Source organism: Magnolia sinica, chromosome 3, assembly GCF_029962835.1.
Source record: "Magnolia sinica isolate HGM2019 chromosome 3, MsV1, whole genome shotgun sequence".
Lineage (NCBI taxonomy): Eukaryota > Viridiplantae > Streptophyta > Magnoliopsida > Magnoliales > Magnoliaceae > Magnolia > Magnolia sinica.
Genome location: NC_080575.1, coordinates 37,673,337 through 37,745,425, shown reverse-complemented (window position 1 = coordinate 37,745,425; position 72,089 = coordinate 37,673,337). Strand labels below are relative to the sequence as shown.

General features: G+C 40.8%; 2 protein-coding genes and 1 non-coding gene across 12 annotated transcripts in view; all 3 read right to left on the bottom strand.

The window, feature by feature from the left end:
- LOC131239819 (GDSL esterase/lipase At3g26430-like) overlaps positions 1 to 3,779 on the bottom strand; it is an 8,546-nt gene extending 4,767 nt beyond the window's left edge. Inside the window, exon 1 of the mRNA XM_058237697.1 lies at positions 3,459 to 3,779. Within this exon, the coding sequence (XP_058093680.1) occupies positions 3,459 to 3,702 (244 nt within the window). The 5' untranslated portion in view covers positions 3,703 to 3,779. The remainder of the gene's footprint in view (positions 1 to 3,458) is intronic.
- A 15,353-nt stretch (positions 3,780 to 19,132) lies between these two features.
- On the bottom strand, positions 19,133 to 19,239 carry LOC131241791 (small nucleolar RNA R71). Its single transcript, XR_009169357.1, has one exon. It is a non-coding gene; the product is annotated as a small nucleolar RNA R71 (small nucleolar RNA).
- Positions 19,240 to 42,497: 23,258 nt separating this feature from the next.
- Positions 42,498 to 59,321, bottom strand: LOC131239818 (vacuolar-sorting receptor 1-like). 10 transcript variants are annotated; one of them, XR_009168405.1, is made up of 7 exons: positions 59,154 to 59,321; positions 57,066 to 57,217; positions 56,762 to 56,895; positions 45,338 to 45,446; positions 45,179 to 45,260; positions 43,252 to 43,688; positions 42,498 to 42,842 (listed from the first exon to the last, which is right to left on the bottom strand). XR_009168405.1 is itself a non-coding variant. In XM_058237695.1 (7 exons), exons 3-7 carry the CDS (start codon positions 45,428 to 45,430, stop codon positions 42,833 to 42,835), a joined length of 288 nt encoding a protein of 95 aa, XP_058093678.1. In that variant the 5' UTR covers positions 45,431 to 45,446; positions 56,762 to 56,895; positions 59,154 to 59,321; the 3' UTR covers positions 42,498 to 42,832. The 10 variants fall into 10 exon arrangements, 3 of the variants coding, with proteins under 3 accessions (XP_058093678.1, XP_058093676.1, XP_058093677.1); XR_009168408.1 differs by lacking the exon at positions 57,066 to 57,217 and adding an exon at positions 44,098 to 44,147 and having other exon boundaries at positions 43,252 to 43,570; positions 59,154 to 59,320; XM_058237695.1 differs by lacking the exons at positions 43,252 to 43,688; positions 57,066 to 57,217 and adding exons at positions 44,098 to 44,149; positions 44,222 to 44,272.
- Between the last annotated feature and the right edge of the window lie 12,768 nt (positions 59,322 to 72,089).

The window sequence follows — 72,089 nt, the reverse complement described above, 5'->3', positions numbered from 1 at the left end:
AGTGTGTGGGGTTGTATGTGCGTGAGGTTTTTTTTTTTTTTAAAAAAAAAAAAAAAAAAAAGAGTATGCATACACATAGCACCAGGCCCACCCAAGTTGATGATCGTTTCTGGTACAGGTGTGGCGCACCTAAAGTAGACCACCCTAAGTTTTAGCGCCAGATGATAAAAACTGTGGGACCCACTATATACACGGCTTCGATGTGATAGACGCGCCTTGGGGTCACCTGTACCACATGTGGAGGTGCACGTGATTTGGGTGCATATAGGACAGAAGACGTAATATTTAGAAAGGACGGATGAGCTGAACCATCCATAAATTCCGAGTCTCTGTTAGAGATGCATGTGACTGGAGAATACAAAACGTGGCAGATATTTGTCTTGAGTTCTGAGACAATTAGAACCGTTGATCCGTGAGCCATCATGGGAGAGGGATATTGAAAAAACCAAATTGCATTAATTGACCGCTCTTACTCATAAAGTAGAGGCTAACTAGTTAAGTAAAAGGAAAAGGAAAAGGATAAACGGTCCACCAGATCAACAGTTGTGATTGACACAGGCATATGACTCGCTTGCGCCAGTCCGGATGTATTTGGGGCCCACCGTGATGTATTTCTATTATATCCCTGCTGTCCATCCGTTTGGTCAAATCATTTTAGGTATGAGCCCAAAAAATATAGCAGATCTAAATCTCAGGTGGACCACACCACATGAAACAGTGGTAATTGATCATCAAAAATTTCTTGACTGCCACAAGTTTTGGATCAGGCTGATATTTGTGTGGTCCTTTCATCCACGTCTTTGTGACCTTACCAAGAGGTTGGATGGGAAATAAACATTACGGGGCGTTCAATCACCACTGCTTCCTCTGTTGTAGTCCAACTGAGATTTGGATCTGCAGCATTTTATGGGCTCATGCCCTAAAATTATTTGGGGAAAGGATGAACGGCCCGGATATAAGAAACATACGTCAAGGTGGACCCCATAGTCAGGGACCCATCGACCTCGGTGGATCCGGGGATACACCGAAGCCTGAAGCCGTATCCGCCCGGAACGCGCTTGAGGGATGGATACCATTTATCGAGTCGGCTCACGAGAGAACATGTCCTGGCCCAAAAATCAAGGGAGACCACTCATCAGGTTGGCCGCACGAGTAAGGCGGGGTATGATCAGTGGCCCAGCTCGACTTTGGGTCGGTGCATTAACAGTGAAGTACCCAGATCAAATCTCGCACGAGTGTGTCATTCGGGCACATCTACTACAAATTGTATCCTTAATCTACAATATTTCGTGTGCTTCGTGGGGTAGATTTGGACAGTCCAATGGATGCATCTGAACCTTTCATCTGGTCCAACATGCATTTCATTAGTACGAGGAAAAACCCACCGACCGAAATAGAGTACGGCGAGTGACCGTTTGAATGACGGGCCTATTCCATGGGATACACCTTGAATTGAAAAGAACCATACGTATTGTAACAATAATGGCAGAAAAAATCGTCATGCAAAGCAAGGAATGATGTCACCAAAGACATTGGCAGCATGGGATGGACTGTCGGTGCGCCTGACCACTTTCCTTTCAAGTACTGTGAGGCAGCCAAGTTGAATATGTGAATCCACTCCGTACATCTAGTGATTACCCTTATTTAAAGAGTACATACAAAATATCAGCCCTAAAATAACTAGGGTGCGCCACACCAATGGTGTAGTGTGGCTCACCCGAGTTTTAGATCAGACTGATTTTTGCATCTTCACTTCATCCTTACGATATAACTGATTAATGGGTCTTATCAAGATACACACCCTGATGACCCCACACAAACCAACAGTTGGCATCCCATTCTCATAGTTCCGCGTGGTGTGGCCCACCTTAGCGGGTGGATCTAGCTGAATTTTTGCCCCATGATCTGGATCAAGGATAGAAACTGATGGAAGGACGGATTAGATTTCAAATATAAAGCATGGCCACGTGTGTTTTAGGTGCTGTGTAAGATAGGTGTTGGAAAAGATTCCGGTCCATTTTCACGGGCTCACCAAACTTCATGACAGGATCACATGATAGGATTCGAACAGGTCAAAAAATCGGATTGCGTACTGAGCTGCTCAGTGCACTATTATCGTACATAGTAAACTCAGTTGGGCCCACCTTGAATGTATGTAGTCTATTCACACCGTCCATCCGTTTTTCCATCTAACTTAAGGGGTTGAGCCCAGAATTGAAGCATATCCAACCATCAAGTGGACCATGCCACAGGAAACAGTGGGGATAATGATTTCCACTGTTGAAACCTTGTTAGGCCCCACAGTGTTGTTTATTAGTCATCAAATCTATTCATAATATCATAAAGACATGGAAGAAAGGAAAAAACAAATATAATCTTGATCCAAAACTTCTGTAGCCTCCAAGAAATTTTCAATGGGTAAACGTTCAATTCAACTGTTTCCCGTGGTGTGGTCCATTTGAACATTCTACATGCTTCATTTTGGGCTCAAGCCCTAAAAGGATCTGGTAAAACCGATGGAAGGAACGGATAAAATACATAAATCATGATGGACCTCACAAAGTTTACCTCACTACGCAATCCGTTTCCAACATTTTCTATTTGAAAGCCGATTGCGTCCTGCCCCGGTCCCCTCGGACTCGGTCCAGGGGACATGTGGGTCCCACTGTTAAGTATGGGTTTGTCCATGCCGTCCATCCATTCAATATCATTTTAGAGTATGAGATTAAAAATAGACAGACCTTGGCTCAAGTGGACCATACTTCACGAAACAGCAATGATCATGACACACACTATTGAAACCTTTTTAGGGCCCGCCTTTATGTTTAATTGCGATCCAACCGGCTCATAGGGTCACATAAACCTCAATAAACAGAAAACACAAACATAAGCTTTATCAAAACTTATGAAGCTCTTAATTTTTTAATAGTGGCCATTCAATCCCCACTGTATGGTCCACTTATGGACGAGGTGGTTAAGAACCATACATCACAGTGGGCCACACAGTGCCCCTGCGTACACCGAATCCGTCCAATCAGCACAGGACGCAATCCATTTCCTATCTATTTACATGTACCACCAAATGATCTACCTTTTATTATATTTCCAAACCAAGATGATATTTTATCGTCAGGCAAAAAGACATTTATATTATGAAATAATATAATGCAATAATAATCACAAAACTGACATGTGACCGATGACGTCATCCGTGCAAGCGATGGAATATAGTTTTAAAAAGTCGTAAAATTGAGGTCTCGTTTACAAAGCAACATGCTAATACAGTTCATCTTAAATTAGGCTTAAAAATTCTGTTTATGTCTTGTATTTTTTATGGTCCACTCATTCCAGTGACTAATTGCATAAAGCTTCCTAAAGTTTACAGTGTAACTTGTTGGTCATCAATGAAAATAAATAAGATATAAGATCTCGTGCATCTTGTGCAAAAGAAAACTCACCGATGAAGTCGACGATGAGTCGTCCATCAGAATATCTTCCGGCAGGTGCGCCAAAGTAGGACTCCCCATTCGGAGGAGGGGCCTGCCCGAAAGCCGCGGACAGTCCACCGGTGTCGGAATTCGAGTCGCCAAAATTGAAGAGGGCTGGAAAATGACATTCGGTCAAGCCCAGGACAGGCCTCAGTGTGAATAGCACTGACAGTAAAATAAAGAATGTTGAAGAAACCCTTGGTTGAGTATCCATGGGAGAGTAAAGGGGAGGAATTTGAAAGAGCAGGTATGAGAAACGGTGGATGAAGGGAATAGTACACAAAGGGTAGAAGAGTTTGATTTTATATAGAAAGCAGTGAATGTCGGTCATTAAGTTCACCTATACAACTAGGTATATAAATAATATTTTTTTATATAATTTTGTGTGGGCCCCTTTGTGATGTAGAGTTCACATCCACTCCATCTATAAGGTGGGCCCCTTCAAGTTCACCCTATTTCCTAAAACTCAAGTTCCAGGTTGATTGCTCCCACAGTGAGCAGTTGGGAGGTGGATTCCACCATCAAAACTTTCCAGATTCAGTGTGGGTCCACCGTGTTTTCTATATGCCATCCAATCCATTCATAAGATACGGTCTATAAGGATGAATGGACACCCAAGATATCAGGCTATTTCAAAAAGTGAAGCCGGCCAAACCAACTACTTTATAGGTTTTAGGTATGATTTTACATTGTGTGGCTCAAATGTGTTTTGGATTGCGAGGAGAACGTGATGGACCGAGTAGATTTCAGTAGTAGACCACGGTGGGTCCCACAATGTTGTAAAAGAAACGCATACAGTTGCTAGAGAGTAGTGAAAGTTGTGGTACCTCCAGTTGCAGATTAATTTGAACTGCCTAGCGTGTGTTTCGTAAGTAATCTCTTAAAATCCACGGCAACGTTACAATACAAACCGTCATATCTGTTATGGGTAAAAATGATATAGCTAAGCACGGGAGGCTCGAACATCTCCGCAAGACACGAAGTCAGTTACCACATATCATGACCAATGAACTTCTCAGTGGCCAAGGAAGAGAGGTAGGTCACCTCCTACATATAAAGGCGACTCGGCAAGTCAGCTAGTCAGCAAGTCCTTCATTTGCCCAATGATATGGGGAGGCCTAAAGCTTATCCGAGTATCCAGGTCGGCCAAGTTGGCATACTACCCCCAGGTCAGGTTGGTCAAGACCACCTTGGCCTCAACAGGTCGGCCTTGGCCTTGGCCATCTGCCTCGAATTTCTTAAAGTTTGACCACTTGATCTTATTTTCACCAAAGATTACACGAAACGGTTGAGAGACATCCGCTAAACACACGCCTATAATTCAAGAAACGTCTCTATGCACATAATCAACTCTTGCCTTATAAATAGAGGGCCTATTTATGATGAAAGGTACGTAAAATCTCTTACCCAAAACCCCTTAATACTACTAGACCCAGATTCCTAGCCTGACTTTGGCATTAGAGGGTCCGCTACTCTAGCTAAGGTCTTCTTTGTCTTCTTCCTGTATAGGAACTTGAAGGTCAAAAAAGGGTGGACCAGAATTTTGCATCAACATTTTGGCGTCGTCTGTTGAAACGACATCAAAGTCATTCCCACTTTACTAGAAAACAACAATGGAGAAAGTTTTAGCTTCCATTGCTGTAGCCATCCCAGCTCTTCTTAAATCATTAACCGAGCAAGATGCCCAGCCCTACCAGCAGCGGGCAGACTTTACTCCTGCAGGGCCCACTACTCGATCCCACACCCGGGGTGGTTGATTAGTCTCCTTGGAGAACTGAGTCAAAGCCCTGAATAAAAGCATGGATCAACTTATGCAACTCCTGAATAGACAGAATCCACCCATCGGTCGCGATGTAAAAGAGGGTGCTACCACTGCACTACCTCAAGCACTGGTTAACTTGCAGAGAAACAAGCAACCTCCTGAGCTGCCATCCAAGGCTCTTTTCCACGCTTCAAGAGCAGCCACACTCGCAGACTTCGACATGCTCTCCATGCCAGAGAGGAAGAGCTGTGGAAAAGCCCCCAAAGTAGTGGCCAAGAACGAGGCCTCTTGGGAGGCAGAGTTTAAGAAAATTCAAGAGCATATCAATGACATCAAACAAGCCTACCGTGGTCGAGTGCTGACCTCAGTAGAGGCGATGTTAGGACAAACTAAACCAACATTCACTGACGACATTATGACATGTCCATTTCAAACCAAGTTTCGGATGCCGCAGATGACCCCCTACTCTGGAACCGCTGATCCATCGACCACACCAAGTCTTTCAAAGCCTAGATGGAGTTATATGGCACCTCAGGCCCCATAATATACTGAGCATTCTCCCTGAATTTATTAGGAGTTGCTCAACAATAGTTCAGGCAGCTGAAGCGAAGGTCCATCAATTCTTTCTCGCAGCTCAGCAAAGCCTTCTTCACGTAGTTCATTGGTGGGAGAGACAGAAGAAAGTCATCAACTCATCTTCTCACGATCAAGCAGAGGGAAAACAAGCTGTTAAGAGACTACCTCATCTGTTTCAATGCCGAAATTGTCCATTTCGATGATTATTCTGACCAGATAGCTCTAACCGCCATGGTGGCTGGCCTCAAATAAGGAAAGTTCTTCTTCTTCTCTATTGGTAAGAACCCTCGAATACCCTCACCGACCTACTTAACCGAGCTAAAAAAATATTTCAATGTCGAGGAACTCTTTAGTTCACGAAGAGTTGCTTGGAAAGGAAATAACTCGACTGATGATAGGAAGTGAAGGGAAAAAGGGGGAGCATTCTGTCGTTAGCGCCAAAAGAAAGAAATACGATGACCAAGGCCGAGGCCAACATACCAACCGACATCCAAAAAGTTGCTTCAAGTGGTACACTCCTTTAAACACCAAGACGGAGCAGGTATTGAAAGAAGTCGAGTTGAACAATAAAACCTGACAACTGAGCTGAATCAATTAATAAAGTTCGGTAATAAGGTTCATTAGCTAACTTCGACCTCAACATCAAATATTAAGAGACGTATCAACTAGAAAACATGGGGGCTCTTACCTCGCCCATGGAATGATTACCACTTAAAGATCTATTACACCCGAGGACTCAAGAAATCCTCCGACCAGGAGCACTTCGATTGACCAACCTACTCAATAAAGGTGACCTCCCTTTCCAAAATGGAAAAAGGTGTTAGTAACAATACCGCCTTATTTTTTGTCGTTTGACGATTTCTACAATAAAAGAACTTCCCCAGGTCAGGGGAAGAGAACTCTTTCCAATTTTGACTATTCAAGCTGTAAAATCAACTACGAGGACTGTTGAGTGTGAAATATTGTATATTTCTCCCTATTTATATCTTGGTTTTATGAATATGATAATGCTTAATGATATATTTTATACATGTTTTTGTTGCAAGGTGAATCCGAGAGCTTAATTAAAATGAACACTAAAAGCATGGATATGATGCTCAAGAATCACCAAGGCAAAGGATGGATCTTAGGATACCAAGAATGAAGAATTTACATGCCAAAGATCTAAGGAAACCAAGTACAAAGGGAGAAGAAAGGACATGAAAGAATGCATAATCCGTAGCAGAAAGACAGGTGGTTCGTGTAAGACCCGACCCTAAACTGTACCGTTCTGTAGACTTTTGTGGTCCCCTCGGTCAAATTCCGACGACCTCCAACACATATATAGTGTTTGCGCGCGACCCTGAGTCATACCCTATCAACCCGAGTCAACTCGACATGAGACTTGTATCCTTATGACTGCACTGTCGCCGTGGTTCCAACGCCGCGTCTCGCAAGCTGATGCGATACCCAAGCCAGGAGTTGTGTGCCCATGTATATTCTAAAGAAACGCCACGCGTTGCGAATTCTGAGAGAATCTCTATAACCCATCACATCAATCAATCAATCATTAATCAAGTACACAACCCATGCCTCTCCCTTCCCTTTCTTATCAATAAATACCAGTAACCCATACCCCATGCCACCTCACCCTCCATAAGTTAACCCTCATGTCATCTCTCCTTACACCACCCTACCTCTCATCCCATCTCTCTTACACACCCATCCCTCTCTCCTTACATCTCCCATCTTTCACTCATTCTCCACCATTTTCCAAACAGCTAAGGAGAGAAAACTTAGTGTGTGGCCTACTTCTTACCCTAAGAACTCCCATCCTAGCCCTTCAACCTTCATCAACCTCTATCAAAGTGAGAACCGAGGAGTTTGGCATTCCATAGGACTAAGAAGATCCAACAGTGGGTGTTTATAAGACTAGATTTGTGGTTTTGATGATGGACCAAGTAAGGCCTACTAATTGATGGTATGGATCTCACTTTGGACCCTAGGTGTGACCAATGGCCCACCAGGATTCATGCATCCATCCCATGATAGGGCCATTCTCCATGGACCCCATCATGATGTTTAATTTCCTTGAATGAAAAGGGTTATCTAGACCTTGCATTTTGGTAGAGAAAGGATCTCCACTGTTGATTTTGATATGGTGGGCCCACATGTAATGGGACCCACTTAATGTATGTTGTATGCATGGAAGGGAGGGCCCATAGTGTTGGGGTCCCTTCATCACACTCGTTCTCTCTCTCTCTCTCTCTCTCTCTCTCTCTCTCTCTCTCTCTCTCTCTCCTTTTATTTGTGATGTTGTGGCCCACCCGTTGATGCATGATATCCAGGCCGTCCATTCAGTGGGGACCATCCAACCGTCCACCAAGTAGGGCCTATCTTGCTGCCAATTTTTGGGCCAGCCCAGATGAAGGAAAAGACAAATATCAGCTCGATTCCGAGGCTGCGTGGCCCGTCCTGGTGGATCCCGCTGTGATGTATGTATCCTAGATCCATGTCAACCCACCTCTGATGTATGTATTTTATCTGTTCATCCACACTGTCCAATCATTTGGATGGTAAAACTAGATTGGCTAGGTACCTCACACCAACTATATAGTTGCTAGAGTAAACGTCAACAAACCAAGTGGGCCACACTGATGTAGACCCCACTTGGTCGTATGTGCCTTACATCTACAACATCCATCCAGCCATCCCAGGCCATGGGCCTAGGAATGAGGCAGATTCAAATCTCAGGTGGAGCCTACCGTGCTGTACCCAGCACGTGGGACCAGGGCCACTTTAATATATGTGTTTCATCCTGCCATCCATCTAGACTACACCATAATATATGTATTTGATCTCCACTGTCTAGATTTTTGGATGGTGGGATGCACCATGATGCCTGCGTCTTGCATCCAGGCCGTCCGTCCAGGCCTGGATGTTGGATGGTGCCCCTTTAAATATATATATACATATATATGGTGGGCCCCATGTGGGACCCACCTCCATGTAAGCTGATTGGCCGGTGTACCATACATGGCTATTTAGCTACTATATTGATAGTAGTAAGTTCTCTGGGTCTATGTGTTTATCCACACCGTCCATTGACAATGAGACCCACCCCCATGTACTTCATCCACCGTCCAGTCCATGGACGGTGGATCCCAACCTGATATAAGTGTTTTATTTACACCATTCATGTGACAGTGGTTCCCACTACTGCTGACGTCAGCAAGATATGTGGGTTCCACACATGATGTATGTATATCCACACCATTAGTCCATCTGGTGGGACCCACCTCTGATGTAATTGATGCCTGCAAATTCTATGGGCCTAATCATTAGGCAGTGTTATATTTAAACCATCCATCCGGATGGTGGGCTCGTCTCAAGGCCTGAGACTAAAAATGAGGCAGATCTATCAGGTGGAACCTACTGCAGAAAACAGTGGAGAGTTGAACGCCTATCATTGAAATCCTTTAGGGATTACAGAAATTCTGGATCAATATGATATTTGTTTTCCTCTTGATTCAGGTCCTTATGACCTTATGAACAGATTGGATGGAAAATAAACATTATGGTGGAGCCCATCTTGATGTATGTGTTGTACATCCATGCTGTTCATCTAGTGGGTCCATTTGGAATGTACAGGGCCCACCCCAATATGATATATATGAGGCCCATTTGATGAGGCCCAGGTGATATGTTTGTGGCCTATTTGGCAAGGTCCAATATGATGCATTTGGGGCCCATTTGATGAGGCCCGATGTGATATATATTGGCCCATTTGTTGAGACCTAATACGATGTATATAAGGACCATGAGTGAGGCCCGATGTTTTGTATATGAGGCCCATAAGATGAGGCCCATTGTGATGTATATTAGGCCCGTGTGAGCGGCCCATTGTGATGTATTTATGGCCCATAGATGTCGCCCATTGTAATGTATTTGCGACCCGTGTATAGGGCCCATTGTGATGTAATTGCAGCCCGTGTATGAAGCCCATTGTGATGTATATATGGCCCATGTGATAAGGCCCAAATGTGATGTATTTGTGGTCCATCGTGATGTATATTAGGCCCTTTGTGTGAGGCCCATTATGTTGTATATGAGGCCCTTATATGAGGACATGAGCCCACTATATGCTCGGCTCTATGTGGGCCACTCCTTGGGAGCAATGTTGGTTGAATGTCCATATTGATGGGCGATGATGGTTAAATGTCCACATTGTGACCTTCCCTTAGGCCTTTGTTAGGCCCATTCTCATTCTTCTGGGTCAACCCAAATCATTGGGCCCCATTGATATTGTATGGTCCATCCTCGTCGTAGATGGATGGCTCCGTGCCACTGGAATTGATATATCCACGGCCGAGGGCCAATCTTTATATTGTGGTTTAGATCGGTTGTTCATCTACGGACCCTATCTTGCTTATAGGCCGATTATGTTGATTATCTAGGCCAATTGTCGATGTCGGTTATGCCGATTATCAAGGCCAATTGTCGAGGCTAATTATTGAGGCCGATTATGCTGATTGTCGAGGCCAATTATTGATGTCGGTTATCGATACCGATTATGAATATGTGATAGCATAGCATCATGATACATACCCATACACATTATCTGCATGTTTGTTTTGAGATGTGATTGACCCTTACATATGCCATAGGGCAAATTGTTTATGGAACTCCCTGATAGGCGGAGTCATCCCGTATGAGCGCACAGTACACGCAGGATTGATGCATGATTGGACTGTATAACTCATGCATCTCGCGTTTGTGTGACGGGATCACTTGGCGCCCTATCGACAGCAGGGTTGTGGCCACCATAGGATCATCATGGTTGGCCGAATAGGATACCGAAAATATTTGGTTCTAGCATATGAGCACTTTGGATGTCCGTGGGTGAAAGTCCCTAAACTCCCGTGGTCAGGAGATGCTCTAACGTCTAAACCGGGTGAAAGACATGAGCACCGAGTTTCGAATACCAGGAGGCCACGCTTCTCACTTTTTTATGGTCGGTTGGGAGGGGGTGTGGTCTTATCAGCCCGAGTGAGGGAGCTGTAAGCTAAGATGAGTTTGACCAGCTCATAAATGGGTCTGTTATCGACAAGTCAGGCCCATATTGGCAGGCAGGTAGTGAGGTCTTTTTCACTCCCTGGGCTGCGTGGTCGGCAAGGGTGGTAGCCAGTTTGGAGTGTACTAGACCCCGGTGATGATCCCATAGATATATGATACTAATATGTGGACTTATTGAGCAGCAGTTACGTACTTAACATTTGATTCATTCATTCATGCACTATCTACTTGGGCTAGTGGTGCAAAACTATTTGTTGTGTACCTTCGCAATGGCTAGAATTTCAGTTGGGGCACACCACTAAACTGAGATCAGGAGTTTACTACATAGAGTCTGGCTATCCAAATTTAGGTATGGGACTGGTGTGGATAGAAGTCCCTTGTGATGAACCCCATAACCTGCAATACTACGTACTATCATCCCAAATCCACACTCTAGCTTAGTCATTTCATTCGCATTGTATATTGCATTACATTCGTAGCATATGACATTTTGAGTTGCTATGTTTCTGCATTTATATGGCCCAGATGAGGTTGACGGTATTCGTAGCCTTATCATGAATTGCATATTGTGTTGCATCCTTAGTATATGATATTTAGCTTACTATGACTTCGCATTGCATTATTGTTTCCTCAGTATATGATATTTGACTTACTATAACTCTGCATTACATAGTTGATCTACATTATTTCCTCAGTGTATGATATTTAGCTTATTATGACTCCATATTGCATAGTTGATCTACATTGTTTCCTCAGTGTATGATATTTAGCTTACTATGACTCCGTATTGCATAGCTGATCTACATTGTTTCCTCAGTATATGATGTTTGGCTTATTATGACTTCGCATTGCATAGCTGATCTACATATTTCCTCAGTATATGATATTGGTTTATTATGTTTTGTGTCGCATAGCCTGGATAAGGCCGACGATAATTATGGGCTTACCGGCATGTTTCCGCATTGCTCTGATATTGCAAACTTGACACTTACCATGCGCACATACTTACACCACCGTCTAAGATTTTTATAAGCTTATGCACGATAGATGCGTGCAGGTAGCACCAGAACGCAGCCGTAGCTTAATAAGAGCAAGAGCGTGCAGTCGAGCTTCAGAAGTTTTCGTTATTATTATCATTGTATTTCCCTTTATGCGCATTGTACCTTAAAGTTTTTTATCATAGTGGATTTTGTATGGTGTCTTGATTATTATTCTTGGATTATGCTTATTACGAATCAAATTCATGTTAAAAATCCTCCTTGTAGGATCCCAGGATCAGAACCTGGTATATGGGTGCCAGGAGCCGAGAATGGGGTACTACGGAGGCTGTCGACGCCGAATTCGGCGATCGGGAATTTTGTGAGCCCGGTTTCCGAGTTTAAGGCGTGATAGTTTGGTTCGACCAAAATCGTACAAAATAGTCCACCGACCAAAGATGAAATTCAGAGCTAATTCGGTTCAATTGAAAGTTAATTCGATCCAATCGAATGGAGGAATCGGTGCGACTGAAAGTGCACAAAAAGCTCCAGCGAAGAACGACAAAGTTTAGAATTATTTCGATTCGACCGATGATTAATTCGATCAGACCGACAACTTAAGTTCGGTCCAACCAAACCCAAGCTTGGTCCAACTGAAATCGGTCAACTGAGGAAACAGAATCCAGTTCGGGCTCGGACTTGACTTCGGTTCGACCGAAGGTAACTTCGGTCCAACCGATGCATAACGCAACTATGTAAGTTGAGGCAGCTTCACAATCGGATTATGGAAATTCCAAGTCGGTGCGTAAGATGGAGCTTCACGACTATAAATAAGATTCCCTAGGACGTTTCTAGGTAACTTCTAAGGTTCAAGGAGTGGAGCTAAAGGGTGGAGAACGGTCACCAAGAGTTTTTCTTCTTTTTCCTTTATTGTTTTCTTATTTTGTTTAAGAGATTTTGGTTTAATCATATCTATCGTTAACTAAACCTCTTAGCTAGGGCTAAGAGGTGAAGCTTGTAATGTGATTAAGATGTTTATCTTACTTTGATTCTTGTTTATATTGAACTTCATTGATTTCTACTTAATTTTAATGAATAATTTTAGTTTTCTATGGTTTGTTGTGACTCAAATTACAATAAACACTTCAATAGCTTTGAATATCTTACTTTCTTATTTGAGATTGTGAGATTGGTAAATCCTGTTGTTCACCATCATCTCCTGGGCATGGTAGGGTGATGGAATCTCTTTTAAATCTTCTCAATTCTCCTCCATTGAGAATTAAGTCAATGAAAAGTTCAGATTTGATTTAAATTTATTTATCTTCCAATTGAATAAGATAGGACTCCAATTCCAATTGTGTTCCTTGAATCAAGTAAGGTAGCATCTTGATAGCTACATGTGGATCCTTGGTACCCTAGTTTCCACCTTTAGATTCATAAGTTTTAATTAATATTATTTACCATTACATTTAATTATTCATATTTCAAATTAGATCTTTTTCTAATTCTAGTTCTAGTTATTTTCATAATACATACAAGTTTCGTCCCTGTGGATTTGACTTCGGTCTTACCGAGTTATTACTACATCGCGACCCTACACTTGGGGTTGTAAACAAGTTTTTGGTGCCGTTGCTGGGGACTATGGCTGCATTTTTCTGAATATTAATTAATATTAGAATTATATTAAATTAAAATTAACATTCTGTTTTGTTTCTAGATTAGGATTTTTTTTTCTGAATTTTTTTTTTTTAGAATCTAACTTGGTTTTCTATTTTGTAGGATTCTAACATAGCAATCTCTGATCAAGTAACCTCTTTCTAATTCTTTCTCTTTTATCTTTTCTAAATCTCTTATTTGTTTTAATTTCTCTAGATTTTTTTAAAGTAAAATTATTTAGTTACTTGAGGGCTATGAGACCCGTATCCTAGCCCGTACCGTTCCATAGGCTTCTGCGGTCCTCCCGGTCGAATTTCAGTGACCCGCGATTTGTAATCGGTGTTTGTGCGTGATCCTAAGTCATATCCCATATTTTAGAGTCCGCTCGACCCAAGACTTGTATCCTTGCGACCGCGCAGTCGTCGCAGTTCCGATGTCGCGTCTCGCGTGCTAAGGCGATACCTGGGCCAGGAGATGTGGGCCCGCGTTTAGTTCGAAGAAAACGCTACACGTTGCAAATTCCAAGAGAATATATCCCATCAAATGTCAAGTACACATCCCATCACTCCCATCACTCACACCCATCCCCAAGTACCATACCCATCCCAAAGTCAACTATGTCAGGTACATCCATCACCTTTCACCCATCACACCCATCTCTTACATTAACGCTCTCTCTCATCTCTCTCTCTCATTTCCTCCCAAGCTCCATGAAAGCAACCATCCAAGCTATTTCCATGAGAGAGAGCTAGTGTGGCCCACCTTCCTATCATCCAATCCCACCATCCAAAGTCCATCTTAACCGTTGAAATTCACCCCTTGGAGCTCTAGATCGCATCAGTGGAAGGAGGAGTCCAAGATCTAATGATGGGTGTTCATCATCTTGATTTTGATGATTTGAGGGCCCATATATGGTGGGATCCATCTTGATGTATGCATTGTATAGGGAGGGCCTATAGTGGCGAGGTCCCTCCCCTTCACGCGTTTCTTCCTCTCTCCTTCTCTCTCTTTCTTTCATTTTTATGTTGATGATGAGGTGTGTGGCCCACCTAGTGTGTGTGTGTATGGCCCGCCATGATGTATCATATCCATGCCGTCCATGAAATGGGCCCACCTTGCTTGATTGTCCAGCGGACGGGATTGCCACTCTTCTGTCTGGACAGAGCAGGATGAAGGAAAGCACCAATGTCAACTTGATCTAGAATGGGTGGGCCACACCACGTAAACCCACCTTGATGTTGATGTCATCCACACCATCTAAATTCCTGGATGGCGGCCCCCTTTCAGACGTATGTCACGCCATCCAGCATCCAAGGTCTGGACGCTAGACCCCCTTTCAAAAAAATATATATAATAAATAATATAATATAATATTATATTATATATACATATGTATGTGGTGGGCCCCACGTGGGACCCACCTACTTCGGTAGCTGATTGGCTGGTCTACCACACACTAGCTATATAGTTGTTGATGTGGCGTCACCAGGTTCTGTGGCCCCACACCATCCATCTGTTTTTGGTAGATGAGGGGCCACACGTGATGTATGGGTCTTACCACACTGTCCCTCCATCTGTGAGGACCCCACCATGATGTATTTTCCATCCAATCCGTCCGCTAGTTTTGGGCAGGACGTGGGACCCACCCACACGTGTTGCACGTGTGGGGTGGGGCCCACCTTGATATATGTGTTTTATGGCCACACCGCTCGTCCGTTTGCTGGACGGGTGGGGCCCTACTTGGTTGATGTGTTGGATATTCTCACCATCCATGTGGACTGTGAGGCCAGTTGTGATGTATTTGTTATCCATACCGTCCATTTGGGTAATGCCATGTGGGCCCGCATGATGTATGTGTTGTATCTGCACACCATCCATCTGGACAGTGCTACGTGGGCCACCCCGTGCTGTATTTTGTGGCTCATCTGAGAGGCCCACCTTGATGTCTTTTGTGGCCCATCCGTCAGGCCCACTTTGATGTATTTTGTGGCCCATTCGAGAGGCCCACTTTGATATACTTACGACCCATCTGAGAGGCCCACCTTGATGAATTTTGTGGTCCATGTGCAGGGCCCACCTGTTATGTATTTGAGGCCCGTACGATGAGGCCCATGTGATGTATGTGTGGCCCATGTCATGCGGCCCATTTCAATATATGTGTGGCACATGTCATGCGGCCCATTATGATGTGTATTAAGGCCATGTTATGTGGCCAATTGTGATGTGTATTAGGCCCATGTCACATGGCCCATTATGATGAATTTTCGGCCCATATGATGTGGCCCATTGTCATGTATTTGAGGCCCATGTATTGCTGCCACTTGATGTATATGAGGCCCATTCAGATTGTATGTGGCCCAATGTGATGTATATGTGGCCCATATTTGAGGCCCATTGTGATGTATTTAAGACCCATGTATTGCGGCCCATTGGTGCGACCCATTGATGTGGCCCACTTAATGTTTATGAGGCCCATTGGTGCGACCCATCTTGATGTATATGAGGCCCATATATTGTGGCCCATTGGTGAGGCCCATTGATGCGACCCACTTGATGTTTATGAGGCTCATGAGTGAGGCCCAATGAGATGGATGTGAGGCCTTTGTGTGAGGCCTAATGTAATGTATATGAGGCCCGATGTGATGTATTTATGGCCCATGAGCCGAGGCCCACTATGATTCATTTGAGGCCCATTGTTGTGGCCCATTACGATGTATATGAGGCCCTGAGATGTGGCCCATTATGACGTATATGCGGCCCTTTTGACGAGGCCCGACGTGATGCATATGTGGCCCTTAAGTGAGCCCCATTATGGTGTATATTAGGCCTTTGTATGGGGCCATGGGCCCTATTATACGCTTGGCTCTACCTAGGCCACTCCTTGAGATCAATGATGGTTAAATGTCCACATTGATGGGCGATGATGGTTAAATGTCCACATTGTGACCTTCTCTTAGGCCCTTTATTAGGCCAATTAACGATTCTGATTGTCAAGGTCAATTCCATTATTAAGGCCAATTTCGATTGTCGAGGCTGATTTTGATTGTCGAGGCCAATTTTGATTGTCGAGACTGATTCTGATTGTCGAGGCCAATTCCGATTGTCAAGGACGATTCTGATTGACGAGGTCGATTCTAATCGTAGAGGCCGATTGTCGAGGTGATTTCGATTGTCGAGGCCGATTCTTATTATCGAGGCTAATTCTGATTGACGAGGCCGATTCCAATTGTCGAGGCTGATTTCGATTGTCGAGGATGATTCCGATTGTCGAGGCCGAGGCCGATTGTTGAGGTCGATTTAGATTGTCGAGGCCACTTCAGATTATCGAGGCCGATTTCAATTGTCGAGGCCGATTGTATAGGCTGATTATTGATGCCGATTATCGGTGCCTGTTGTCGATACCGATTATGAGTATGTGATAGCATAGTATCATGATACATGCCCATATGCATCATCTGCATGTTTTTTATGAGATGTTGTTGACCATTGCATATGTCATTGGGCAGGTTGTTATAAGACTCCCTGATAGGCTAAGATTGTCTCACATAAGCACACGGTATGCGCAGGATTGATGCATGATTGGATTATATGACTAATGCATCTTGCATTATGTGTTGTGATTACTGTACGCCCTAGCGACATCAGGGCCATAGCCTCCTCAGGCATGTCGTGGATGGCCAAATGGGACGCTGAAAATCTGTTACCAGCATCGGGGCGCCATAGATGTCCCTGGGTAAAAATCTCTAAACCTCCAAGGCCATGAGATGCCCCAACGTTGAGACCGAGTGGATATATGAGCGCCCGAGTGCCGAATACCAGTATGCCGCGTCTCCCACTATGTCATGGTCGGTTGGGAAGAGGTTATGGCCTTACCCGCTCGAGGGTAGTAGGCATAGCTAGGCTGAGTTTGACCAGCTCGTAATTAGGTCTGCTATCAATGTATTGGATAAATATTGGCTGACTACTAGTCAGGCGGATAGTAAGGTTTCTTCCACTCGCATGGTTATGAGTCGAGTGGGTGGCGATTGCTTGTAGAGTGTACTAGACCCTAGTGATGATCCCAAAGATATACAGTACTGATATGTGGACTTGTTGCGCAGGAGTTGCATACTCAACATTTTACTAATTCATTCATTTATTCACTATCCACTCAGGTTAATAGTTCACAACTAATTGATATATGTACATTCGCAATGGCCAGGATTTCAGTTGGGCTGCGGGACCAACCTAAGGTCAGGAGTTTACCACATTGAGTCTATTTATCCAAATTTAGGTATGGGACTGGTTTGGATAGAATTCCCTTGTGGTGAACCCCGTAGCCTGCAATACTACGTACTATCATTTTGACTTCATACTCCAACATGGTCATTCCATTCGCACCACATATTGCATTACATTCGCGGCATATAGCATTTTGGGTTATTATGTTTCTGTATTTATATGGCCTAAATACGGCTGACGGTATTCGTGAACTTATCTCGAATTGTATATTGCATTGTATTCTCGGCATCTAATATTTGGCCCTTTATGACTTCTCATTTGTATAGTTGATCTGTATTACATACTCTAATATTGTATGACTCATGGACTTGTCAATATTTTTGCTTACTATGATATCGTATGATTCATGAATTTGCAAGTATTTTTGATATTGTATTATTTATGGCATTGTATTGAATACTTGGCACTTACCTTGTGCACACACTTACACCACCATCTAAGCTTTCTATAAGCTTATGCATGATAGATGTGTGGAGGTGATGTTAGGTTGTAGCAGCATTGAGATTGGAGCGTACAACGGTCTTCTGGAGCTTTGATTTTCGATATATGTATTTCCCTTTCAGCATTATATTCAAATGTTTATATTAGTGGATATGTGATGATGATGTTGTCTTCGTGATTTGGGTAAACTTGTAGTTATGCTTCTTATAAGACAAATGTATGTTGAAAAATCCTCCTTGTAGGATCCCAGGATCGGAATCTAGTGTATAGGTAATGGGAGCCGAGAATGGGGTACTATGGGGGCTATCGGCACCAGATTCGGCAATCGAAAATTTTTGTGAGCCCGATTTCCTAGTTTGGGGCATGACAAGGGCTGTGAGTGTTTCATGCCCAAGTGGGTTTATGAGAACACTCTTCGTCTCTTAAGTGAATGAGGATTAGTCAAAGGGCTACCTATCCACACCGAACTAGACACCACTTGAGATCCTTAAAGTCAATTGAAGTGATGGCTACAAATTCACCTCAACCTCCAGTTGAGGAAGCTCAGGATGAGAATGAGGTGCATCAAGCACTCCCTCCTCGTACTTTATGAGATTATTTACAACCAGTGGGGGTGAGCACACCTTCCAGGATGATTTTTTTAGAGAATGTGAGAAATATGGATATGAAGCCCGGAGTGACTCAACTCCTTCCAAAGTTCCATGGACATGGATATGAAAGTTCATATCTACACATGAAAGAGTTTGATGAAATAATAGCCCTTTATACTTTCTTAATGTGTCTGAGGACAGTCATTGGCAGAGTGGTTGCACTCACTACGTCCACAATCCATTGGCAGATGGAATGACATGACAAAGGAGTTCATAAAGAAATTTTTCTCATACCATAAGACGAACATCATCAGGAAATCGATCATGAACTTCGCCCAAAAGGAATATGAGACATTCTTCTAATGTTAGGAGCAGTTCAAGGATCTTATCAATTCATGCCCACAACATGGTTTTGAAACGTGGCGCATAATAAATTTCTTCTATGATAGACTGACATCTTCTATGCACCAATTGGTGGAGATGACGTGTAATGGGGAATTTTTGAACAAAGATGTTAATGATGTATGGGATTATTTTGACGAACTTGCTGAAAATGCACAATCATTGGACATATCCCCAAGACCTAACACCACTTCTAAGCCTACTCAATCAAAGGAGACAGGCAAAATATATATTTTGAAAAAGGAAGATGACATAAAATGCTAAAGTGGCCATTCTCACAAGAAAAATCGGGGCCATGGAACTTAAGAAGGATAAAGTTAAGGAAGTTGTTTGCGATATTTGTACTTGCAACATACATACAACTGAAAATTGTCCAACGATAACTGCTTTTCAAGAGGTATTGAATGAGCAATTGAATGTTGTGAACAACTACCAAAGGCCTTTCAAAGGAACCATCTCAAATACATACAACTCCATTTGGAGAAACCATCCAAATTCAGTTGGAGGAATGGACAAACGGCTGACCTTCAAGAGGCTCTTACACAATTTTTAAATCAAAAGAAGCCTCATGAGGATACCATGCAAAATCAAGAGCTATTTAACCAGAATACGATGCAAGCATTCCAAGATCTCAAAACAACAATGGGAATGTTTGCATCATCCATTCAAAAGATTGAGTCACACTTAGCGAGTGAGAAGAAGGGGATGCTCCAGCCCAACCTCTCCCCAATCCAAAACAACAATATGAAGTCAATGACCCAAGCTCTTTAAAACAGATGGAGCAGGCTAAGTCTATCACCACTCCTAGAAGTGGGAAGACAATTGACAAATCTATTCCGGTGAGGGCTGAAAAGCCTAAGGATCCGAAAATAGATGAGAATGATAGACCTAGCAATGGTCCACATGTGTTAGAACCAAAATCTCAAAGTAAGTAAATTGCGTCATTCCCTCAACGGTTGATGACACTAAAACCTCTCACTAACTTTCAGGATATTCTAGAGGTGCTTAAGTAAGTGAAAGTCAACTTCCCTCTACTAGATGTCATTAAAAAAATCCCTTCATATGCCAAATTTCTGTAAGATTTATTTATGACCAAAATACCAAAAAACATATAAAAGAAAATCTTTTTGATATAAAAAGTGAGTGTCATCCTCAAGCAAGATATGTCACAAAAATACAAAGATCTCGGTAGCCCAACCTTCACTTGTGTAATTGGGAACCACCGGAATGAGCACGCACTTTTTGGCTCGGGGGCGAGCATAAATCTGATCCCTTACTCGGTTTATAAACAATTGGGTCTAAGTGAATTAAAACACACTTCGACCACATTACAACTTACCGATCGCTTAGTTCGTTTACCGAGAGGGATGATTGAGGATGTGTTAGTGCAAGTTGATAAATTCTACTACCCAGTAGATTTTATTGTCTTGGATACTCAACCCATCGTGGATATGAGCACTCAAATTTTCGTCATTCTTGATCATTCATTCTTTGCTACATGAAATGTAATCATTAATTGCAGGAATGGTATTATGAATTTATCTTTCGAAAATATGACATTGGAACTCAATATCTTTTTAAATATGAGCAAATAGGCAGAGGATGATGACGATGCCCACGACATTAAGATGATTGATTCTTTCGTGGAAGATAGAGCACTCCTGACTATATACTCTGACACTCTAGAGATGTGTTTGGCCCACTCCCCTGATTTAGATGATGACATGATTAGGGAGATGGATGCCTTGCTTGATGCTACGCTAGTAATTGAAGTTAATTGGTGGAGGCCACAATTTGAAAAATTGCCCCAAAATAATATAGTGCCTCTACTGTCTAACCTTAAATCATCAAAGTTTAACATAAAACATTTGCCCACCGATCTTAAATATGTCTATTTAGGTCAAGACGAGACATACCGGGTGGTAATTTCTTCCCACCTTGAGAAAGAACAAGAGAGTTTGCTCATTTTCACTCTCATTAAGCATAAAGGAGCTCTTTGATGGTTGATTGCGGACCTCAAGGGAATTGACCCTTTGATTTTTACTCACGGCATCTATCTTGAGGATAATGTAAAAACCTCCCGACAACCACAACGTCGACTCAATTTAAATATGAAAGAAGTGGTTAAAGTTGAGGTAATTAAGTTATTGGATGTGGGTATCATATACCCTATATCAGACAGTCGATGGGTGAGTCCAGCTTAGGTAGTTCCTAAGAAGTCTAGAATCACCATCGTAGCCAATGTCGACAATAAACTCGTGCCAACTAGAGTTACTATTGGTTGGAGAATGTGCATTGACTATAAGAAGTTAAATACCGTTACAAGGATGGATCACTTTCTTTTACCCTTCATTGATCAAATTTTGGAAAGGCTAGCTAGTCACTCTTACTATAAGGCACGTATCCTAGACTATACCGTTCCGTAGACTCCCGTGATCCTCCCTGTCGAATTCTGTCAACTCGTGCCCTATAATCGACGTTTACGCGTGACTTTAAGTCGCATCCCGTATATCAGAATCGACTCGACTTGAGACTTATACCCTAGCGACCACGCCATCGCTGTGGTTCCAACGTCACATCTTGCGCACTGATGCGATACCTATACCAGGAGCTATGGGCTCGCGTTTATTTTGAGAAAAACGCTGCGTGTTGCGAATTGCAAGAGAATCTCTACCCAAACATCACATCAATTAGTCAAGTATTAGTCAAGTACACATCCCATCACAACCCGTTACTCCACCCATCACACTCATCCCTCTCTTACACAAGCCATCCCCAATGTCAACTCTTTCTTACACCACCCTTCCCTCTCATCCCATCCTTCTTACACAACACCATGCCTCTCTCCCCTCCATCACTCCATTCATCTCATTCTCTACCATTTTCCAAGCAACCAAGAGAGAAAACTTCCAAGAAGAGAAGGAGAACCTAAGATTAAGGCCCATTCTCCTACCCCAAGATCTCACCATCCAACCCTTTAATTCTCATCATCCTCCATCAAAGAGGAAGCCTAGGAGCTAAGGAGTCCAAGGAGCTAAAGAAGAGGACCATAGGTGGGTGATTTGTAGGATTAGATTGTGTTTTGATGATGGGTCAAGTGAGGCCTACCGATTGATGGTATAGATCTCACTTTGGACCCTAGGTTTAGCCGATGGCCCACCATGATTCATATGATCATTTCATGACAAGGCCATTCTCCATGGACCCCATCATGATGTTTATTTTACCATTATGAAAAGTTATCTAGACCTTGCATTTGTTTGATGGAAAGGTATCTCCACCATTGATTTTTATGATTTAGGGCCCACATGATTTGGGACCCATTTTAATGTATGTATTGTATTTGCATGGCCCACCTAGGGAGGGCTTATAGTGCCGGAGCCACTCCCCTCCACCGCGTGTTTCTCTCTCCTTCTCTCTCTCCTTTTCGGGTATGATGGCCCACCATGATGTATGCTTTGATCCACACCGTCCATACCATCCACTAAATGGACGGTGTGTAATGACCCTGAAAATTTGGTGTTAATCTTTCCTTAGTAGCTTTTTGGGGTAATTAGCGCTATACTTGATTGCTTGTGAAATCTGCATCAATCACTTTAAATTGTATCTACATGACTCAAAACCTGTAAATTAGTTAGCGCTATGTTACTCTGAAATCTGGGATCCATCGCTAAATCTAGTTGTTCTTGGTAATTTTTTGGAAGTTCTGGATCGGACCTGGACCGCGCGTCGAAAGTTCGATAGCGATGATCTTAGGCTGTTGCGGTCACCATGTTGGGCTTGACCATCACCTCGAAAATCAAGTCCATGTGATGTTCTGGGTCGATTTAATTGAGTTCGGAGTGAAGAGTGTGAGAACGGTTGAAAATTTATTAAGCTTTTATGAAATCTGAGTCGTGTCGCTTGCGCGATGATTTTAAGCGATCTGACCGTTGGATTCTGACCCAATTTCACCCTCTGATCAGGGAAGGTGGCCCAGGCATGTCCTTGTGCTTGTGGACCTGATCGAGATTCTATGACCGTTGAATTGAGTATGGTCCGCCACGACCAATCTGAAGATCCGGTAGGTACGAAAACTCAGCTTGACCTAGATCCATGGTCAGTGAGCTTAAGTCCGACCTTTCGTGGTAATAAGCCCACCGAAAGTGCTTCGTTAGATCGTGAGAGGCTGGTTTTGGTTATAACCTAAGTGTACCTTGGCCCTGGGGTTATTTTCATCAATGTTAGGCCTATTTATAGACCTTAAAACCTTAGCTCTCTTTTCTATACGAATTTCCTAACCCTACCTAAGAAAGAGAAAGGAAAAGAGAGAGAAAGTGAGAGAGAAGCTGGTGAATCATCTTAGATTCTTTCCTGTTCTTCTTTATCCTTAAACCTTCGCTTTAGAATCGTTATTCTGGTGATTCTGAGTTCATCTTTGGGTAAGTTAACCTAACCCTAATCTGTGTTAGAGCTTAGAATAGTCTTTGTGTTGTTGTGGCTCATCTCTATTCTTGCTTTAGGTTATCCTGTCGCCGTTAACGAAGACATATCGTCTGAAATCAGTTCGGTGTTCTTTTCTGGCTTAAGGTGTGGACTTTAAGTGTATAGGTTATGGTTTTCAAGGCTTTCAATGCCAGTGAATGATTTATTCTTGCTATGGATGAGATTTCACATGCCAAATGTTATGTTTACTTTGTGTTCCTGATATGCATGTGTTATATGGAGATTTGTGTATTCTTTGTGTATGTATAAAGTACCGTATGCGTATAAAATATGAACCTGTGATTGCCATGATTAATTGTTGTGTACTTATACTAATGGTATGTGCGACAACTCCTTGGCAAAAGGAATTGAATATGTGTATTTCAACATACGTCGTGTATGTTGTATTATGTATTCTAAGTGTTTGTAGAAATGTCTGAATGATCTAAAGTGTGATATATCAACCTAGTATGGGCGTTGAGAAGCGATTCTCAACTCTCCTACTAGTGTGTATGATTTCCTTCATGCAAGTTACATTTCTTGTTATTCAATTTCAAGTATTACTTATGTGAGGATCCATGTTAAGTTGATATTCTTTAAATGCTCATGTACTACATGATTTGAATTGTTGTTCCATTTTTATTCCAAATTGTAGATATGAATATCTGTTATAGAGGAATGTGTGTGGGACTATGCATTAGTCCAGGAAATCGGTAATCAGCCTTAAGTTCGTGGCTGAGATTGCTTTCACCACGTAGGACGTGATTAGACGAACCCGAGTCATATTAGAGTTGTCGGCAGTGGTTTGGCCACGCGGAGTGTTTGCGCACTCTATGTCGTTCAACCCAACGTGCGCTCGTGCTAGTCGAGTTCGTCAAGTAACCCGATTGTCCGATGTATGTTCACCATGTATGGACGCTATTGTTTGAATCTAGGGTACCGAACTTACCAATGAAATCCTATTAACCATGGTACCTTGATTCGCTAAGACTCATGAGCCAAACATGGTGGTATGGAACACCGTGGCCGAGCTGTCGGCCTACGCTGGGGTGACGAGCCTCCCCGTAGTGACCAGTGAGTAACCAAACTCGTGAGCCAATTATGGTGGTATGGGACACTATATTCATGCTGTCGGCCTACATTGATTGGTGACGAGCCCTTTGTAGTGACCTTGAGCATGCCTAGATACCGCATTGAGGTGACGAGCCTTGTTGTGGTAATAAAGGTATGATAGGCGTGCTTTGATTGGTGACGAGCCCTTTACAACGACTTACAACCATATGATCGTATGAGATGTCTAGGACTGATGACCCTAGTATGGATCACTGTTTTGATGGTGATATGAGGAAGGTACTTTAGCTTCCCAATCCTGCTGTATGAAAAGGACTAATAACAACTTGGTAATCATGTTCATGCATCGCATTTGCATGTGCTTTGTAGATGTGGAGCACTTTGAGGCGATGTCATGCGTAACATAAGATGAAGACGTTGAGGGTGTACGCGTGAGGGCACGCATCATTTTACATACATCCTTGCATTAACAAGAGTACTTAGGACTTGTTTAATTGTTCTGCTTTATCATTACTGTTTGATTGAACTGATAACATGTTAACCTGTGCTTTATTGTTCCACTGAGTTGATCACTCGCTCCCACGTTCTGGGGCAGTGTTAAACACCCACCAGACTCTGTCTTAGTTGCTGATGTTGCAGATGGTGATGCGATTTCTGAGGCAGAGCGGGAGATTGATGATGGTGAGGTTGCTTTCTCTTTTATGCAGTTTTCAGACGGGTTCTAGTGAGCCTCGTTCTGATGCGTGGGATGCTGGGAATTCTTTTGGAAAATTAAATGATGTAATCTAATACTTATAATTTTGATAGCAACACTTGTATTACGACCTGGCATGTATATGTATTTCAGGGATCTGCACATGTACACATATATTTCTTTAAGTCTTTCGCTTGCTTTCTTCACTTATCCCTGAATTATATTTGCTATTTGGCTTAATCTATTTCATGTTTTATGCACTAATATAGACAACATACATTCATCATCAAATATGTTGCATAAGTGATGTTTTGGAACTCGGGAGCTGAGTTATACTCGACCCCCGAATTTCAGGGCGTTACACGGTGGGACTTCACTGTAATGTATGTGTGTATACAAACTGTCCAGGGGCTGGGTGATTAAAGAATGTAATATATATATATATATATATATATATATATATATATATTATGGTGCACCCCACATGGGACTCACCTTTGTGGAAGAAGATTGGCTGGTGTACATTACACAGCCATATGGCTGTTGTATTGACGTCAGCAAGTGGTGTGGGTCTGATCATGAGGTATGTATATCCACACTGTCCAGATTGCTAGACGGTGGGACCTACTGTTGAGTTATGTGTTATATCCAAGCCGTCCACACATGGGACATGTGGACCCACCTTGATGATGGGTTTCATCCAGGCCGTCCGTCCACTGGACATTCAAGACACCTGGATGAAGGACAACATAAATATCTGCCTGATTCAAAACTATTGGTGGGTCCACACGTGTGGACTTGCCTGATATATATGTTTCATCCATGTCGTCCATCCTTGGGACGGTGGGACCCCCCTGCATGTGTGAGGTCTCCACCATCCAGCTGGGACGTGGACCCCACCATGGTTTATGTGTGATATCCACACCGTCCAGATAGGCTGGACAGTGGCCTGTTGTAATGCATGTGTTGCACCCATACAATCCAGCGGCTGCAGGGCCCACGTGATATAAGTGTTATACATCCACACCGTCCAGTTGTTTGGGACGGGGTTGGATGCACCAAGATGTAAATGTTGTATTCACACCGTCCGCCCATGGACCTTACATGATGTATGTATTTTATCTGCACCGTTCGATCCTGATGGTGGGACCACCATGATATATGTTTTGATCCACACCGTGAATTCGTGGGACCCACGTGATGTATGTATTTTGTATCCACACCGTCCACTTTTCTGGACGGTGGAAGCCACCATGATATATGTGTTTTATCCTCGCCGTCCATCTGTTGGGGCGGACCACCTGATGGCTGTGCAAGGTCCACTTGTTGTAAGGCCCATTGTAATGTATTTGAGGCCCACGGCATGTGGCCTATTGTGATGTATTTGGTGCCCATAGGATGTGGCCCATTGTGATGTATTTAAGGCCCATGGGTTGTGGCTCATTGTAATGTATTTGAGGCACATGGGTTATGGCCCAATGTGATGTATATGAGGCCCTTGTATGAGGCCCAATGTAATGCATGTGAGGCCCATGAGTGAGGCCCAATGTGATGTATGTGAGGCCCTTGTGTGAGGCCCAACACAATATTTATGAGGCCCGATGTGATGTGTGATTCCACCATGATGTATGTAATGATGTTTATAATGCCCATTCATCTTCTTAGTTGGATCTAAATGGGCCATGCCTTAGGAGCAATGATGGTTTAATGCCCACATTGTAAGGGCAATGATAGTTAAATGTCGACATTGTAACTCTCCCTAAGGCCCACTATTATGCCCATTCTTATCTCCCCTTAGTGGACTAACCCAAACTGTTAGGCCCCCATAATTATTAGGTCCATTCTTGATATGAGTAAGCCGTCTAGGCCCATCCTTTCTATGAGGAGAGTTCATCATCGTATAACATGCTTAGTATAGCTCCATAATTCATTACAATACGCATCATATGTATGCTAGATATAAGGAGTGATTGATCACAGCATATGCTAATGGGTGGATTATTATGGGACTCCCTGATAGGAGGAGTTGCCCACACGAGCGCGCGATACAAGTAAGATTGCTGCATGACTAGATAGTGTGATTCATGCATCTCACATTTGTGTGACATGACTACTATAGACCCTAGCGATATCATGGCCAAAGCCTCCACAGGAATATTATGGATGGCAGGATCGAACACTGGAAATCTTTTCTCTACATGGGGTGCGATAGATGTCCCTAGATGAAATTTCCTAAACCCTTATAGTACCAAGGAGTTGTTCCAATATCTAGACAGGTGGATGCTTTGAGCGTAGAATGCTAAATACCAGGAGGTCGTGCTTCCCATTATGTCGTGGTCAGTTGGAAGGGGATGCAGCCTTTTCCACCCAAGAGGAAGGGGCAAAGCTAGGTTAAGTTTGACGAGTCGAGCTCGATATTGGCAAGCAGATAGTGAGGTCTCTTCCACTCACCTTATTACATGCGATGTGACGGCAATCTGGTTTGTAGTGTACTAGACCTCAGTGATATTTCATAGATAAATTATAACTTCCTAGATTTTCACTGTTTTGGATTTTTAAAAATCCTTTAATTTTTTTTTATAATTAACTTATAATATCACTTACTGACTATTAGTACTCAATATTAGTTTATACATGGGTGGTACTAGTAAAGAACTGCACAAGTTTGATTAATCAACCGTCGGAAGCCAACGAATCTGCCGAATCACTTGAACATCAAGTTTAGCCCCATGATTTACTCACATAGGACCCAAATATTATCGACCCATAGCTAACTAATCAAGATAATCATAACTAAATTAAAGATCTAATCGAAGCCGAGTTGGATAAGGCCCGGATCTTGACTAATAGACCAAATCAATCTCGTTACTCTTTTAGCCTAAAATTGACCGTTTAGAGTAATCATGACCAAATCTCCACTTTCACTAGCTATAAATAGGCTGCACTATGAACATAGTTAATCCAAACCTTAATCATTGTCCACTAGAAATCTCAATACCTAATTCATTCCGAAAATGCCCTGATTTTTGGAACAAGCTCTAGACCGCTCGTTAGTGGGTGGGCCTAGTTCCAAAACTATAGAATAATGTCCATCTTACTGGGCTTGACGTCTATCGCGAGAGTCAGAACTGGGTACTGTAAGACCCGTATCTAAGCCTGTACTGTTCTGTAGGCTTCTGCGGTCATCCCGGTCGAATTTCAGTGACCCGCAATCAGTTATCGGCATTTGCGCGTGACCCTGAGTCATGTCCCGTATATCTGAGTCAGCTCGACCTGAGACTTGTACTAGTGCGATCGCGCCGTCGCCGCGGTTCCGACGCCACGTCTCACGTGTTGAGGCGATACCCGGGTCAGGAGATGTGTGCCCGCATTCAGTTCAAGAAAAATGTCATGCATTATAATTCCTTAGAGAATGTCCCATCAATCAATCACATCAATCACCTCACATGTTAAGTACTACATCCCATCCCTAAGTACCAACACCCATCCCTCTCTCACCTAAAGTCAACTCTCCCTTACAACCAAGTACACATCCATCACCCATCACCCATCTCTCAACCATCACACCCCATTCCCCTCTCTCTCTACATCACCTCTCTCTTCTCATTCTCTCTCTCATTCTCTCCCAAGCACCCAACGTCCATGACTCTCCATGAGAGAAGCTAGTGTGGCCCACTCCCTACCACCCAATCCCATCGTCCATGATCCATCTCAACCGTTGAAATTCTTTCATTGGAGCTTTAACATGCATTGGCGGAAGAAGGAAGTGGATATCTAATGGTGGGTGATTTATTATTTGATTTGTGATTTAAGAGCCCACATATGTGGGACCCATCTTGATGTATGTGTTGTATCAAGAGGGACCCATAGTGGTGAGGTCCCTCTACTTCGATCTCCATCTCTCTCTCTCTCTCTCTCTCTCTCTCTCTCTCTCTCTCTCTCTTTGGCCCACCTTGAAGTTGATCCACACCGTCTACGCTGATGTGGATCCATCATGATGTATTTATTATACTTGCACCATCCAGCACAACTGGACGGTGGAGATCCACCCACCTGATGTGTGTGTGTAGTGCACTAGTCGTGGGGCCACCTTGATGTGTATGCTTTATGCACACCATCCAGCAACCTGGACAATGCAGCCTACCTGTCATGTACGTGTTTCATCCCTGCTGAGGGACCCTGTTGCTCACGTGCTGCAGCCCAACAAGTGGGAGCCACACCTGGTAGATGTGTTTTATCCTTGCTGTATTGCAGCCGTGGGATCCACACACGTGTGGACTCCACCATACTATATGTATTTCATTAACGCCATCCAAATGGTAGGCCCCACGTCAACAGCTGCAGCCGCTAACGCAGCAAGTCCTATGGGTACCATCATAGGGTCTGTGTTTCACCTAGACCGTCCGTTGGACCAACGTCCAACCTCCTGTATGTTGCCCCTTTCAAAAATAAAAATAAAATAATACATAATTAATATTATATTATGTGATGTGGCCCACACCATGTGGGACCCACCTTGAATGTATCTACCCAGCAGCACTGCTACCTATTGGCGCTAGTAAGTTGTGGGTCCCACCTTGTGTACATGTTCTATCAAGCCGTCCATCCCTTTTTATTTTATTTTATCTTCTTTTTTTTTAAGGGCAATGTAGCAAGCTTTGTGGGCCCCATCACGAGGTATGGTTTTGATCTGCACCATCCACCCATCCTCTGCTGCTGAGGGGATCACCGTGATGTATGGTTTGATCCACACCGTCCCTGGTTGGGACGGTGGATCTCCGCCATGATGTATGCGTATATCCGCACCTTCAGTCCATTTCCCCTGGGACGGGGCCACCTCACATGTGTGGTTCATGTGAGGATGGGCCCACCTATATGTGTGTATTTTATTTGCACGCCGTCCATCAGTGTTCTATCAAAACTATCCATCCAAATGCCCAACATCTGGACGCTAGACATGCTGGACGTTTTTAAATATTGTATTTTGTAATATAATATTTTATTATATATATAATGTATATTTTATATCATGTGGTGATGGCCCCACATGGGACCCACCTTGATATTGGCAACAGATTGGCTGGTGTACACCACACCCGCAAATAGCTGGTGTAGATGACGTCAACCGGTTCTGTGGGTCCCATGGGATGTATATGTTACATCCAAGCTGTCCAGATGGTGGGACCCACCGCTGGACTGACGTCAGCAGACTCTGTGGGTACCACGTGATGTAATTGTTTCATCCACACCATCCAAATCATCTGGATGGTGTTATGTGGGCCACACCATGATGTATCTGTTAGCCATGCCATCTATCTATATTCTGGACGGGTAGGGCCTGCGTTGATGACGTGTTGTATATTCACACGTCCATCCATTTTTCCTTGTCAGCGGGTGGGACCCACCCTGATGCATTTATTTCATCCACACCATCTAGATTTGTACTAGACGATGTTGGACATAGTTTGGATGGTGCTGATTTATATGGACAATGTTTCGGCAATGCTGGTCGTCATTGATGGGCCATGAGCCCCATGGATTGATAGTGTATAGTGATACACATGATACACCTATAACTATTGAAATGATTTTGGTGTGGTCCAAGCCCACTTGAGGACCATTGGTGCGGCCCATCCATATGACCCAATATGATGTATTTTGGTTCATGGGTGGGGCCCACCTGTTTGTAATGTTAGGCCTAAATACGTGGCCCATGTGATGTATTTAAGGCCCAGGTGTAGGGCCCACCTGTTGTGTCTTTAAGGGCCTATTAATGCGGCCCACTTGATGTGTTTGGGGCCCATGAAATATGGCCCAATGTGATGTACATATGGGCCTAATATGATGTACATGTTTTATCTGCACCGTCCATGGGACGTGGGCCCGACGTGACGTACGTGTTGTACCTATTTCGTCCAACCACGAGAGACGTGGGGCCACCGTTATGTATGTGTTGTATAATTCTGTACCATTCAGCTTGCTAGACGGTGGGCCCTTCTGCTATGTAATCGCAGGGCCCACCATGTTGTATGTGTTTCATCTATGCCATCCACTCATGCGACCCACCTTAATGTGTGTACAACAGGTACACCGTCCATCTATTGGGGCCCATTTGATATGTGCATGGCCCGCCTCGATGTGTTGTATGTAAGGCCCATTGTGATGTATTAGGGCCTGTGGGTTGAGGCCCACTGAGATGTATTTGGGGCCTATGGGTTGAGGCCCATTGTGATGTATACCCGTCCCATGTGTTGGGGCCCGATGTAATGTATTTATGGCCTATGGGTTGAGGCCCATTGTGATGTATACCCAGCCCATGTGTTAGGGCCCGATGTGATGTATTTATGGCCCATGGGTTGAGGCCCATTGTGATGTATTTCTGACCCATATGATGAGGCCCATAGTGATGTGTATTAGGTCCTGGTGTGAAGCCATGGGCCTACCATATGTTTAGCCATGTGTGGGTTACTCCCTGGGAGCAATGTTGGTTAAATGACCACGTTGATGGGCAGTGATGGTTATATGTCCTCATTATGATCTTCCCTTGTGCCGATTCCGATTATTGTGGCTAATTACCGATTAGCAATCGAGGCCAATTATCATGACCGATTGCTGATTTCGATTGTCGTGGCCAATTGCTAATTAACGATCAAGGGCGATTATCATGACCGATTGCCGATTCCAATTGACATGACCGATTTTTTATTCTAATTATCAATCGATTCTGATTGTTGTGGCCGATTGCCAGTTAGCGATCGAGGCCGATTATCTTGATCGATTGCCGATTCTGAGTGTCATGGCCGATTGCCGATTAACATTGGAGGCTGATTATCATGACCGATTATCGATTCCGATTGACATGACTGATTTTCTGATTCTAATTATCGATCGATTCTAATTGTCGTGGCCGATTGCTGGTTAGTGATCAAGGCTGATTATCGTGACTAATTGTCGATTCCGATTGACGTAGCCGATTTGTCAATTTCGATTGTCGAGGCTGATTGTTGAGGCTAGATATAGAGGTCGATTGACGAGGCCCAATGTGATGTATATGCGGCCCATATTTAAGGCCCATTGTGATGTGCATTCAGCCCGTGTTTGAGGACCAATGTGATATATATGCGGCCCGTATTTAAGGCCTGTTGTGATGTGTATTCAGCCTGTGTTTAAGGCCCCATGTGATTATATGAGGCCTATGTGATGAGGCCCAATATGATATATTTGAGGGCCAAGCGATGTAGCCCATTGTGATGTATGTTAGGCCCATGTGAAAGGCCCATCGTGATGTGTTAAGCTCTTGAGTGAGGCTCATGGTGTTGTATATTTGGCCCTTGTGTGAGGTCATGGGTCCACTATATGTTAGGCTCTATATGGACCATTCCTTGGGGGCAATGTTGGTTAAATGTCCACATTGTCAAGGTCGATTATTGGTGTCGGTTATCGATACCGATTATGAATATGTCATCCGATACTAATTATGAGTATGTGACAACATAGCACCATGATACATGCCCATATGCATCATCTGTATGTTTGTTATGAGATGTGATTGACCATTGCATATGTCATTGGGCAGGTTGATATGATACTCCCTGATAGACGGAGGTTATCTCACATGAGCGCATGACATGTACAGGATTGACGTATGACTAGATTGTATGACTCATGCATTAGGCATTTTGTGATATGACTACTGTACGCCCTAGCGATATCAAGGTCGTGGCCTTCACAGGCACATCGTGGATGGCTAGATGGGACATTAGAAATATTTAGTTTTAGCATACGGGCACCATAGATGTCTATGGGTGAAAATTCATAAACCTCTGTGGCCAGGAAATGCCCGAACGTCGAGACCGAGTGGATGTATATGACCGCATGAGGGCCATATACCAGTAGGCCGCATCTCCCACTGTGTCGTGATCAGTTGGGAGGGGGTGTGACCTTACCTTCCTGAGTGAGGGGGTAATATCTAGGTTGAGTCTGACCAGCTTGAGGAATGGGTCCGCTATCGACGAGCTGAGTCCGATATTGGCAGGCGGATAGTGAGGTCTCTTCCACTTATCCATTTGTGCGCTCGAATAGGGGCGGCAAGCTGGCGCAGAGTGTAATAAGCCCCGGTGATGATCCTAGAGATGAACCGTACTGATATGTGGACTTATTGGGCAAGAGTTGCAAACTCATTCATTCATTCATTCACTATCCACTCGGGCTAGTGGTGTGTAACTATCTGACACGTGTACTTTCACAATGGCCAGGATTTCGGTTGGAGAGCACGACTAACCTGAGATCAAGAGTTTACCACATTGAGTTTGACTATCCAAATTTATGGATGGGACTGGTTTGGATAGAAGTCTCTTGTGATGGACCCCATAGCCCGCAATACTATGTACTATCATCTCGAATTCACTCCAACTTATTCATTTCATTCGCACTGCATATCGTATTGCATCCGCGGCATTTAGCATTTTGGGTTGCCAAGTTTATGCATTGATATGGCTATTAGCATTCATGCCTTGCATTACATAGCCTTGGTACGGCTGATGATACTCATGGACTTATCAGTATATTTCTGCTTACTCTGATATCGTATGATTCATGATCTTGTCAGTATTTCCATTCATTCCGATGATGTATGATTTATGGCATTGTATTGCATACTCGGCACTTATCTTACGCACACACTTTCACCACCCACTAAGCTTTCTATAAGCTTATGCATGATAGATGCGTGTAAGTGATGTTAGGTTGCAGCAGTGTGGAGCTTAGAGCATGTAGCTGACTTATGGAACTTTGATTTTATTTGACATATGTATTTTCCCTTTCAGTATTGTATTCAAAATTTATATTAGTGGATATGTGATGATGATGTCACTCTTGTGATTTGGTAAACTTGTGGTTATGCTTCTTATAAGATAAATGTACGTGGAAAAAAAATCCTCGTTGTAAGATCTCAAGATCGGAACCTGACATATGTACGCTGGGAGTCGAAAATGAGGTATTATGGAGGATGTCGGCACCGGATTCCGCGATCGGGATTCCTGTGAATCCAATTTTCGGGTTTGGGGCATGACAGGTACTGTCCAGAACCACTCAACTTGAGTCAAAGGATGAGTGCATGAGAAGTTCAAATACCCTAAAGGAAGAAGCTGAAACTTAAGTGAATTGGGTTGTCCACTCTTATGCAAAGTTGAGGATTTCAGACCGTCGGTTTACGACCAAACTTCACATGTGGAGTAAGGATATTTCCCTGCTCATATTTGTATAGCCACGGCCCCGATCGACCATCGGTGACCGTTGAATAGACTTTTAATCATATCTGTCGATCAGCGCATCCAAATGGCGGGCCAAATATGTCTATACGTAGATCATCATTAGGGCTAATGTTCACTCCCCAAGTATAGGGTTGTGATGTAGTAATAAACTCGGTGAGACCGAGGTCGAATCTCAAGGGACTGAAACCTGTACGTAATTTGAAACTAACTAGAACTAGAACTAGAATGAGATGAAATCTAAATCGAGTGTAATTTGAGGAATAATAATGAAATAATTATCTAAAACTTAAACAATTCAGGGAAAGGAACTAGGGATTCAGAGGATCCACTTGTAGAGATCAGGGAAGTCTATGCTTGATTCACGAACTCAACTGGACTTCGAGTCCCATCTTCATCCAGTTGGAAGATATATCACTAAAATCGAATCTGAACTGTTGTTGATCTAGTTTTCAAGGGACAAGACGGATGTAAATTAAAATGAATTCCATCACAAAACCATGCCCATGAGACAAAGCAAACAATAGAATTAAACCAAGCCACAGCCAATCTGAGTGATGTATGAATGTTAGGAAGGGTTCCGTCATCCAACCATGTCCAAGGGGCGATGTTGAACAACAGGGTTTCCTAACTGCATAGTCACAATAATGAAAGGGAAATACTCAAAGTCATCGTAGATCTATTGTAATTTCAGTCACAACAAACAATTAAAAACTAAAGGTATTCCTTAAAATCAAACCAAAATCAGCATCAGTTTAGTAATGAATCAAAGCCATAGAGTCTTCCCATCATGCCACAAGCTTCACCTCTTAGCCCTAGCTAAGAGGTTTAGCCCGCCATGAATGGGCTAGAACTTGAACAAAAACAAAACAATAAAATAAGAGACAAACTCTAGCTACTACTCTCTCTTGTGCTCACGTCCCCAAAGAATTGAATGAATTTCTCTCTCTCTCCCTTCTTTTTATAACTGTGAAGGTCGGCTGGAGGGTCCTCACGCACAAGAGGAGGTGCGTGCTGAAGTCGGTGGAGAACCGACTCTCTTTACGTAGTGCAACATGTTTCGCAGCCGAAATGCGCAATAACACAAGATAACCTGTGTTTGGGCTGAGTGTGAGAGACTAGCCGTCAAGATCTCTCAAAACAGACTTCTTAGACAGGGTTATAGCCTCCCTGTGGACATTTTGGATGGTACGGATCATTATTCTGACCACGATCAAGATCACACAGTGGGCCACAGGAGTTGGCAGCGTCCGAGCTCTGCTTGGATGCTCTGTCTGCGCAAAACCTACACTGAGCTGCTGATGGGGCCCACTTTCTATGATGTTTGAGAAATTCACACCATCCATCAGTTCCATAGTGAAATTTCAGACTGGGATTGAACGTTTTGACTTGCCGTTGATGCGGTCCACAAAATTCAATCACGCTTCACTATTTTGAACGCTGCAAAACAATCCTCTTGTGACCTCTGTAGCGGGAATGTGCCAGTGTGAGATTACCCAAATTTAACATGGGTTTGACTGGTTTTTGGCCTTCTGCGTGATGAACGGGTTGGATTGGACATATGATCCATGATGGTGGCCCACCAGCGTCTGAAAAAGTGCTTTACACCGCTGTCTGCACACCAAAAAAAAGAAACGCCAGTTACCGTTTTCGGAAGAAATCGGGTCCAAGGTAGTTTGACCGTCTTGGACTCGTGGTGCACATCTGACACATATGTGCCCTGTACACATCCAGTCTGCAATGGGGTCCACCGTGATGATAGTGAGGCATCTAGTTCGTCCATACCTTTTCTCATATTATTTTAATAGTTGGGACCATAATTGAGGCACATCCAGATTCAGGTGGGCCCCAAATCAGAGATCCATGGGTTGATCTGTCTGTTGGGCCACTTCCAGAGGGATCCACTAGCTGAAATTCGACGTGTATGGTTAATTTGGAGTCTCAAGACCTGTATAAAGTTTTGAGCTGATCAGATGGTGGGAAACCTTTGATCTTATATTCTAGACGTCTTTCAGGCCTGCTTAAGGTGAGTGGCTGGAATTTCTCTGATCCCCGGCGTGTAAATCCTTAATCTTGGTCCCATGGAGTTCCGTCCAATGCCTTGGTGATGCTTAAGCGTTAAATCCATGCCTTTAGCATCCTTTTCAATCCATGCTCGTCAATTCTCCTTGCATCACAAACACGATTAAAATAGCTTGTTAAAATATTATCATGTTCGTAATTCAGGTAATAACTGGGGTCTAATATGTAATATTTGACCCTCAACAGCTAACTATCCTACGGTGTATATCAATATGTAGAACCCGTAGTGGGCATTAGAGGGTAAAAAAACCCTCCCATAGGGCTAGTATAGTAAAAACCCAACCGTTGGGGCCATTTACACCAAATCTAGCATTATAAAAGTGCCTCATTTGGGCACCCTCTCTCCCCATACGAATTTGACCTAGAAGAAAGAAAGGGATAAAGAGAGAAAGAGAGGAAGAGGAGAAAAGAGGAGAAAGAGAGGGAGAGCTTGGAAGCATGAGGGTTTGTGCACCTTCACCCTCTTATCTCCTCTATAGCAACATCGTCCTCCATTAATGTTGATTCGGCGACGATTGAAGGTAAGTATGGAGTTATATTTATAGGTTTAGGTCTTGGGTTAAATTCTTTTCAATTCTCATAAGCTTGTATGCTTATATAGGCATTTCAACAATGATTTCCTAACTCCATAACCATACGAGTGCTATGGATCAAGCAGTTAGTCACAAGGTACAGACTATTATCCTTAGGTAGCCTAGCACCAATTTTACTACGAGTTTAATAATTATGAGTGTTAGGATGATGTGCTTGAGTAATCTATAGCGAGAACCTAGCCAAGACCCTACATGATAGGTCCCCCTAAATTCCATGAAATGATTAAACATTGTTTATTTGTTATTCAACATTATTAGGATTAATTTTCGTGCAGCATGTTTATCCCATATATGATTTTAGTATAACCTTCCTTGTGGCATATATGATTACATAAAATCCTTGTTGTATATTGGTGCATGCATAAATCTTGGTTGTATGTTTGTGCTATGAATGGTGTATAACTCTGGATCTTTTCAATAACCCATCATAACACACATGCACATTAATTTCTTATTTTTGTTAGTAGTTGCATTGTAGAAAAATTTGAATTTTATGTTTAATGTATGAGAGAATGACTTCACTTGTGTAGTAGATGAATCCTAAATTGTTGGAATATTATTGAATGTCATAAAACCCCTGGGTTGGTTAGAGAGCTGAAGTGGGAGGAGGTGGTCCTGTTGGTAGGACCATCCTGTGGCTAAACCAGTGGGTTTGGGCGGATGCGAATGGGTGACTGTAGTTGGACTACATGGGTCACTTGTACTCGATGTCGTCCATCGCGCACTCGCCTGAACTCGCATGGTCTAGTCCACTTACTGACCAACCATGTTTGTTAATCCTGTCTGCTCACGCCTGTATGGAACCTGAAATACCCTTCAACCACTAAAGCCTATTGATAACCATTCGAAACCGATCCACAAACTTGAGAGCTGGGCATGGTGAAATGGGACATTGTGTCCGAACTGTCGGCATACGTAAGGGTGATGAGCCTCCCCATAGCAACCGCGAGCGATCCCTCTTCTTAGCACTCCTCATGTGCTTGAAATCAGGGATGGGGAACACGATGGGATCAAGGATCACGGGGTCCTGGCCTCATACGATGAGGGGCCTTAGCCTCACAAACAGTTGAGGGCAATGATACATGGAGTGTACCAATTTCCTTAATCTACTGGATGGATGAAATTAATTAAGTACTCAGCTAACATTATTCATGCATCGCATTAGCTAGTATTTAGCGACTTGACAGTTGAGGTCACAATGAGGGAGTATTGGTTATGTGCGACCGTGAGATGAAGTCGCTCAAGGGAGTGTTGTTGCGAGGTCATGCATCATATCATAATACATGCATATACATTAACAAGACTAGTTAGGGGTCTATGAATGTATGCCTTTCATTAAATTCATCATATAAATGATGTTTATTGTAACTTAAGGCTAATAGTAACTACTGATTTAGCTACTCACTCACACTCTAGGACGGTGTTTTAAAACACCAACCAGACCCTTTACTAGATGCAGGTGAGGCAGAGCTCGACGAGCCAAGCGAGGTGGGCATGGATGAAGAAGAGGAGCTTCCTACTTCCAGCTCATGGGCAGTTCACTGTAGACTATGTGGGTTGATTATGGGTTGTTGAGTTATGGATCTAGTGCACCATTTCTTTTGGACATTATTTTATAAAAATTTTATTGAACAACGCCTTGTGCGACCTGTTTGATATTCTTATAGACTTGTATTTCTTAGTCGTATTGTTCCAGTAGATTAGTTGTAGTTGTGGTTTATGTTTCAGCTGATTCCTTTATTACTCATTTAAACTGATTTATGTACAAATTATCATAATTAGGATATAAGTGACACCCGAGAATTTGGAGGCTGAGTTCCTACACGGCCCCTGAAATTTCGGGGTGTTACATGAATTATATTGATATATGGACTCTGATGAGGACTGACATGCTTGAGTTGCATTACATCTTGCATATGACAATTGGCCAGGTAAGCCTTGCATCGCATAGCCTTGGTATGGCTAATAGCATTCATGAGCATGCCAGTATTTCTGCATTACTTTGATATTGCATACTTGGTACTTACCTTGTGCACACACTTACACCACCCTCTAAGCTTTCTATAAGCTTATGCATAATCATTGTGTGCAAGTGATGCTAGGACGCTACAGCAGCATTGAGCTTGGAGTGTTCAGCCAACTTCTGGAGCTTTTGTCTATCCTTGTATTTTCCTTTCTGTATTGTACTCAAAGTTTTTGATATAGTGGATATGTGGTGATGTTGTTTTGTTACTTGGTTATGGTTGTGGTTATACTCCTTTACAAAAAACTTTTATATTGAAAATCCTCCTTGTAGGATCCTAGGATCGAAATCTGGCATATGGGTGCCAGGAGCCGAGAATTGGGTACTACGGAGGCTGTTGGCGCCGGATTCAGCAATTGAAAATTCTGTGAGCCCGATTTCCGAGTTTGGGGTGTGACACTTAATATTGCTTTCTTGACGGATATTCGGGCTACAATCAGATAGAGATAAACCTTGAAGATCAAGAGAAGATAGCATTCACATGTCGCTTTGGCACCTTCGCTTACCGAAGGAAGCCATTCGGACTATGTAATAACCCTGCCACTTTTCAGCGATGCATGTTAAGTATTTTTTCTAACATAGTGGGGCAATATTTAGAAGTCCTCATGGACGACTTATCTGTCTTTGGTCCATCCTTCAGCGAGTGTTTAAAAAATCTCAAATGTGTGCTGAAGCGATGTGAGGAAAAGAATTTGATTATGAATTGGGAGAAATGTCAATTTATGGTTCCCAAGGGAATTGTGCTTGGACACATAATTTCGTCAAAGGGAATTGAGGAAGACAAGGCAAAATTTGACCTTATCTCTAACCTACCTCCACCCAAGAGCATTGTTGTCATGTGTGATCGCATATGCGCATATCCATATGCAAATTGCATTGCGATCATATAGCATATAGGATCTTGCACATACGCGATCGCATATGTTGCATATGCGAAAATATGTGATCGCATATTGCATATGCGATAGCATATTGGCCATGGCACATTGAATTTTTATTTTTATTTTTTTGCAAAAAAAAAAAACATTTTGTCTATAAAAAGGCTTACAAATCTCCTCCATTTCTAATATTCTCACTCCAAAACTCTCTTACTCCATTTATCTTACATTTCTTAATTACAAGTGGTCTTAATCTCCCTCTCTTGTATCTCCTACTTCCAAGTGATGTTAATCTCTCTCTCTCTCTTTTTCATTCCCTCTCTCTTGGAAGTTGGAAGATCAAGATTCAAGCACTTTTAAGTTTCAAGGAAGATAGCTTATTGATTTTGTTGTTACTTCTTGTTAACTATATTGTTAAATGTGGATGACTTGATGTTTAATTGATTTTATCTCTTTCAATTGCATTTTAAATATGTAAAATTAGATATCTATTAACTTAGAAAAGTTCTCCTCATTTTCTTATTTTTTTTTACAAATTTTTGAAAATTTTCCATATATATTTATATATTTCAAAAAAAATATGCGATCGGATATGCGCATAGGCATATGCGATTCGACAACATTGCCCAAGAGCATACGCGATGTGCGATACTTCTTAGGACATGCTGGATTCTATAGACGATTCATAAAAGACTTTAGTCATCTCTCTCATCCTTTATGAAATCTACTTCAAAAGGATGTACCTACGAGTGGACTGAACAATGTCAAGAAGCTTTCACTAAGTTCAAGGGCATATTAACTACCGCACCTATCATGCAGCCACCCGATTGGATCATCCCTTTTGAGATTATGTGTGATACATTTGACTATGCTATTAGGGCGGTGTTAGGCCAGAGAAAAGAAAAGAAACCCTAATTTATTCACTATGCAAGTAGAACTCTAAATTCTGTCTAAGTGAACTATTTTACTATGAAGAAGGAACTCTTAGCTGTAGTGTTTGCTTTGGAAAATTTTAGGTCCCACCTAATCGGATCTAAGATCATCATCTACACGGACCGTACAATGCAAAAGTATCTTCTTTCTAAGAAGGATGCCAAGCCCCGCCTAATAAGATGGATCCTCTTACTCTAAGAATTTAATATTAAAACACGAGACAAAAAATGAGTAGAAAATGTAGTGGCCAACGACCTTTCTTGACTTGACCTCCCTGATTCCCTTGAGCCGACACTAATAAACGACATGTTCCCTGAAGAACAATTGTTTAAACTCTTCCAAGTACCTTGATCTGCTGACATTGCAAATTATCTTATTATAGGTTTCACGCCAATATATTAGATTGCACAAGATAAGAAAAAATTCTTTGCCGAGGTATGTTAGTTTTTCTAGGATGATCCTTATTTGTTTAAATATTGCTCAAACCAAATTCTAGGGAGATGTGTTTCAGACAATGAACATCAAAGTGTCATCTCCTTTTGTCATTCTCAGGCATGTGGTGGTCACTTTTCTGCTAAAAAGACCACGCCAAAATTCTATAGTGCCACTTTTACTAGCACACGATGTTTAGAGATACTCATAAGTTTTGCAAAGCTTGTAAGTGTTGTCAAAAATTGGGAGGGTTATCCCGTCGAAATATAATGCCTCTGAACCTCATTCATATCATTGAAGCATCTAATTGTTGGGGCATCGATTTCATGGGACCATTCCCCCAATCCTTTGGGAATATTTACATTTTGTTAGCAGTAGACTATGTCACTAAGTAGGTCAAAGCGATCCCGTGCCGAAATAATGATCATAAAACGGTCATTCGATTATTAAAAGAAAAAAAATCATTTCCTTGTTCGAAATGCCTCATGCCATCATTAGTGATAGAGGTTCACACTTTTGTGATAGGCCATTTGAGAACTTAATGAAGAAATATGGCATCTTTCATAAAGTAAGCCACTATCAGGAAGAAAAAAGGGGCAAAGGCTACGGATAAAAACTGTAGCTAAAAGCTTTTGGCTATGGTTATCGTCCATAGCACGACTGTAACTATTGGTGTCATGCCAAAGATACCAATGGCTACAGATATAATCCGTAGCCATGCTTCCTATAGCGAAATTTACATGCAGCTACGGATAATATTTGTAGCTAAGAGTATGACGAAATCAGTAGCTAGTTAGTAATAACTACAGTTTTAATAAAATAACCTATTATAATAATGGTGTCTATTGCCATTGCTAGTACATGCCTAGATAGATCTACTCATCTAAGCTAATACAGATAAATACTTCATTTCATGGCTTACAAACCCATATACCCATCTAAAGTAATACATGTAAAGAAAGAAGAATCTAAAGCACGAGAAGAAGAACATATGGAGTGATTCACACCCATCTTCCACATCACTTCACCTTGTAAAACTGTTAAAATAAAAATAATGTGTCCATCCAAATATCACCGTCCAATGGTCCATATTCAACACGGAAAAGCTCATCAATTGAAGTGGGGATTGTTCGATAGCCCCAAGCACACAACCTTACTTTCCAAGCTAAGAGTGTCTGTATAAAAAATGAATAAAAAATAAAAAAACAATCTTCACATTTAAATTCCAATTGTAAAAGGTAGGAATATAATGCCTCTATTGTACAAACAAGGGTATCCTAAGAACGAGGGAGATAACAATTTCTGGAAAAAAAAAATGGCTGCAATGTATACTCAAGCAACAATAGAAAGTATCATATAGTGAAAGAAAAGAAAAAGATTGAAATTGGACTTGATGGTGGGTCACCAGCTCAAGCCCCTACTTCTAGTCACCCAACAATAGAGCTCTCCCCATCCTTTCCTATGAAAATATTCTATATCCCAAGATGGAAAAGATAAATCACATGTTCGTACATAACAAATTGAATACTTGTAAGATTCATAGGCAAACAGCTGCACGACACCATTTCAAATTATGTGTATCACCTGTGCTAGATTGCCTTTCCAATAGCCCTTACTGCCCTCCCTCCCAATCAACATAATGGCCTGGTAAAAATCGCAGGTGAAGGCACAAACAAAATTATAGTCTTCAAGACAACGACAAGGAGGTTAAAGGATGAAGATATGTCTTGCGAAACGAGGAGTAGCTGCAGCTAAAACCAGGAATCTAGATTCATCCAAATCCAACCGAAGCAGTTGTAACCATAAGTTGCTGATCACACTCCAAACTTTAGCAGGAACAGCTTTCCCATTCCAACCAACATCAGCTAAAACTCATCCAAACAGAGGCGTCTGCAACCACTACCTGAACCAACTAGCAACAACAACCCACATGGAGCAGCTACATTGATTTACATTTACACACAGAACGCTCAAATACACTCCTCGATTTCACACATACCCTTCCCGTGCCCACCAACACACTATATAACACACTCCATTATAACTGTGATCTGATCTTGATAGAGTAGAATTGCATAATATTATTGGTGTAGCCAATCCCAATTAGTTGGTATAAGGCTTAGATGATGATGCTGACACACTATATAACATACTCCATTATAACTATGATCTGATCTTGATAGAGTAGAATTGCATAATATTATTGGTGTAGCCAATCCCAATTAGTTGGTATAAGGCTTAGATGATGATGCTGATGACTAAGCATCCACATGTCTTCTAAGATTCATCTAGAATAAAAGTTCTCAATATGCATCTTTTATGAAAGTACAATGTACCTGACTAGAAAGGAAACACAGGGAAGTAATAGAGAAGTCTATGTTACATCTAGTAAAAAGGACCAGATTAACCATGCTTAAAAGGAGCACTCACAAATTCTTCAAGCCATGTTGTTGAACAAAATCTAGACATTGTTTCACAAGCTGCACCAGATCGAAATTTGTTAAAGCATGAAATTTGCTTTCACCAATTAAAAAGAAAAAAGAAATATTTTCCTTCTTATTTATTTCCAGCCCAAGAAAATTCACAATTTTACATCTCCTAGCCACTTTAAACAGAAACAAACCATTTCCAGCATTATAATCACCAGAATGATTATAGGGTTGAGAATTCAATGGAACTACAGTGCATGTACATCAAGAAAACATTTACTAAATAAACAATTCCAATTTATCAGTGAGGTCCAATTTATTAGTCAGATACATCTAGCTAGACCAAATACTGCTGCTTCTTTTTTCTTTTCTTTTTTCCTAGATTGAAACAGGGTAGATAGTTGATGATCTTTTCATATATAACCAATGTGACATATGGAGAGATAGGACTTATAATTATGCCATGTGCCTCACTGAGACATCTCCTAACAAATTTTCTTTCTAATACAACAAAAAAGCTCATCACTCGTCCATCCTCTGTTCATGAAACAAAATGAAGGTTCTTCTTGAAACAATGCTGGGTTTCAAAATCAATTTGAAAGCACTATATATAAGCGTGTTTTGCATAAATGACAAAAGCCATATATATAAGATCTTGATGTCACCAAAGAATATATCAAAATCAATTTGAAGGCATAGTGGATAAGTGCATTTTGCAGATATAAGTATGATAAAAGGGTGTGACATACCTACAGAGACTGTCCACGCATCACACGAACATCATGACAATTTTACATTTAAATAAACCATTCCATTCATCCATCAATTAGATGGATCTAGCAAATATAGCTAGTAATGAAGGCTTCCACATTCAGTTCCAAGTAATCATATACAAAAAATATATAGGAGACCATAGGTACCTGCATATAACATAGTGATAAGAGTAATGGAAAAGAAGTAAAAGTAGCAATCCCATGAAATAGGACACCCTTCTACAACCTAAAAACTCACTTTCGTTTATAAAAAAGTGTGTGTGAGATACAGAGATAGGATATACCCTACAGAGCAAGAGAGAGGTTTACCTTGACAACTGCTATAAACATCTCCCTTAAACTCCACTTCCTGAACCAACGGACACTCACACACCCTTCCACAGAATGTATCCTGAATAAATAATGCAACTATTAGCATAGATGGAAACATCTCAAATTGTATGCCGGGCTAATTGTACCCTTTAATACCTTACAACCAATAATGTTGGCAGCCTTGTCTTCCCAGCAACCACCATTATAGTTCAAACACCCGTTTGTCTGACTTTCATGAACTGACACCATTCATTTGTAAATTTAGCTAAAAATAAAATATAAAAATAATAGAAAATGAGATGCAAAAATCTGATCTAGGGCATGCGTTTGTACATTTAATGATTCTACATGTATTCCAACCATCCACACTCAAAAGAAGAAGAAAATTTTGGTAAGCTTCTTTCAAACTTAAAATCATGATAAGCTTCTTTTGAGAACTATTTATCTGAAACTCCAGAAAAGAACTTTCCAAAAGAATTTTAGAAAACTCCACCAACAACTATTTATCTGAAACTATGAAAGAACCAAAAAAGAGAGATCATGACCATCTAGTTCCCTAGAAAGCATGAAACAACTCTGTAAGTGTTATGGTTTCCAGCTCCTATAATTGTCAAATTTTGTAGTGCCAAAACCTCTCTTGGAATCTGTGTCGTGTAGCTTATCTACATAATGAAGACTGTGCATCGCTCAAGGACAATGGTTTTTAGTTCAAGAACTTCAAAGGCAAGTGTACTTGAATTCAAGCTTTCAAACTTCAAGAGTTCAAGATCTTCAAAGCTTCATACAAATCAAGACAACATTCCTAGATTTTGATACTCAAGTTCAAGCTTCAACGTTAGTCAATTTTAAGCTTCAAGAGACTCAAGTTCAAGCTTCATCCTATGACAAGATCTTAAGTTTTGCGAAATTCAAAAAATGATTATCAACTGAAGAAAAAGAAGTTTCAATGTTCATACATCATGAATAAGGTATGAATGACCCTAGATTGACCATATGGTAGGTCATTTTGAATACATAATTCAATTAGATCATTTTATAAGTGAATAGACTATTTTGCGACTAGTCCTGGACTCTGTTCGACTAGTCCTAGCACTGGATCGACTAGTCTAAGAAATTCCTCGACCAGTTCTAAGTTTGTTGTAAATTTTTGAAATTTTTTGTTAAGCCCTGACTAGTCCTGGAGACTGCTCGATCGGTCGTGTGAACAGTGCTCGACTCGTTCTCAATTAGTCCTACAGCCTCAACTCAAAGTCCAGCAACTAAATCTGGTTCGACACGACCAGTCGTGGACAGGTCATGACCAGTCGTGGAGGTCCCTCGACCGGTCGTGAAGGGCCTACGACCAGTCATGGAACGGCTTTATCTTATCATGCTCAAAATTTTAAAATTCTGTTGGTCCTACGACCAGTCGTGGTGTCCTTAGAACCAATCGTTAACACAATTTCTTCACCTATAAATAGAACACGAATTTTAGAGTTTTTCATTCAATTTAAGATAAATCAATATTCTACTCTGAGAGATAAGTTAGTGATCTTTTTAAGCTATATTTTGCTCATTTAATATTCTCTTAATTTAGTTTTATTATATTTAATTTTGTATTCTGTACTCCAATCACATTTGAAGAAGGGATTGAGACTTGCCCTTTTCTTTGAATCAAAATCAAATAGAGCTAGCCCAACTTGATTTAATTTAAAATCAATTTAGAATCTAGAATCATTTCTTAAGTGAGATTGGATATTGAACTTCTCCTCCAATTTGGCTCTTCCAGGCTTCATCAAAAAGAGAATATCCAGGTATTTTACATTATTGTAAATTTTTGTATTTTGGTTTCATTGAGATTGTGCCAGAAAAATCTCTCTATTTTGGTTTGTCTGAGGTGATCTAGAAAACTCAAAGTGTGGGGTTTTTAAATTGTGTAAACCCACTTAAAAGACACAATTGTGAGGGTTTTAGGTGAACCTGAAAAAACCTATTTTCATAGTAAACGCTAATATCTACTGTGTGAGGATATTAAGAGTGGAGTAGTTGTGTGGCTGTTTTCTAAACAGTTGGTGTACACACAAACGAACCACTATAATTTCTGGTATTGTGGATTGAATGTTTTCTTTTTGTGGATGATTGTAATTTCCCTTTTTGCATTGTGGAGAATGTTGCAATTTCTTTTATGCAAGTGTGGAAATGTTGTAATTTCTGGTCTTGTGGATTGAATGTTCATTTCTTTATTCCTCTGTATTAATTTGAGTTTTTGATACACAAACCGTTCTAATAAGGTTGTCATGCCATAATTGTCCTTAGAACAACATCTATATCAACCTCTCAATACTTGTTCATTTGAGGTTGTCTTTAAATTCAACATTGTGGGATTGTCTATTGCTATCCGTATTTAATTTATTTAAATTTTGTTATTTTTTTTTTAATTTGGCATAGTCCTATTCACACCCCCCCCCCCCCCCCAGGACATATAGCTCGGCCTTTTCAATTGGTATCAGAGCCTAATAGCTTGCTTTTAATTATTCTTGTTAGATTTATTTCTTGAGCTAATCGATCTAAGCTATTTGAGATGTCAAATTTTGATAGCCTTTCAGTCACTAGGCCTCCACCATTTGATGGCTCCAATTATGCCTATTGGAAGCCATAATGAGGATTTTCCTAAAATCCATGGATGAGAGCATATGACAAGCCACAGTGACTGAATGGACCCCTCCTACCACTGAAGTAACTGGTATCGATGGATCCAAATCTATGAAAATCACACCTTACTTTACTTGGACCACACTTTAGAAAAATGAGAGTAGTGCCAATGCAAACGCTTTAAATGTCATAACTTGCACACGATCACCAGATGAATTCAAAAGAATTATATCCTATGATACTGCAACGCAAGCCTGAGACATTTTAGAAATGACACACGAGGGAACAACAATCGTCAAGAAATCTAAAGTCCAAATTCTCACAAGCAAATTTGAGGAAATACGTATGGAAGAAAATGAAATCTTCATGGACTTTTAAACAAGATTGAATGACATTGTAAACTCTCTGTGGGGTCTTGGTGAAAAAAATCCCAGAAAGTAAAGTCTGTGCAAAGATACTACTCTTACTACCTGAACGGTTTAATTCAAAAGTAACTGCGATCCAGGAACTTCGTGATATGGATAATATGAGGGTAGAAGAATTAGTTGGTTCTTTACAAACTTATGAGTTAACTTTTAAAGCTCCTAAAAAAAAATCCATCGTCCTTAAATCTTCTAAATGTTCTTCTCAAGAAAATAGTAGTAATTCTGATTTAGAAAATTCTAAAGATGATATGGTCCTTTTAGGTACAAAGTTTTATAAAATTTTCAAAAGTAAAAAGAGGGTTAATTTTCAAAAATCTAATGAAGGAAAAGATCTAAATCTAAAACTTGAAAATCTTTAAAAGATAGTTAATGTTACAACTGCCATGAATATGGGCATTTAGCGAACAAGTGTCCTAAAAAGGACAAACCTAAAAAGAAATGTATGTTGGCTACTTGGGATTAATCATCTGGTTCTGAAGCCTCTTTTGAATCAGAATAATCTGAAACCGAGTCAGGTAATGAAGTTAAAGCCCTTATGAGTCTAGCCAAGTTCACTTTTTTAGATCATGATGATTCAACTAGTGAAGAAAATCTGAATAGTGATCATGAAAATGTAAAAGATCATCAAGATGCTTATAATGTCCTTTACAAGGAGAGTTGTAAAATTGTGGTAAAACTAAAACTTCAAAAAGAAAAGTTTTCGAAACTTAAAGAAAATTTTGATACTCTTGTCTTAGAAAAATCCCACATTTCAAATTCTTTTGAAAAAACTAAATGTAATTTAGATTTCAAAACCTCCCATATTGAAAATCATAAATCTGAAAATGAAAAACTAAAACTTGAAGTTTCTTCTCTTTTGAGTTTAAAGGATACATGGAGGTTTGCCCAAGGTGATCCTAAGTTATAAAAACTATTATCCGGATCCAGAAAATATGGCGACCAATCCGGTTTAGGCTACGACAAAAATATTCCTCCCAAACATAAGAATACTCCTCCTAAGTTTGTGAAAGGAGAGTTTTCAAACTCAAAAGGAAAAAGTTCAAATCAAAATTATTCTAAAAATGCTAAAACTTTTTAATCCTTAAAATCTAAAAGCAACCATATCAACTATAAAAATCATAATTGTAATCCTTTAGCTGAGAAAATTGTTGATTTACTTAAGGAGCTCCTAAAATCTAACTCAATGAGTCAGTCTTATAACAACTACAATCATAAGAAGACCAACTATACTCCTAAATCCAAAACTGTAATGAAATGGGTTCCTAAAGTTGTTTGGTTGCCCACACGGCCTTCAAAGCTTCAAGACATTCAAAGTGGTACCTGGACAGTGGATGCTCTAGGCACATGATTGGTGACAAAGGTCTGTTCATCAATCTTAAAGACATGACTAATGGTTCAGTCACATTTGGTGATGGTAGCAACTGTAGGATTATTGGCTAAGGTACGGTTCAACTTTTTAATCTCCTTTTATTTGAGAATGTTTTATATGTATAAGGTTTAAAACATAACTTATTAAGCATTTCTCAAATATGCGATAAAAATCATAACATAAAATTTACTAACCTAGGGTGCGAAATTATAAATAAAAATGGTTCAATAATATTAACTAGTTGTAGAACTTCTGAAAACTGCTACATTATAAGTGATTCAAGCTCATCTAATATATCGTGTTACATGGTCCATACCGATGAGATCGAGTTATGACATAAACGCCCTGGACATGTACAGTACTGCAACTTGTATAGATTGAGCAAAAGAGAGTTAGTAAGAGGCTTACTCAAAATACAGAAAATAGATAAAATATGTGGTGAATGCCAGATTGGCAAGCAAATTAGGAGCTCTCACAAAAAGGTGGACTCCAATGCCACATCTAAACCGCTCAAACTCCTCCATATGGACCTTATTGGACTAACTAGAACGGAGAGTGAAGGTGGTAAAAAGTATATTCTGGTAATCGTTGATGACTTTACCAGATATACTTGGGTAATCTTCTTAAGAGACAAATCAAAAACTCTCGATGAAGTTAAAAGGGTACTTAGACGTATCCAAACTGAAAAAGAGACTCAAGTCTGTAAGATCCGTAGTGATCATGGATCACAATTTGAGAATAGCGGTTTTGAGAAGTTTTGCAGTGATCAAGGAATATCACATGAATTCTCTGCACCCAAAACACCATAACAAAATGGTATTGTAGAAAGAAAAAATAAAGTGCTTCAAGAAATGGCAAATGTAATGTTAAACAGTATGAAGCTTCCTAAAAATATTTGGGCCGAAGCCGTAAATACTGCATGTTATATAGTTAACCGTGTTTATACTAGAAAATCAAACGGTAAAATGGCTTATGAAATGTGGTTTGATAAGAAGCCTACTGTCAAATACTTTCGAGTTTTTGGCAGCAAGTGCTACATTTTACGTGACCAAGAAAATCTGGGTAAGTTTGACACCAAAAGTTATGAAGGGGTATTTTTAGGGTATGATCTGAATAGTCGAGCATATCGGGTTCTTAATAAGAGAACTAGTGTAATTCAAGAATCCATTAATGTGGTTATTGATGATCACTTGAATACACCTGTCTCAAGTTCAGATAATGATGAAGTACTTCTAATTGATAAACCAGATTCTTCATCAAGTCAAAATAACTTTGAACTGAGAACTGTTAAAGACCATCCAACTAATCAAATTCTTAGAAACCCTCTCACTGGTGTACACACTCGTAGACAACTAAAAGATGTGTGCAACTATGTGTGCTTTACACCCAGATAGAACTGGCTAACGTAAAAAAAGCTCTTACTGACGAAAACTGGATAGTTGCGATGCAAGAAGAGCTTAATCAATTTGTTAGAAATGATGTTTGGTACTTAGTTCCTAGGCCAAAAGATAAACATATTATCGGAACTAAGTGGATTTTCAAAAATAAGTCTGATGAACTTGGTAATATAATTAGAAACAAGGCTAGACTGGTTGTACAAGGGTACACTCAAATTGAAGGCATCGATTATGATGAAACCTTTGCCCCAGTAGCTCGTCTTAAATCAATCAGACTATTTATATCCATTGCTTGCTTTAGAAAGTTCAAAATTTATCAAATGGATGTAGAGAGTGCTTTTTTAAATGGCGATTTGCATGAAGAAGTGTATGTTGAACAACCAACGAGTTTTGAAGACCCTAAGAATACTGATCATGTATATCGCCTAAAAAAGACTCTCTACGGTTTAAAACAAGCTCCCAGGGCATGGTATGAAAAATTGACTAAGTTTTAATTAAGTCATAACTTTATAATTGGAAGTGTTAATAAGACTTTATTTGTAAAGAAACATAATGATCACCTTTCAATAGTATAAATTTATGTTGATGATATTATTTATAGATCTATCTGTGCTAATATGAATGTTGAGTTTGCAGATCTTATGAAATCTAAGTTTGAAATGAGCATGGTTGAGGAATTGAATTATTTCCTAGGGTTACAAGTTAGACAGCAACCTGATGATTTCTTTATTTATCAAACCAAATATGCTCTGAACTTAGTTAAAAAGCTCAGATTTGAGAATGGGAAAATTTTTGATAATCCTATGAGTACGACCCTAAAACTCTCAAAGGACTCTATAGGTAAGAAAGTGGATCCTAAATTGTATCGCAGTATGATAAGTAGTTTGTTGTATTTAACTATGAGTCGACTTGATATTGCATTTAGCATAGGGATTTGCACTAGATATCAATCTGACCCTAAAGAGTCACATTTAACTGTTGTTAAGCGGATTATGCGATATGTCACAAGTTCAGCTAATCTGGGTCTTTGGTATCCACATTATACTAGAGTTCAATTAGCTGGTTATACTGATGCTAATTGGGCTGGTAACGTTGATGATAGGAAATCAACCAGTGGTGGTTGTTTCTATGTTGGGAATTATTTAGTTTCTTGGCAGAGTAAGAAACAAAGTTCTGTATCGCTCTCTACCGCTAATGCTGAATACATTGCAGCAAGTAATGCATGCACTCAGCTTATATGGATGAAAAGAATGTTAAGCAATTACGGAATTACACAGGACCATGGTTTTATATTGTGATAATTCCAGTGCAATTAATATATCTAAAAATCTAATTCAGCATTCATCAACCAAGCACATTGACACTAGATATCACTACATTCGTGAGTTAGTGAAAGAAAAGACAATTACTTTGGAATACATTCCGACCGAGACTCAACTTGCTGACATTTTCATGAAACTGCTTGACAAAAGGAGGTTTTCTAAATTGAAATTTGATCTTGGTATGTGCAATTTGAATTGATTATTCATGCATTTCTATATCATAATGTACATATATATATATATGTTAGTTTGAATGTTTAAATTTTAAAATTTCATGAAAAATGCACATTTTTGGCTCTGCACGACCAGTTGAGTACATACTCTACCAGTCATGGCACGACTAGTCGAGCATGTACACGACTAGTCGTAGAGCGCGGGCTGATGCTTTATTTGGGGAAAAAACCCATTTTTCTTCATTTGGGTTTATTCTCCAACAGGTCCTCGCACGACCGGTCAAACCCATCTCCATAGTTCTTTAAGGTTAGTGTTTTATTTTCATTTTCCTCATAGATTTAAGTTCATATCACTTCTTTTTCATCTTTGGAGTGATTTATTTCTTGTTTCCTTAAGGTTTTTGGGGTTTTCTTCTCCGTAATCTGATTTTGACAAAACTCACTCTACTTCTTTTGCAACCTTTTGATTCCTTGATTTTCTAGTTGCAAGTGAAAGGTAGAGGCAAAAAAGAAAAGTTCTCATGATCCTTCAACATCTAGATCGACATCTATTATAAGGCACCACCTTCGGTCACCCGAAGATGATCCCTCCTATGTGCGGGATTTAAGGTTGCGCAATGTAATAATTGAACGACCCGTTCATGTGAACATCTTGCTCCATTTGAAATCCTTCCTCTTCTCCAAATTGTAGAATGGGCCAACATTCTACATTGGGGTGGGCCTACATACCGGTCTATTGCGCAAGCTATGTATGCATGTATTTCGGATTTTTCAACTAAAAATTTAACTTTTATTATAGCAACTAAAGAAGGTCCATTTGAAGTAAACCGACATCTAACTTCTGGCCTAATGGACATGCCTGTCAATGATGAAGGTATTCCAATTAGCACTCTAGTAGCGAAACCATCTGAATCATAAAAATGCATGCTTACTAGAGCATTGTGTAATATACATGCGCAATGGAGTCAAAATGGGAATGCGCTTGCTTCAAAGTATTTTGTTATCCAGATACAGGGTCCTTCACAGGATATTTATTTCAAATCTTTATCCTCGTTCTGGTAACAAAACCAAACTCACCTCTTTCATGGTTCGGATTTTGTATTCCATCTTTTCTAGTACCAACGTATGTCTTCCTTCTTTAATTTGTCATTCCATCATACAATTCCGTCTCCATCCTGGACACAGTGATATCTCTTTTGCATATCTTATAATTGTGTTAGCCACCCATGTGTTAGTGGCTATGCCTGTTGGAGAGGCACCCATTCATCACCTCATCTTCAACAACTCAAATATAAACAAGATGGATTTGGGGTTGGCCGCAGGCCAAGTCAATGTGGGTGTGGGTGGAGCTGAAGCAGTAAATGAAGAAGAAGGCGATTTACCTCCAGAAGACATTAACATGGACGATATCTTTAATGACATCGAATTAGATTCTGAGGCTGACCCTGATTATCAGCCTTCTAATTTGCTGAGAGGTTAAATTCTCTTGAGGAATGGGTGGCTCAGATTCGTGTAACCCAGGATTCAAAATTTGTTTATATGCGTAAATATATGAGTCGCATTAATAAGGGTTTACACCAGATTGATCCATCTATTCCTGCTCCCTCTTCAGGATCTGATTAGTATTTTCTAATCTTGGTTTGTAATAACTCTTCTGATACTTAGCTTTCTTTCGGTTTGTGGGATTGTATTTAGTTGAATTATGTTGATGTTAGGTGAATATGCTTGAACATTACTTGCTTATGAATTTGATATATTGATCTATTATTCCTCATTGATCATCTTATTCTTCCTTGTTTATCTACATCCTGTTTCTTGTATTGGGTTCTTCCTTTGTCATATTGTGACAAAAGGGGGGAGAATTTTGACATGCTTGATATATGGTGTTTGTGATATATGGCATATGGATTATGGGAGAGGAGTAAGGGGGAGTAGCAAAATGCTTACTTGCTTTCTTTTATTGATAACTGGTGCTTGATTCTTTAACCAAGTTGACTGGTTTATATTGATAACTGGTGCATGATTCTTTGTGCGTATACTGTTTATGTTATTGTGGAGTGTGTTTTGTGACAAATTTGACAAAGGGAGAGATTGTAAGTGTTATGGTTTCGAGCTCCTATAATTGTCAAATTTTGTAGTGCCAAAACCTCTCTTGGAATCTGTGTCTTGTGTAGCTTATCTACATAATGAAGATTGTGCATCGCTCAAGGACAATGGTCTTTAGTTCAATAACTTCAAAGGCAAGTGTACTTGAATTCAAGCTTTCAAGCTTCAAGAGTTCAAGATCTTCAAAGCTTCGTACAAGTTAAGACAACGTTCCTAAATTTTGATACTCAAGTTCAAGCTTCAACGTTAGTCAATTTTAAGCTTCAAGAGACTCAAGTTCAAGCTTCAACCTATGACAAGATCTCAAGCTTCGCGAACTTCAAAAAATGACTATCAACTGAAGAAAAAGAAGTTTCAATGTTCATACATCATGTATAAGGTAATAATGACCCTAGATTGACCATAGGGTAGGTCATTTTGAATACATAATTCAATTAGAACATTTTATAAGTGAATAGACTATTTTTCGACTAGTCCTAGCACTAGCTCGACCAGTCTAAGAGATTCCTCGACTAGTCTTAAGTTTATTGCAAATTTTTTAAATTTTTTGTTCAGCCTCGACCAGTCCTGGAGACTGCTCGACCGGTCATGCGAACAGTGCTCGACTCGTTCTCAACCAGTCCTACAGTCTCGACTCAAAGTTCAGCAACTAAATCTGGTTCCACACGACCAGTCGTGGAGGTCCCTCGACCAGTCGTGAAGGGCCTACGACAAGTCGTGGAACGGCTTTATCTTATCGCGCTCAAAATTTTAAAATTCTGTTGGTCCTACAACCAATCATGGTGTCCTCAGAACCAATCATTAACGCAATTTCTTCACCTATAAATAGAACACGAATTTCAGAGTTTTTCATTCAATTTAAGATAAATCAATACGCTACTCTGAGAGATAAGTTAGTGATCTTTTTAAGCTATATTGTGCTCATTTAATATTCTCTTAATTTAGCTTTATTATATTTGATTTTGTATTCTGTATTCCAATCACATTTGAAGTAGGGATAGAGACTTGCCCTTTTCTTGGAATTAAAATCAAATAGAGCTAGCCCAACTTGATTTAATTTAGAATCAATTTAGAATCTAGAACCATTTCTTAAGTGAGATTGGACATTGAACTTCTACTCCAATTTGGCTCTTCCAGGCTTCATCAAAAAGAGAATATCCAGGTATTTTATATTATTGTAAATTTCTGTATTTTGGTTTCATTGAGATTGTGCTAGAAAAATCTCTCTGTTTTGGTTTGTCTGAGGTGATCTAGAAAACTCAGAGTGTGGGGTTTTTGAATTGTATAAACCCACTTGAAAGACACAATTGTGAGGGTTTTAGGTGAACCTGGAAAAACCTATTTTCATAATGAATGCTAATATCTACTGTGTGAAGATATTAAGAGTGAAGTAGTTATGTGTCTGTTTTCTAAACAGTTGGTGTACACACAAGTGAACCACTATAATTTCTGGTCTTGTGGATTGAATGTTCATTTCTTTATTCCTCTGTATCAGTTTGAGTTTTTGATATACAAACCGTTCTAGTAAGGCTGTCCTGCCATAAACCCTTGGTTTTTATGGTATGAGGTTGTCCTTAGAACAACATCTGTATCAACCTCTCAATACTCATTCATTTAAGGTTGTCTTTAAATTCAACATTGTGGGATTATCTATTTCTATCTGTATTTAATTTATTTAAATTCCGTTGTCATTTTTTTAATTTGGCATAGTCCTATTCCCCCTTAGGACATATAGCTCAGCCTTTTCAAACTCACAATGCCATTCCTTTAAAACCATGAAAGAACCAAAACTAATCAACAACAAAAAAAAAAAAAAAAATAAATGATTGAAGAACCACTCTAGCATAGGCAACCCCCCTTCTTTCAAGAAACTAATGACAGATTCAGTTTTAGAGATGGTAGCTCATGCTTAATGAATGAATATCATATTCCTTATGCAGCAATATCCACAAAACCATATGAGTGTCTACAACATTTTTCATACCCATACAATCTTTTTTCTTTTTGGAAAGTTAAACCCATTCAGTATAATTAAGAATGACCACTGCAAAGAAAAAGGACTAAAAGTAAAAGTACATGAGATTTATAAATAAATAAATAACAGAGTAGAACAATGCATTCAAACACAAGAATGAAACCAAGTAGGTAGCATAGAACCTGCTAGGTGAATAAGGTGTCGCTATGGAGTTCTGTGAAAATTTTTCCCAAAGCTGGTTGTAACCCAGGATGATTTGCAAGCTTGATGCTACAATCAATGCTCCTTGAATTGCTCTCATGGTTTTTATAAATATCTGCATGTTAGAAATATTTGGATTAATTTCACTATGATGTCAACTTAAGGATACGTGAATACCTACTAATTACAATTCCGAAAGGAAGAAATAGACAAGCAGCTACAAGGATCTGATTTGGGAGCATTATTAAGTAGTGATAAATGAATGTAGTTTTCATGAGGACTTACTTTATGAGGTTCAGGAATCTGCTGCAATGACGAGTCATTTATAATGTAAATGATTGGTATAACATAATCAAAAGAACCACCCACTACTGTTGGCAATCATGCTCCAAAGAATACTTATAGAAGTGTATTTACACCAGATACAAATAGCAAAGCTCTAACAGTAAACAAGGAAAAATATGTGAATTTTCTTCACAAAAGGCCTCAAGGATTTGAACAAAAGAGTTCTAAAAGAATCATTTTTCTAAGGTTTCGAATCCTTACAAGAAACAACAGCATATAAATCTCATAATAATCTGTTCATAATTCAACCAATATGTATAGCTTTATAGACGAATCATGAAGTCCTACCCTCCACAAAAGAAACCAAGGCTTTAGCCCTATTGAACAACATAACTTGCCTATTTTGTCTATGAGATAAGGAAACTAAATAAGAGTCCAACTATTCTAAACTGCCATAAATACCAACCATATGACTTACACATGCTGCATGGTTGTAGAAAACCTTTAAAATACTTTACAGTTTGTATAAAAAGGGACATAAAGGGCATCCAATTTCCATAGAATAATATTCAATTGGTATGTGGACTGAAAGGGTATTTGGTCGGGTTGTGATCCTCAAAGTCTAACCATATGATATCTGGCCATCCAATTGACCCTATGGGACCCAGAGGTCAATCGGAGCTAGTCTAATACAGAGAAGAGTTCTTTCAAAACAAAAAACTAATACAGAGAGGAGTTAATGCCCTCTTAATGTGGGTTCCAATTATGTGATGCCCTTAATGCCAAGCCTATATGTTGTTAGCCGTGAAGTTTAACAATCGTGATTTTGGTGGTATATCCAAATAAGGCCTACATGTTCTCATGCAAATGAAGTTTCTTAAGAGTTTGAACTTAAAATGAAATAGCATATAACACAAATGAAACTTTTTCTTCCTTTTTTTATTGATCACAAAATTAATTTTTTTGAACAAGCCCAATGGTGAAAGAAGTAATAGAATCTAGTAAGATAATGGATAGGAAGACCTGCTACACAAAGGAGCCCCTTCTGAAGTATCTGCCATAGAGTTAGCTTCCCCATGAATATGCTGAAAAGTGATGTTTAATGAGCTTGATTGGAACCTTATGGAGTTGGATATGAAAACTAATTCCCAATAGATTGCATTTCCCTCACACCCAAGTACTAGCACTTCAACTATCACTGATCCTCGTACATGTACGATGTCAGTGAAGATTTGAGTCTCTATTTCAAAAACCATGAATTCTGCGCTATTTGAAATTCTGGAGCCAACCAGCCCTGAGAATATAAACATAATATTAATATCATTACAGTTGTCTCTCACGACTCCAACCCCCATTTCCCTTATGTTACCTTTAGAACTTTTTTGAATTGAGATGGCTTTTATTGAATGAAAGATTAGAGAAGTGCAGGATAAAAAGTAGGCCAGTAAGTAACACTGTCATCACTACCTTGAGACCAACATGCCGGTGCACAAAAGAAACCAAAAGGAACAACAACCAAAAAACAAACTAAACATGGGCAAAATTCAAGTTGGTTTGGCCTGGCATGGCCGGACTCCACAATACTTAAACATACATATAAATTTAAAACTGTTAAACCAGAGACATTTCAACAAACACATGTTGTGCTTCACTACAAACCATGGATGATAAGATTATTCTATGTCCGCATCCACTGTATACATGGCATACATTTATAGAAACTCAGACCAAGTAGATCATTGGTCTCATTATTTACCAAACATGGCCAACGAACCCTCATTAATCGGAAGATCTTAACCCTAAAAATCTCAATGAATTTGAACCACTAACAAATGATTAACATCATCTGCTAGCGATTTGGGCCATAGACATATGGATAATGAGAAGCACATATCATGGATAATGAGATGTACACAAGAAAATCAAACCAATAAACCATAAAAGTGATTTTTTAAGAAAACCCTAATGCTTTTGCCATTACAGATTTTAGGAAAACACCCTAATTCCAATATTGTATCCTTTGATAATCTGCAGATCTGTAGATCTAGAAATAAAAATCCTAAATCTCCATTTAAGAGAAATGAGTACGTGACCAGGGAAGAGGTGAAGGGCAGGGGTTGCTGGGCGCACCAGATCTGGAGATGATGCTGGAGACGATGCGCTGAGAGAGAGAGAGAGAGAGAGAGAGAGAAGGGCAAGCGTGAGCGAAAGCAAGGGAGTGCGAGAGAGGGAGAGCGAGAGGGAGGGTGAAGGCGAGAGTGAGAGTGAGGGCGGGAGGGTGCGGGAGTTTTAAAGGCTGACCGCCACTATGGGACGGTCCTGTTAGGGGCTCATGTGGCCCACCGTGATGTACGTGGTTTATCCGATCCATCCATTCATTTTTAATATTCAATTATAGGGCTTGATATAGAAAAGAAGGTAGATGGAAGGTCCAAGTGGATCATACAAAGATAAATGGTGGGGACTTGATTTCCACTATTTCCAACTGTGTGGTCCACTTGATGCTTAGATCTGCCTTCCTTTTTTCGGCTCATGCCTTAAAATGAGCTATCAAAATGGATGGATGAATTAGATAAAATACTGTTGAGGGTCAGATATTGCATATTATCCTCCATTTATACTTTAGTTTTATAAACATGATAGTGCTTAATTAATCTAATTATGCATGTTTTCATTTGCGAGGTGATTTCAATAGCTTAAGATGAAATTGATGTCAAAAGAAATATTTATGCTCAAAAGATTACTAAATGAAGATTTAGAGATTTGGAAGTCATTAATGAAAAATTCACATGTCAAAGATAAAAGAAAACCAACTGAGGAATGAAAATAATCAAATATTTGAAGTAAAGAAAATGAATCTTAAAATTGTCTTAAAAACAAACATATTTCTGAAATTGTCCTAAAAAAGCATATTCTGAAACTCCGGGTCTTTTTGAAAAATTGTGCAGAATGAAGTCTATTTTGGAAAACCATGCAAAGTGAAGTCTATTTTAGCTAACTACATAAATTTAAGGTGGTTTCTAGATTTTTCCAACTATGTGCGAAAGTTGGAGTTCCACAACTATAAATAGGACTCCCGAGGAGGCTCTAAAGCATATTCTAAGGTTTGAAAATGTCTTAAGGAGCATACACAAGAGTGAAGCCACCATTAAAGAGTTTTTCTTCTTTCCTAGTTTATTTTTCATGCTTTGTTAAAGAGATTTAGTTTCAATCATATCTATGGTTGGTTAAACCTCTTAGCTAAGGCTACGAGATGAAGCTTGTAGCGTGTTAGGATGTTTATTTTGCTTTGATTCTTGTGACTCAAATTACAATAGATGTTTTGATAGCTTTGCATATTTTCTTTTCCTATTTCGAGATAGTGAGATTGGTAAATCTCATTATTCACCATCATCTCCTAAGCATGGTAGGTGATGGAATCCCTTCCAATCTTCACAATTCTCCTCCATTGAGAATTAGGTCAATGAAAAGTTCATAATGCGGTCCCCATTTAACTTATGCGGCCTTGATCGCACATTTACGTTACGTAACTTGGATCGTTTATTTGCCCTTTATGACTTTGATGGATTATTACTGCCCTTTTGTGGCTTGTTGGTTATACTCACATATCCTATTATTTCCTAGTCATCTTGCGGTGTTCGGTCATATTGTGATTTTTGGGTAAAGTGGGTTTTCGTTTAGTGATTTCCTAGCCATCTTGCGGTGTTCACGTTCGATATGATTTCTGAGTGGTCTAAAGTTCATATGTTGCTTGTCTCTTCTTCTTACGGTGTTCAATCGTGCAGTGATTTCGGGTAGAGCGGGTGTTCACTTAACGATTTCCCAGCCATCTTATGGTGTTCACGTACGATATGAATTTCAAGTGAAGTAGACGTTTGTATGTTGTTCTCTCTTTATCTTACGGTGTTCAATTGTATAGTGATTTCAGAGTGGAGTGAGTGTTCACTTAGCGATTTCAGCCATCTTGCGGTGTTCACGTACGATATAATTTTCGGGTGAAGTAAATGTTTAAAACTTAATTTTCTAGTCATTTTATGAAGTTTGTAAGATTAATTGTTTGATTATTTGGACATATTCCCTTGCATTGCGATTACTATTATATTTTACTTATGATGAGATTATGTGGATTAGCTTAATTTTTGAGTATATGACCGTGATTATAAATTGCCATGTTTAATATATCTATCCTCATGACTTGCATCTATACTGGATTATGAATAATGGGTGTGCAATCTTAGAGGGTGCTCCTCATGCGATAGCCATTGACGCTATCAAATTGTACCAGTATACGGTTGGGAGGGGGTGTGACCTTACCCGCCTGAGTGAGGGGGCAATATTTAGGTTGAGGAGACGCGGCCTACTAGTATACGGCCCTCATGCGCTCATATATATCCACTCGGTCTCTGTAGTACCCCATTTTCGGCTCCCAGCGCCCATATGTTAGATTCCGATCCTAGGATCCTACAATGAGGATTTTTAACGTATATTTATTTCATAACAAGCATAACCACAAGTTTACCCAAATCACAAAGGCAACATCATCATCACATATCCACTAATATAAACAGTTGAATACAGTCCTAAAAGGGAAATACATATATTAATAATCAAAGCTCCAGAAGATGGTTGCATGCTCCAAGCTCAACGCTGCTGCGACTAACGCCACCTGCACACATCTATCGTGCATAAGCTTATAGAAAGCTTAGAGGGTGGTGTAAGTGTATGCGATGCACATGCTAAGTATGTAAATATCAGAGTAAGTGGAAACACTAGCAATCTATAAATCATACAATATCAGAGTAATGCGGAAACATGCTAGTAAGTCCATAAACACCATCAGCCTTATCTAGACTATGCGATGTAAAAACATAATAAACCAATATCATATACTGAGGAAGCAATGTAGTATACAAATCCTGATGAGTCTACAAATACTGTCAGGATCATCTAGGCCATATAAATGTAGAAACATAGTAACCCAAAATATCATATGTCATGAATGCAGTATGCGATGCGAATGAAATACCATGAATGAGTGTGAAGTCAGGATGGTAGTACGTAGGATCGCAGGCTATGGGGTCCATCACAATGGACTTTTATCCAAACCAATCCCATACCTAATTTGGATAGTCAGACTCAATTTGGTAAACTCCTGATATCAGGTTGGTAGCGCGCCCCAACTAAAATCCTAGCCATTAAAAAGGTACACATATCAATTAGTTGCGCACCACCAGCCCGAGTAAATAGTGAATGAATGAGTAAAATGTTGAATATGTAACCCCTACTCAATAAGTCCACATATCAGTACTGTACATCTCTGGGATCATCACCGGGGTCTATTACACTTTACGCCAGCTTGCCGCCCTTATCCGAGCACACAACTGGGTAAGTGGAAGAGACCTCACTATCCGCCTACCAATATCGGGCTCGGCTCATCGATAGCGGAACCATTCCTCAAGTTGGTCAAACTCAACCTAAATATTGCCTCTTCACTCAGGCGAGTAAGGTCACACCCCCTCCCAACCAACCACGACACAGTGGGAGACGCGGCCTACTGGTATACGGCCCTCATGCGCTCATATATATCCACTCGGTCTCGACGCTGGGGTCTCTCCTAGCCACGAAGGTTTAGGAATTTTCATCCAGGGACATCTATGGCACCCGTATGTTAGAACCAAACATTTCTAGTGTCCCATTTGGCCATCCATGATATGCCTATGGAGGCTACAACCCTGATATCGTTAGGGCATACAGTAGTCATATTATAAAATACGTGATGCATGAATCATACAATCTAGTCATACATCAATCATGCGCATACCGTGTGCTCATGTGGGATGACTCCACTTATTAGGAAGTCATAAACAACCTGTCATATGACATATGCACTGGTCAATCACATCTCATAACAAACATGCAGATGATGCGTATGGGCATTATAAAGCCCTGAAAATTGGGGGTTGAGCAAGAGCTCAACTCTCGAGATCCGATGCATCACTTATGCAACATATATAATGATGTTTAAATGTTGTCCATATTAGTGCATTAAACATGAGTGAGATTATACTAAAATAATATATCATACTCTAGGTGCAATTAAATTAAGCAAGCGGATGACTTAGGTACTAGTATTATAACATGAAAGTATTTCACCATCCAGAGTATGAATCTATTCCAGGCTGAATATATACAAATGTTGATCCAAAATTTACAAAATATCAAGATGTAACTGTTCAACTAATCTATGTAACCTGATAATCTTGGAGACGCAACTCTAAGTCTACACAGACCCGCATGAGAGCTGCACGTAGGAGAACTCCTCCTCGTCTATGAAATCTGGCTCCATCGCATAAGCCTCATCAGAACCTGCATCTAAATCAGAGTTTGGTTGGTGTTTTAAAACACCATCCCAGAGTGGGAGTGAGTGATCAACTTAGTGGTACTATAAGGCAAAGGTTAATATATTATCAATTCAATCAAGCAGTAATGATAAAGCAATACAATAATCACTTCCTAGTTACTCTTGTTAATGCAGGAATGATATGCAATAATGATGCATGCCCTCGCCTGCACTCCCTCAGCGACTTCATCTAACGATCGTGCATGGCAAACTCCCTAAACGTGCGCTTCCTCGCCAAAGCACATGCAATGTGGTGCATGGTCGTGTTAGCCAAGTAATTAATTAGGCTTATTCATACAGCAGATTCGGGAAGCTAAGGTACCTCCCTTTATATCATTAACCCAACCAGGGATCCATCTAGGGTCGTCAATCTTAGTTAATTACATACGATAGGCAAGTTGTAAGGCATCACTCTTAATGAAAACAGTGGATAGGTAAATTCAAGTGTTTATACTCGAGGTCACTACAGAAGGTTCGTCACCTTAGCGTAGGCCAACAGCTCAAATACGGTGTCCCATACACCACCATATTCGGCTCACGAGTTTGGGTTACTCACTGGTCATTACGAGGAGGCTCGTCACCCCAGCGTAGGCCGACAGCTTGACCATAGTGTTTCATATACTACCATGTCCGGCTCATGAGTCTTAGCGAATCGTGGTGCCATGTTTAAAACGGGTTTTACATTAGTAAGCGGTACTTTAGATTCAAGCAGTGACGTCCATACATGGTGAACACACAATAGGCCAATTGGGTTATTTGACATGTTTGATTATAGCGTACATTGAATTAATCGACATTGAGTGCATAAGAACTCCACGTGGCCTAACCACTGTCGACGATCACCGTACGGTTCGGATTCATCGAACGTATCCATTGTGGCGAAACTAGTTCGACCACTCAATCAGAAACTGTTATCGATTGCTTGGACTATGTGTTAGTCTCAGTCATACTTAAATGCAATAGGTAGTCACATATGTTAATCATAACAGCATTTAACAAACAATTCAAACATAATTCTCATTTGAAAATTTTATCAAACATATTGAACATGTTAATATACATATGCATTTTATTCATAAATTACATAGTGACAATTTATATTACATGAAGGAAATTATAGATATAGATAAGGTAGTTGAGAATCCTATCTCAACACCCTTATTAAAAACGATTCATCAAATAATTTCTCATTCAGTCATTTTATCAAACACTTAGGCTACACATTACTACATCGTGAACTAAATTAGTTATAACATATATTATGGCAAATCCTTTTACAAAGGAGTTGTCGTACATACAACAAACATGTATGCTAGATTAATAGTCATGACAAGCATAAATCAGAATTGCACTTTCATTCAAACATTTCAATAAACACATGGAATGCATTACATATTCACATAGTTCACACACATGTGTAGTTTATTAAATACATCGTAACTAAGATCATATGACAACAATCAAGTCAGATAGCCTTGAAAACTATAACCTAAATGTTTCTAGTCCATACATTTCATCAGAATACTTGATTCGGACGCGGTTCGAATCCTATGTTACCGTAAATGGAACAACGGGTACCTAAATCATGAAATAGGTTAGTTATTTCATTGATTCCTCTATTTGGATTCCTAAAACAAGATTAGAGTTACGATTTCTTACCCAAATCGAAGTTGGAATGGATCGTGTAGCGATGGTGGGGAGGCGATTCAGTATGTGGTGTAGTAGGAGTGAATCCCAGCAATGATCTCCCTATCTCTCTCTTTGCTTCTCACTCTTCTCTTCTTTCTCTCTTTTCTCACCTAGGGTTTGAGAAATTTGTATGGAATGAGAGAGGGGTGGTTTAAGGGCCTTATATAGGCTCAGAAGTGATGTAAATGGTCCCATGGCCATGGTATACTTAAGTTATATCCAAAGGGTGCTTGTTTTTTACAAATAGGGCCCTTAGGAAGGTCCATTTCTGACCTAAATCATGAAGCAAGTTCCCTGACAATGGATCTACGCCAGGACTGTGCTTATGGTGCAATCTGACAAACTGATCAGCCGTGAAGGAACCGTATCAGATCAACGGTTGTCGTTCTTCGATCAGGGCCACAAGTATACCGATTAGTGCAGGAAAATTTCCCTGATCCATGGGTGTAGTTGGGTCAGAAACTAACGGTCTGAAGTCTTCAATTTCACCCGCAAGCAAATGGTCCAATTCACTTAAGTTTGGGTTTATTTTCTAAAGATATTCACATTTCTCACACACTTCACTCAAGGCTCAAGTTGTGCATTTCTGAATACTATTTGGGCTCAATTTCCATGATAGTTGTCAAGCCCAATAAGACGGTCGCGACCCTATAGTTTTACGGCCATCGGACTTTCGACGCGCGGTTCAGGTCCGATACAGAGTTTCAATGTGCTCCCAAGAGTAACTGGGTTTTGGGATTTCCTCAAGGTTTTTAAGTAATGTTGAGTTAGCTATTTTAATGGTTTTGAGTCTTGCAGTTCGTATAGATAGTGGTTCAAGCTAATTCATTGATTAATTTAGTCTAATACTTAATTTAATTTCGTCTAATTTCCACAATATACGGTCATTAGGGATTTCTGCCTGAGGTGGTGGTCGGGTCTTAGTACGGATTTTTCTAAGACGCTACAATCTACCCCCCCTTAAAGAAAAACTTCATCACCGAAATTAGTACCTTTTTGTACTTTAGGATCTGAGGGTAGTTCTTATGGACTTCGGCTTCTGTTTTCCAAGTAGCCTCTTCGTCAGTGTGGTGAGTCCACAATACTTTCACAGGTGGGATAACTTTGTTGCGCAGCACATGTTCCTTTCTATTTAGAATTTGTGTTGGTCGCAGTACATAGGTAACATCCTCATTTAGCTGCACATGCTCCTATTTAATAATGTGAGTAGGATCAGGAACGTATTTCTTCAGCATCGATACGTGAAATACGTTTTGCACGTCGGCGAGTGGTGTGGGCAAAGTAAAGCGGTATGCTACCACACCCATTCGATCTAGAATTTAGAATGGGCCAATGAATCTTAGCGTAAGCTTCCCTTTCTTGCCAAAATGAAGTACTCCCTTCATGAGGAAAACCTTAAGAAATACATGGTCCCCAACTTCAAATTCTAGCTGTCGCCATCGTGTATCGGCATTACTCTTCTGTCTACTCTAGGTAGCAAGAAGTCGACGCTTGATGGTATCGATCTTTTCTGAGGTCGCCTGAACCAAATCTAGGTCAATCAAGCTCTTCTCGCCAACTTCCGCCCAACAATGGGGTGCTTGACATGGGCGCCCATATAATGCTTTATAGGGAACCATGCCAATGCTTACTTTAAAGTAATTGTTATAAGCAAACTCAGCATAGGGAAGGCGGTCATCCCAACTGTCCTTGAAATCAAGCATACACACTCGCAACATATCTTCAAGTATCTGATTTACCCGTTCCATTTGCCCATCGGTCTATGGGTGGAATGTGGTACTAAACTTCAATTTCACCCCCATTGCTTCCTAGATTCGAGTCCAGAAAATGGACGTGAATCGCATGTCTTGATCCGACACAATCTCCATAGGAACTCCATGCATTCATATAATCTCATTGATGTACATCTTGGCTAAATCGTCTGTTGAGTTTGAAACTTTAATCGGGAGGAAATGAGTTTCGACAATCGATCTATAATCACCCAAATGGAGTCATGTCCCTTCCTCGTCTTCGATAACTCGGAAATGAAATCTATAGATATGAAATCCCATTTCCATTCAGCTATGGGCATGGACTGAAGCAAATTAGGAGGTCGGCGATGATCGACCTTGACCTGCTGGCACGTGAGACAACGGGATACAAAATCTGCTATGTGGGCCTTCATATTGTCCCACCAATACGAACGCTTCAAATCCCGATACATCTTTTTACTACCAGGATGCATTGCCAACTTCGAATTATATGTGGCTTCCAGGACTTCCCTTCTAAAGTCATGGAAATTTGGGACGCATAGGCAGCCATGGTATCTCAAACCTCCATCTAATCCAACTCTCCATTTAGAGTCTTCATTGTCACTTGTTTGTCTTCTCATCTTCACCAACAGCTCGTCTTCTTTCTGTGCTACAATGATTCGGTTATCAATAAGCGGCTGTACGTGAATGTGTGTCGTGCTCTTGAACGGTTCCCCTACTGTAAGCCTCTGTTTGAAGTCTTGCACAAACTCTACTATATTTCATTCTTCTATCATCAGCGGAGCTACAAATTCTGTTGTCTTCTTACGGCTCAACGTGTCTGCCAGAAGGTTTGCCTTGCCAAGATGGTAGGAAACCTCAAACTTGAAGTCTTTTAAGGTTTTCATCTAACGTCGTTGCCTCATATTCAGGTCTCTTTACGTGAATGTATACTTGAGGCTCTTCTGGTCGCAAAAGAGCTTGAACTCCTCTCCGTAGAGGTAATGTCTCTAGAGCTTTAATGCGAAAATAACTACCGCCAATTCCAAGTCATGCGTGGGGTAGTTTTCTTCGTGCTTCCTCAATTGTCGCAAGGCATATGCGATCACCCTATCCTTCTGCATAAGAACACATCCCAAACCAACACGAGACGTGTTAGTGTATATAGTATATTTAACCCCTTACTCTAGTAATACTAACACGGGTGCGGACGTCAGCTTGTCCTTTAATTCTTGAAAGGCTGCTTCTACTTTCTCGTTCCAAGTAAACTTAAGATCCTTTCGAGTGAGTTGAGACAATGGTCTAGCTATCTTGGAAAAGTCTTTAATGAACCTGCGATAGTAGCTAGTAAGGCCGAGGAAACTCCTCACTTCTGTAATCGAACCTGGCTGTTCCCAGTCCTGTACTGTGGTCACCTTGGCAAGGTCCACGGCGATACCTTCCTTGGACACTACATGTCCCAGAAACTTGACTTCTTCCTTCCAGAAGTCGCATTTCTGGTATTGAGCAAACAACTAATTTTTCCTGAGAGTATGGAAGACTGCTCGCAGGTGTTCTTCGTGATCCTTTCAGCTCTTAGAGTATATCAAAATGTCATCTATACATACGATGATGAACCGGTACAAATACGACTGAAACTCCTGGTTCATGAGGTCCATGAATATAGTCGGTGCATTCGTAAGTCCGAACGACATCACGAGAAACTCATAATGCCCAAAACTTGTTCTGAATGTTGTTTTCTGCACGTCTTTATCCTTGATGCGCCAACTGATGATACCTTAACTACAGGTCGATCTTAGAGAAATATCGTGTCCCTTTTAATTGGTCGAACAGATCATCTATCTTGGGTAAAGGATACTTGTTCTCCACTGTCACTTGGAAATACTTGCGATAATCAATACACAATCGTAGTAATCCGTTCTTCTTCTTTACAAATAAAACAGGTGCTCCCCAAGGAGATACGCTAGGCTGTATAAAACTTTTATCCAACAGATCATCAATCTGTCTCCTCAATCCCTCCATTTCACATGGAGGCATGTGATACGTTGGTAAAGAAATGGTTGTCGCACTAGGCACAAGGTCGATAATAAAGTCCATCTCACACCGAGGAGGTAGTCCAGGTATTGTCCTGAATATGTCCATGAAATCTTGGACTACAGGCGTGTCCCCAAGTGTCGGGCCATTAACATTCTCTAATAAGGAAGCGTAATAATTTATACGGTAAGGCCAACTGACCTGAACTGGGAAAGTAAAGATCATGCTCTCAGGTCCATGGGGTGTCACCAATTTGGTATCGTAGTCGATCTCTGCCTTCATTTCAGTGAGCCAATCCATGTCGAGGATGACGTCGTAATGATGCAGCGGGGTGACAATCAGGTCAATGCGCACCGTTCTACTCCCTAAGTCTATCGGGTAATCTTTACAAAGCTTAGTAGCGTCGGAAGAAGTCCTTGTCGCAGTAAGGACTCTCACCCCAACCATAAGGGTAGTGCTCAACCCTAAGCACTTGATTGAAGAACATGATATTATCGAAATAGTGGACCCGGTGTCTACTAATAGAAATATAGGTGTACCTTGAATGAGGGTAGTGACTTCAAAGGCTAAAGACACTACAGTTGTTGTCTCAGATGCACCAGCTGCTAGTGCATGTACACAGGACAATTCGGTTGCATTGCCATAGGTAGTTGAGGCGGCCTATTTCGAGGTACAGGTGGTCGGTAAAATGGCTGTGCTGGCAGTGCCGATCGTAGAGGTGGAGCTGATATAGCTTATGGTGGCTGACAGTTGAACTTATGAGGTGACGTAAAACCATTGTCTCTCATCTTAGTAAAACAATAAGTGTCTGTATGGCCCATCCTCTTACAGTAGGTGCACCACAGATCTGATCACCTAGGCTGGGTCGGTGGAGCTATAAGCCTGGGAGGCGAATCTGCACGTGGCCTCTTGCCGAGGAATGGTCCATTCAGCAAATCAGGTCGAGGCCTTAAGCCCACTAGTAAACGTGTGCGAGACAGTCTGTCTCCATCCTACTCAGCTTGCAGGGACATGTTCACTAGCTCAGCATAGTTGGGAATGTTAGCGCAACACATCTTTGTGTGAATATTGGGCCGTAGACCATCTGAAAAATGCCGCATTTTCATCGGCTCATCTGCTAGGATCAAAGGAGCATATTTGGCTAGCTTCATAAATCTGTTCTCATATTCTGACACGGTCATTCCTCCTTGTTGGAGGCGAAGGAACTCACTCTCTTTTTCATTACAGTAAGTGAGGGGGAAATACGTCCTATGGAAGCAAGCCTCAAATGAATCCCACGTCTACACGTGTGTTGTGGGAACTGTTCGTAAGATGTCATCCCAACATAGGCAAGCTTCCTTCTCGAACATATAAGTGACCAACTCAACCTGATCTGCCTCAGTACAGTGTAGCGGCTTCAACATCTTAGAGATGCGATCTAGTTAGTATTCGGCTTCCTTAGGGCTACGAGTGCTCGCAAAGGTGGGAGGACAGAAACGCTGGAAACGCTCAAAAAGGCCGCTGGTATTCATATTTCCAGAAAGCTGCACAGGTGGTGCAGGCGGGACCATATTCATGTTCTGGGCAATGGCTCCTGCAATAGTGGCAAAAAACTGTTGTTGTTGCATCAAAAATATCATCTGCTCCAACTTATCAGGAGGAAGAGCCGACTGAGGTACGTGTAGCATTGATGTAGACGCACGGTTCTGTTCTGGAACCAGTGGTGCACAAGGTGTTGGCCCATTAGTGGGGCCAGTGGCCAGCAGAGAATCCGGCATCGTTTTAAAATTTAGGCCCAAGCTAAGGTCCAACTGGCTATCGTTTAGGGGAGGTGCCCCGTCAATCGATCGGCCAAGTGCAAGATGTGTGATATTCTGAGTGGTTTTTGGAGGCATACCCTATATACAACATAGGGTACAACATGTGTTAGATTTCGAATAACAACCCTCAATTTTCTAAGCATTCTACATATTCCAAATCAAAAGAAGTCTCATGCATTTCATTTAACTAAAATTGTCACAATACATGAGATGTAGTCTTACATGGATCATGACAAAAGATGCATGTGAGCTAATCTAACAAAAGCTTTAAACACTAAGCACACCAACATCCAACTAAGTCTACCAAGGCTACTACAAAGGAAAACAAGAAACAAGGAAAACCCAAAGACGATTACAACATATGACTACTCGTCTAACTCTGGTGAAGGTAGAGGTGCACCCTATCCTACATATAGCACGGGAAGCCTTGAGAGTGCGAGACATCATCTTGAATTTCTGTTTTAGGTAGGCCTGATTCTCTTCAATTTTAGTCATGCGGGCTTCTAAGGCAGCCCGATCATGGCGGTCATCATGTGTAGTAGTAGGAGGCTCCCCATGCAAATCTTAGGCCTCCTCTTCTTCCTCTCCATGCTCTTCCTCATCACTTCCCTCTTCACCACTACCTTCCCCCACACTTCCTTCCTTCTCACTTCCTTCCACTATTTCATTTTCCTCCTCTTCTTCACTACTTTCTTCTTCTTCTTCTATCCCATCCACATACTCATCGAGCCTTGCTTGTCACTGCCTGAGGCCTATGCCCATATTGTTGAGCATAGCATCACTGCTAATATGAATCGGGGCGTGGTTCTCAATATGGAGTCAGAAGCTGAAATTTCGGGCGATCTTACAAATAAGTCGACCGAAGGGCAGTGAGGCATCTCCCCATGTAGACCGTGCAGTACCCACAATCTAAGACAATACGAATGTAGGCAGGCATAGCTTATCTCCCTAACTAGCTCTGCATAAGAAATCCACCATGAGCCGAGTACACTACGTGCGGTTACTCCACCTGGGATATACGTTATACGTGAATATGTGGTGGAGCAGGCAGAAATCGTTGGTCATTTTGGTCGATGCAAGGCTATTTCCTCACCTCCACCACTCAAGCTGGCCGCAAAGAAAACGGGTGTGGTGATTCCTTTCTTGCTCACTAGCGAGGTTTGTCTCGCTAGCATGTATAAGTCCACACTCCAAACCTATGATACGAGCTATCATATCTACATTTACTATGGCCTCCTCTCTTCCTAAAGTGATAGTAAACTGCAGCGGCTATAGTAGTGGGTCTCATATATGAGCATAGACGGCACGCACTACTCCTTCACTCGCATGGGTATTTCCCTCAAATATGGGACCCCATCCATTTTCCAGGAGC

Coding starts and splice junctions, on each gene's coding strand:
- LOC131239818 (XM_058237693.1), bottom strand. CDS start 45,430: ATGGTGTCAGTTCATGAAAGTCAGACAAACGGGTGTTTGAACTATAAT. Junction 45,261..45,337: donor CCAACATTATTGGTTGTAAG/GTATTAAAGGGT, acceptor TTATTTATTCAG/GATACATTCTGTGGAAGGGT. Junction 44,273..45,178: donor TGTTTATAGCAGTTGTCAAG/GTAAACCTCTCT, acceptor TTCTGTTTAAAG/TGGCTAGGAGATGTAAAATT.